Consider the following 72,089-nt stretch of genomic DNA (forward strand, 5'->3'; position numbering starts at 1 on the left):
GGACACTGAGGTGGAGAGGTGAAAAGGTTCAGGCAGGGAATTCCAGAGAACATGACCTTTGTGGCTGAAGGCATAATGACCAATGGTGGGTCAACTGGAAAGGGCATGCACAAGAAGCTGGAGTCAGAGAAATGAGTGTTCAGGAGAAGGTTTTAGAACTGGAGGAGGTTACAGAGATAGGGAGAGGGCTAGTGTTGGAGGAATTTAAAAAGACAAAGACAAGAATTTTACATTTTACATTGGAAGCACTGGTGGACTGGGAGCCAATGTAGGTCAGGGAGGATATGGTTAATAGGTGAGAGGGGCTTGGATGCAGGGTAGGAGACAAGCAGCCTAAAGTTATAAGCTTCCACAAGGAAGCCTTGGGTCTCCCCAGCACACGACCCCCCCACCGATCTTCAGGGAATCCCCTCCCCCGGCAACCCCTCCATCGCACAAAGGGAATCCCTAGCCCTCCCCATCCTCAACCCAATTCTTAATGGGATTGTTGAGGGAATCCCCATTCCACTTACTGCCAGGGACTGTTCCCATGGATCCACGGCTGCGACCACCTGCTGGCCAGGTAGTCAATCTAGGTGGGTGTCTGGCAGGTGTCCGTGAAGTTTCAATTAAATGAGGCTGTTAAGATCAGCAGGGCCTCCACATCCCCGACCAGTCCGGGTGTGTCGCCCGCTACTGGACTCGCACGCATCCCCCCCAGCCCCCGCCCCCCAATAAAAATCGAGGCCTTAATGTCACAGCTCACACATGAGTAATGGTCAATTGGGTAGGGTACTGGAGAATGCCTGTGAATGAGTAAATAAGGAAGAGAGAAGACATACATAGAAAACGGGAGAGAAAGTGTATGAGAAGAATATATGAGTTGCAATGAAAGAGAGAAAGACATACTTAAAGAGAGAGTGGTGGGGAGGGCGCGGGGCGGGGGGAGCAATCCAGTAATGGATTGGTGGGGGTTTGGAGAAAGAGAAAATGGATCACTCACCTTCCCTCACCTTCCTCTCACAGTAACTCTTTCTGCAAATTGAGTGTTAGGGAAAATTTGCAGCATTCATCTACTCTTAACCCCTGTTGAACCCCAGGGAATTTTCTCTACACTGCAGTCAGAGTGCTGTACAGTAGGAATTATAGCACAAGTGCCTCCTGGTTGTTGTAGTTGGTAAGCCTTTTCAGCTGCCAATGTTGTTGCAATATCAGCTCAAACCCCTAAGTTTTTCAGAGAAGCTGAGGCCTGGAAATAAAAATGTTAATGAAGGTACTCAAAGACACAAAATGTAATTGTATACTTGAGTTTCTTACATTATTTTTGTGTTTTTATTATGTTACAAACATTATTTTCAACATTAAATATTTCAGATGCTAAGAAAACAAAAATGGCACCTGAAAGGATTTCCAACTGACTATAAACCAGAAGGCCTCTCTTGTAGGTAGGTCACATATTTTATCAGCTAAGTAACGTTTGGTTAAACAAATCAGCACATATTCAATACGTACCTTACTAGATATTTGAGAAGGGCCCTTCCCGTCAGATCCTTCATGCACTCCCGGACTCTCAGCGCCACCGCGCGCTGTCCCAGAGGAGGCTGCGGTGGAGACGAGACCGTCACCCATCTCCTTATGGAATGTGCCTTTGCAAAGAAGGTCTGGAGAGAGATGCAGTGGTATCTGTCCAGGTTCGTCCCGAGCAGTTCCGTAACACAGGTTTCTGTGCTCTACGGGCTGTTCCCGGGGACGCACACTGAGACGGACATCAGCTGCTGCTGGAAGACCATCAACTCGGTGAAAGACGCCCTTTGGTCTGCCCGAAACTTGCTGGTCTTCCAGCACAAGGAGCTGTCCTCGACCGAGTGTTGCAGACTGGCACATTCCAAGGTCCAGGACTACGTGCTGAGGGATGCACTGAGGATGGGTGCGGCCGCCGCAAAGGCTCTGTGGGGAAAGGCAACCGTTTAGAGCCTTCCCGCCATTGTAAACCGAGGGGCTGCAATCAGGGAAAAACCCCCTCGGGCAGAATGAAAAATTCAAATTGCTGTAATGTACCTGTAATGAATCTGAAATGGACCAGAAATGAATCTGTAAGCAATAATCCATGTTGAGTATGATGCAATGAGACACCCTAGAGTGTCATGAACTGCAATGATGTCCAATGTGTTCATTGTACTGCACTTAACGTAACCTGCAAATTGTATAATCTGTATTGTGTACGTTTGGAAAGTGATATGACAACTGTATTGTATGTACTGCTGCAAATTTTATGAATAAAGTATATTTTTTGAAAAAAAAACTAGATATTTTAAACTCACCTTGATAAGTAAAGGTGCCAACAGGTTCCATGGCTTGTTTTTGCAATTTGAAGAATGTTTTAGGGAATTTGCTGTTTGACTAGGTTTGGAAACTGAAGTTTGGCTCAAACAGTATTATAATTTTTACCTTACGCTATGGTCAGGTTAATGATTTTGATGCATATCACTTTCAGTGGTTACAAAATTTTGTCCTCTCACCAAGTTTCTGAATTCTTTGCAGCTGTGTGGCAAACAAAAACACCAGTACTGCCTAACACATGCACATCCAAGTTCTATCAGGGTTATTCCACTTCTGGAAAGAAAACAGATACATTTTACATTGTTTAATCCCTTCAGTACAGTCATTTAATAAAAAATACTTCTAAATTAGCAACCATGCATAATAGAAGCTGATTACAGATCTATAGCAGAAAAATATTTTTCCCTTGTATTTAAAGCTAAAAATTAAAAGTTGTACTACATCTGCTATTTTAGGTCATGTTATCATAAAGATAAGCACAAATGGGAGAAACTATTCAACCAATTTAACTCATCCTTACAAAGAGACCTATGGTCCTCGCCATCACAGAATCTAAGTGAATCTTGATGACTCCAGAGTGATTGACTGTACTACCTTAACCAGAAGACTACTCCAGCTATTAATCTCTCTTTGTGTGAAGAAGTGCTTTGAGACTTCAGGCCTCAACTTGTATTTTACTAGTTTCCACCCATGTTCCCTTGTCCTGCAGTTGTGATCTAACTTGATATAGTCCTCAGGATTAACCTTTTCTATTCCACTTAATGGAGTGGAAATTCTAATCAGGGGAGTGGAACTATGGTGCGTTGCTGGTGAGAGCTAGGGTACAATTTCGGGATGGAACCCAGATTTGCTGGGATTCCACCCCTTGTAACTTCCTCAGAAAGTTGCGCTTTCAGGCCCATCCCCATTATGTCGATAGCCAGTTTTGGGGCATGACTAGGAGCTTCCCCAGGCTGCCCAATAAATTTACCTAGATCACCATAGGTGCAGTGGGACTTATGCTTGCTGAAAGTAGGCGTAGGTCCCATTCTGAGCCTACTGAAGGCCCTAACAGTGAAGAGGATTTCATTTTCACATCGTTCACCTGACGAAGGAGGAAGCCTCCGAAAGCTTGTGAATTTAAAATAAAATTGCTGGACTATAACTTGGTGTTGTAAAATTGTTTACAATTGTCAACCCCAGTCCATCACCGGCATCTCCACATCAGTGAAGAGGAGAACAGTAATCCCAGAGGAATTGATTACTGTTTAAGAGATGTTCTGCAGGGCGCCTGGAAAATTTGTAAAACTTTTCGTCTTCAGCCGAATTCAAGCCTCAGGTATCACCTTTCAGAGTGGCAGAATGCCACTCTTCAGCAGGGCAGGCAACTCTGATGCTTCGTGACAGATGCAGGCGCCCACCCTGAATAGTCAAGTGACTCCATCTCAAGATTTAGGGCAGGCCAAAGTGACGGGCGAAAATCCCACTCCGTTGCACTTCTACCCACTCAAAAGAGTCTGTGGAGTATTTATGCTAGTAATGTAGGCACCTCTGTAAAGTTCACTTTCATCTATCTCCTTTCAAGGCTGAGGAGTTTACGTTTTTCTAACTTTTCTCATAACTGAGTTCTCTTTCTACCACTATTGGGGCTTGATTGTTTACCTTGTACCTTGCTGAACTGAATGCAGTATTCAAAGTGTGACCTGACCAGAAAGCTATACAACTTCAGCATGGCACCCTCAGACTACTCTAATAATTTGGCAATGTAGCTCAGCATTCGGTTTGCTTTGGTGTTTGCTGCTACTCGTATAATTATTTTGCAATCACATGTTGTCACATCAGAAGATCTTTTTCATAACATTCATGTTATCAAAATACAGTACCTTGATGTAAATAAAGCAGGAAACAGTTTGCTTTTTCTGTTATTGTTGAATCATGCCTGTTTTGAAAATACTTTACATCATCTTCTGACACATGCTATAATTACTGTTACTCTTGGCTGCAATTCATCTGTGTTGATTTGGTACAGTTTTATGCTCATTTATAGAAAGCATTTATTAAAACTAAAAATATTTCCTGATTTATCTCTTTGCTTCTTAAAGAAAAACAAAGGTATCTTTTAGTAAGTATTTCTGTGTAGATTACCTATTCTTTGTTTAGAATATCCTTAGTTCCTTTATTTAGGCTTGCCAGGATGCTATGATTATTTTTCTGCTAAGGATTATGGATAATTGATTTAATTGAGGAGCCACGTTTTTGTGTCATCCTCCTTAATTCTCCAATTTCATATGGTAAGGAGTTTTACACATGGAATTGTGAGTCTGAATTGCACAGTTCACTCAAAATCTGCGGAGATGAAGTGGAGTAACTAAATGAGTACTGAGTACTCTGACTCTGACAAGTGAATAGTAATCAGTGGACAAAAAGATGAGTACTGTAATGAAGGAAATGACTTCATCACTGGGGTTTAGTTTCCCTTAGGCATCTCAGGAAAAAGCAATTTGTGCCATTATAATAAATTGATTCATCGGATACAAATCAAAGCATGGTTGATGGCAACTTATAAAAGTAAATAACACCGTAAATACCTCAATAAATACCCAAATTATTACAATAGATGAGTTATATATTTTGAAAGAAGGTGCAAGGTTGAGTAAGGTTGGGCAACCCTGCAAGTGCGTAAAAAATTGAGCAAAAAGTTTAGCTCCCATTAGTGCATTTCACTCCCAAAGGATGAATAATTTGCTTCTTTTTACTTCTGGGCTCAGGAGATTGAAATCTTGTTCCTTTGCAGAGTCCATTTCTGAGGATGTATCAATTGTACCAGGGACAGGACACAAATTCACTACTTTCCAGCTGTGAATTGAACAGTTCCCTTTTTTCTGGTTATGCTCCTGTGAAGCGCCTTGAGGCGTTTTTCTACATTCTACACGTTATATAAAAGCAAGTTGTTGTTGCCATCATTGCTGTCGTTGTTTCGGGCTGTTTCTTGCATTGTATAAGCAAAAATCAAATTTGTGACCTACAAGTAAGTCAAATTGGGCTTTTTTGGAAATACCCATTCCTAACTACTTTAAGTTCAGATGCCTCCATCCTTTTTAAAAATAACAATAGTAGCACAGAAGTTATGGGGCACATGTATCTTTGCATTTTCATTATGCTATTTTTGACATTTTGCTATAGCTACACACAAATATGGAGGAACAAAATAGCTCCATTTGCATATATCACCACTTTCTGTGTCCCTACTTAAATTTCCCCTATCATGCCAGCAGGCACTATGCCATATACTATTCATTTTATCCTTGTGTGTCCATTTGTGGCTATTTGATGTTTCTGCAGTTCAGTGGCAAGTGCACGACACAGCACACAGCAGATCAACGGAGGTTATGTACCAGAGAGTCTTGAAGGATATCCAAAAGAAGATGTCAGGCTTGAAGAAAAGTGCAACCTGAGAAATGAAGAGTGTGAATATATGTAGCTTGCTCTATATGCAGCCTGTCATATAAGTAGGTAGCCATTGACGTCAATAATAAAGTTGCATCTGCCAAATAAATTTACTCAAGTGCCTCAATATATTTACCCCAAATTGATCCAGTAAGCTGATGTAAATGCAATACAAAGGGAAGTAAAGAAAATAGTTAAGAATTAGCACAACAGGATCAAAGGAGGTCACAAAAGGCGAACCTAGAATGATACAGCTGGGAAAGATTGAAGACTGACTGTAATTAATCACTTATACAGCTAACATTTACATTGCACTCAGTCAACTCTCAAACTTCCTGTAGATTGAGGTACTTTACATCCAGGAATGTATAAATCATAAACTGTACTGCTGCCTAATAAGATACAATATTTGTTCATTCGATGCTTAATTATCTTTTCCTTATAGAAACAGGCCGCATTGAACTGAAAGCACAGAGCTCAGATAGGTGGAGGGACTCAGCAGGCTAAACCTCTTAGCCCTATCATGAAGGTCATTGGCAGGGGAAATGTACACAGCATGGGTGGTGTGCCAGCTGGCGGTTTATATAATGATAACCACTTACCTTCTCTGTACAAATAGAATCATAGAAGTTACAACATGGAAACAGGCCCTTCGGCCCAACATGTCCATGTCGCCCAGTTTATACCACTAAGCTAGTCCCAATTGCCTGCACTTGGCCCATATCCCTCTATACCCATCTTACCCATGTAACTGTCCAAATGCTTTTTAAAAGACAAAATTGTACCCGCCTCTACTACTGCCTCTGGCAGCTCGTTCCAGGCACTCACCACCCTTTGAGTGAAAAAATTGCCCCTCTGGACCCTTTTGTATCTCTCCCCTCTCACCTTAAATCTATGCCCCCTCGTTATAGACTCCCCTACCTTTGGGAAAAGATTTTGACTATCTACCTTATCTATGCCCCTCATTATTTTATAGACTTCTATAAGATCACCCCTTAACCTCCTACTCTCCAGGGAAAAAAGTCCCAGTCTGTCTAACCTCTCCCTATAAGTCAAACCATCAAGTCCCGGTAGCATCCTAGTAAATCTTTTCTGCACTCTTTCTAGTTTAATAATATCCTTTCTATAATAGGGTGACCAGAACTGTACACAGTACTCCAAGTGTGGCCTCACCAATGCCCTGTACAACTTCAACAAGACATCTCAACTCCTGCATTCAATGTTCTGACCAATGAAACCAAGCACGCCGAATGCCTTCTTCGCCACCCTATCCACCTGTGACTTCACTTTCAAGGAGCTATGAACCTGTACTCCTAGATCTCTTTGTTCTATAACTCTCCCCAACGCCCTACCATTAACGGAGTAGGTCCTGGCCCGATTCGATCTACCAAAATGCATCACCTCACATTTATCTAAATTAAACTCCATCTGCCATTCATCGGCCCACTGGCCCAATTTATCAAGATCCCGTTGCAATCCTAGATAACCTTCTTCACTGTCCACAATGCCACCAATCTTGGTGTCATCTGCAAACTTACTAACCATGCCTCCTAAATTCTCATCCAAATCATTAATATAAATAACAAATAACAGCGGACCCAGCACCGATCCCTGAGGCACACCGCTGGACACAGGCATCCAGTTTGAAATGTGTTTCAGCAGGTGTAAACCAGTGATTGTATTGCAAAACAAATGCCTCGGATTTCCTTGGCACTTCTCCCACTCTGCCACTGTAACTACAAAACAACAACTTGCATTTATATAGCGCCTATAACATAGTAAAACATCCCAAGGCATTTCATAGAAGCATAATCAGACAAAAATTGACAGCGAGCCAAGAAGGAGGTATTAGGATGGGTGACTAAAAGCTTAGTCAAAGAGGTAGGTTTTAAGGAGCATCTTAAAAGTAGAGAGAGCGTTGGAGAGGCGGAGAGTTTTGTGGAGGGAATTCAAGAGCTTAGGACCTATATAGCTAAAGGCACGGCCGCCAATGATGGGGGTGTGAGGGATACACAAGAGGCCAGAGTTTGAGAAACGTAGAGTTTTCCTTCAGCGGAATTTGGGTGGAAACCTCGTTTATATGCGTAGATTGGATTTCCCCCAAATTTCTGTTGAAGCTGTGGTGGCAGAACAGGAGACGCCCTGAGCAAGTTCCCAGCGAATGTCTCCTCCTCTGCTCTGTGCTGAAGCCCTGCCAAATCTCTCACTGCCTTAACACCAGGTTTATTATTGCCATTTTGGCTGAGAGGCAAGCATGAGTAAATTAGCATATTTGCTTTAATTGGTGCTTAATCCCTCTTGGTGCCAGAAGGAATTTTGAGAGCATGAGCAAAAATGCTCTAATACCCTGTTATTGTTAATGCATCAAATTGCTACACAGTAACACACACTTTAGGGATACTTTTCCAGTGGAAACAGTTGGAGAACCATGTGCAGCACGGCCCTGAAATTGAGCTGAGGCTCCCTGCCAGATGCGTGAAGTTGAAAAATGACCTTTTTTGTGCATGTGTTAGCTGTAACTCACGAGTAAATCCCCCTCCCCCACCCATTGCATTCTTCAGAAAATTCTGTTTTAAATGGATTCCGAGGAGGATGGATATGCTGCACATGATATGATAGAAGTGTTTATGATTATGAATGGACGGGACAGGGTAGATAGATGCACATGGTTTCCAGTAGTTGAGGGGTCAAGAAAGAGGGGCCATAGATACAAGATTAAATGTAAGACATTTTTAACAGAGGGCAGGAGAAACCTCTTCACACTGAGAGTTGCAAGGCTGTGGAATTAACTTCCAGAGTTAGTGGTTGATGCAGAAACTATGTCAACAATCAAGATTAGATTGGATAGGTGGATGAAGGAAACGGAGTTGAAGGGATGTGGGAACAGGGTGGGTAAATGTGATTAGGACTATTTACTTGCGTTGAGGGTGTACACCGACACGGACTGGTTGGGCTGAAAGTCCTGTTTTGTGTTGTAACTTTTATATATTTCTATGTACATACATTTTTTTTAATCTTGAGTTAGTTTACCTTTGTAAATGATGTTGTTCTTGATATGTAACTGTACCAGCTCCTGGGTATTAAGGGTATAAATTACTGTTGGCGATGTTATTGTGTGAACACTTATTGTGCTTGTACCAAATTGCTCTCTCTGCTGCTTTAACAAAGGTAGTAACCAACGTTAACATCCCTGTCAAAATAGCCACTGTTAAAAATAGCAGAGAGTCATTTAGTGCGTGCTTTAAGTATCTGTATGATGACACTGCCAACGGTAATTTCTACATCTTAATGTAATATTTTAGGAAGCCATGAAAGAAGATTTTGTGTTAATAAAATAGGCAGCTCCATACCGAAATACATTAACAGAGTACATTAAAGTTTATAGTCCATGATTTTATTTTATTTTTTAGTAATGGTGTTAAAAAATTGTGCTTCATATCATAAAATTACCTTAGCTACGTCAAATAAAATACATCCATTTTATTGCCTTCTTTTTACAATGGTATGAGGACAGCTGCAGCTGTCTGAGCGGTGTCAATCCCAACACAAGCCATTTTGCTTTTTTAAGATCACCATTTAACAAGTTTGAGCCAAATTTTATGAATAAATCTGACCTGTTGCTGCTGAATTGAGGAAATTACATCCCCATTTTATCATTAGATTCAAGAAAAGACCCTTAAGATACAGGTACCTTGAGAGGACTCTGTGCTTTAATATTGGCACAATGCATCATGTGGAATAGCTATTGATGAACTAGCCTGGTGGGTGGCTTACCCCACCCTGGTCTCAGGAGGAAGTATGGTGGTGCTTATGTATGTCAGAAGTCCATGTAAATTTAGTATTTGAATACACAAATAGCAAAACACACTGATGTGCACTGCTGATTAAAGCACCATTTATGAGCTCTGGTATAATTGATCAATATTAGTGTCATGTTAGCATTGAAACTAACCAAGATAATAAAAGTCAGGCCAATATTTTCACACAGTTGACTTTTTTTTAATTGCTAACTGGATATTAGTATTGCATGGATAGGTGTGGATCAAAAATATAGATGGGAGATTTTACACCATTAAATACATAACAATGCTAATTCATGATTTTCTAATTTAGTTCAACCAATTATTTTGTTGGTTGGCTTTCAATTTTTTTTGGTGGGCCTAGGAGGAGCAGAGGTGTTTTTCCTGGGCCCCCAAAAAAAGACTCCAGCCCACTGTCAGTCTATGCGTGGTTCTCAAAAAAGGAATGGTGAGAGAGGAGAGAGCATAGTTATGAAACAATGATGTTTTCCAGGATTTTGGAAAGACAGGAAAGGTTAGAGTTGTAGAGAATGGAGGGGTTGAGGAGGATTTTTGAGGAGAGGGATAATGAAGGACATAGGGACTGTCCCAAAGGATAGATTAATGATGTCAGCAAGTAACTGACTGAAGAGATGAAGTTAGATGGTCATAAGCTGTGACAAGAAAGGTTGAGGAAGCAAGTGGTGAGCTTCATGGATGCGATTAGTGTGCTGAAGGGGAAAATGCGAAAGAAACCATGGAGTACTGGAGGGGCATGGGCTTGGTTGGGAAGAGGGTGAGTTGAAAATTGAGGGGAGCAGGTGAATAGAGGGGAACCAGAGGAGGCTGTATGCGTGGCCTTAATTTAGGACGTGAAAAGTACAAGAGCTCCTCATATTTTGTGTCTGAGATTAGGACAGGGAGGTAGAGAAGGGAGGTCGGAAGAGATGGTTAATGATAGAGAAGTGAAATTTGGAAGTGTTTCTGCTCTCCATGATCTTGGCATTTTTAGCCATGGACAGGGAACAACAGTAGGGTTTGAGGTGGTCCAGCCAGATCGGATACTGAACAGCTAACTTGTGTCTTGTCAAGTGTGTTCGAGCTTACAGATGCAAGTTTGAGGCCACAGAAGTGGCTGGTGTATTGGGGGAAATGACGTGGGAGATCAGCCAGGATCTAAAGATGGACAGGTCGACATCACAGATGATAGTGCAGGCATTAAGAGCGGGAGATTGCATTTAGAGAGAGAGTTGGGAGTTGTTTGTTCCAAGGACAACAAGTGATAGTAAAGCGGTTTGGGATAGGGCAGGGCATCTGTAAGAGAATGGGGATGAGAAAGTGGTTGGAGCAAACTCTGTTAGTGAGACAGCTTGTAGGTCTCGGAGTCACTTGGGACAACAAGATCTAGGGGAATTAATTTTAAGCAAAACGAGCTGGGAAATGTCCGTTTTTTATCCCCTACCCTACCTTAGGTCATACTTCAGCACACTTACTAGATAGTCACAGAGTATTGCCAGACGTCATACAGATGGCATGGATGATTGCCTGTCTCTCAGCTAGACATCAGGCCTATGGCTCAAATGGCTACAAAGGGAGAAAATGGGAATCATAATAAATAAATACAAATCCTCGCTATTGAAATATTACTTCGCTGCAAAGCAGGAGATTTGCATTATGTCACAATGACTCTGCTGTCATTTTCTACAGCAAATAGGAACTCAGTGCATGTTTTAAGCTGGTAATTTAATGCCATGAACTGATTCAGGATAGCACTTAAGTGAATCACAGAGAGCGATCGCATTTAATTTGGATCATCTTATTCTGAACTGAATATTATACTGCTGGATATAAATGTAACTTTATAGGTTGGACTTCAGAAGTGATCTTTTGTATTATTTGTAGCAAAATCATACATGTTGTTTGACAATTTTGCATTAAAAATGAACAGATAAATTCTTTTCTCCAGGTAGGACATAATTGGGCTCAGTGGTGATGCTTTCATAGTTGAATAGTCATTAGACACTCAATACTGGCATTAACCCATTTATTTTAAATGGTTCATAAGATCATAAGATAGTTGTGGATGAGATAGGTCATTCGCCTATTTAAATTCATCTATTCAAAAGGATCCTAAAGTCCTCCCATTGTAGCATCCAATTCTTTCTTAAAGGATTCTGGGATTTTTGCCTCCATTATTCTATCTGGATAGTTGATCACTCTTTGGGATAGATCTTGACTTTGTGCAATAGTGTAAAACAGGTGATAGCAAGTCAGCAGCCCATTTTGCATCTTTCCTGATTTTTATTTCCACTGAGGTTCACTTCGGGCTGAACCCCCAAAGAAATTGTTTTCCAGGGTGATTTTTTAATTGCCCTTATAGAGGGGACCAATGGGACTCTCAGTGGGATGTTTTCAGTTGGGTGGGAGGGGAGGGGGTGCCAGATACGGCAGCCTCTGTCAAAAGTACTGGCCTTCCCGGTCAGGTGGGTGCCCGAGATGCACCCCTTGTTGTACAGGAGCCCACTAGCAATATTAAAATGAGGCGACCTTCCCCTGGCCCTGTATAGTTTAGCAGGGTCATCATCAGCCAGTGCATCCTGACAGTTACACCGGGATGTTGGCCCCAAGGATTTTCAGGCTCAAGACTCTTGTATGGATATATGATTGGATTTTAAAAAGGCCCTAGAAGTTTAGGGCTTTCTTTGATGATCTATAAGTGGAGGCGAGTATTTTGGTTTATCAAAGCAATGTTTATTTCTAAATTACCTTGATAATTTTTTAATAAAATGTTACAAAGAGCTGTCTTTCTAAATATTTTCTAGCTATGGCAAGCTTTAATCCATCATTTTCAAGTAATTGGTAGACATGATCGCACAAGATCTAGCTATTAATGCTCCGTCTCATTTGGGACACCAGCTGGAAGGTGAGTTGGTAAAAGCAGCAGCACAAGACTCCAGAGAAACTTAAACAAACAACATTTATTGAACTTCTAAATTATTTACAGAGTATCTGACCTTTTGTGCTAAGCTCACACACACTCCTCAGTTTTACCACACAGCTGATGATTTCTCCAGTCAAAACAATGCAAGCTTTCAGTTATATTTTTTTCTTTGCAAATTTGTTTCTAATGCATCTAATTGTTTTTTAAAGGTTAATGTGATGGGTGAGAACCAGTACACTTTCAGAATAAAAACTTCCAACGTATAACATCAGTTTAGAATAAGAATAAGTAAATGAAGCTGACACAAGACATGAATTGTAAAAAACGCCATTCAAGCCTTTCACAAAGCATTTTGTACCACCCGATGTAATTTCTTGACAGCAACATGTACACAGTTTCTTGCTGCCCTTCAAAGGTAAATCACACAAAACTACAGAATGCCTATCTAACATTAAAACTGCATTATTCACCTTATGCCTACAGGATCATTTCTGAGACAAAAAAAGTTCTGCTAGCAGACTGCTATGGTTTATTTGAGGTTACAAAATCACAAAAATTTAAGAGAGCTCCCCTCGTGAAAACAATAGAGTAGACTTGAAATGGTGACACTTTTTGTCACTGAGCAAGTTGCTGGTGGAGACTTTAAAAGGCTGTTCAATCCTCAGTCTGTGCTGAGTTAGCTGTTCCATTTGTGATGGTCCTAAGTGCCCCTCTGTGCCTCAGGGCTGGGGGAGGGGGTGGGGGGATGGGGCAATAGAAAAACAGGATTCCTGCTCTTGGTCTTTGTTCAGTGACTCCTGCTGGAAAATCTATATGTATGGACTTGGGACATTGAACGTAGGTATAATAACAATTTTTACAAGTGTACTTTAGTGGCAACTATCCATTCACCACAAATGTTTCCTAATCTGAATTTGGTTTATCCCAGAGAATGTCATGGTCTTGTACATCTGAGATCATCCTTTCCTGCAGAAACTGGAAGATTCTTCTTTATGGATCTGTGATCTGTGAGAACCTCAGATTTTTGCTCGTTTTCTTTCGGCTTTGGTCCTGGTCTTGAGGTTTAAGTTTCTTCTGTAGGCCTACAATGTCCCTATGAACTATACTAATGGAGTTAAATTTCTTGGGAATTTTTTTACCAAATATTAGTTTTGCACCATGGTTTAGCTTGATCTTAACCTTACCAAAAAATACTCTTTATTCTTCATGACCTCCTCTGCAAGAAGCTCTGCATCTGTGAATTTGGCTTTTCTCTACACTTTGCTTTTAGTGTCTTGTGAACCTGAACTCCCTACAGTCTACACTTTTTCTCAGTTTATTTTAATTTTCTATTGCTGCACAGGAATCACATAACTCATATATTTATACATATATTCTTAGAGGTTTCACAACAGATTCCTAAAAATGTTCTAGAAAGCATAGATTCTGTGGAATGGTTTCACTTTTCTGTAATGTAATGGAACTTTCCAGAGTGAAATGAAGAAAAATAAACTTTGGAAAAGTATACTTTACTTTTTTTTCCAAAAGTGTCATTTACGTAATATTTTATATTCTATAAACACAATGCATTACCGATTCATATGCCAACACATTCTTTGTGTTCAGATTTCTCCCCTATTTATATTAGTTCTGCATTTGGAAGCAGTGCTGCAATATGAATGAGGTAACCTCTGAAGGCAGGGAATACTAGTATTACACAGAAATTACAACATGAAAGCAGATTTTTCTTCACAACCAATGTTGCTGTTTATCCTCCTTGTAATCAGTAGTCCTATTCCAAGTGCTGCCCTGTTCCCATGTCCTTTTATCCCCTTTGCTTCAACCATTTATCTGTCCTATTCTTAAATGTTGACACGGTCTCTGCTTCAATCACTTAACACCAGTAGTGCATTCCTTACCCTCACACTCTGTAAAAGATTTATCCTGCTCTCTGTCCTAAATTTCTTATCTTTAATCTTGTATCTATGTCCCCTCAATCACTGGAAACAATCTGTTTCATTCCACCCTCTCCCATCCCCTCATAATTTTAAAACAGATCTGTCAAATCACCCCATAATCTCCTGTGTTGTAATGAAAACAACTCTGATTTTTTTTAAGTCTTTCTTCATATTTGTATTTCCTTATATCAGGCAAAATTCTAATTATTCTGTGCTGCACCTTCTTTATTGCCTCAATATCCTTCTTAAAGTGTGGTGTCCAAAACTGCGCACAGTACTCCAACTGTGGTCTTACTAAAGTCTTATATAGATTCACCATTGCATTTCAACTTGTAAATTATATACCGCTTGCCATAAAACCCAGTATGCCAATTGCTTTTTTATGGCGTTATCACTTTGCTTTTAGTGTCTTGTGAACCTGAACTCCCAAATCTCTGCTCTTCCACCTTCCCCCATTCAAAGTATTACTTGTATTTTTTAAACCAAAATGTACCACCTCACACTTACTGATATTGAATTCCACCATTTTATCAATATCCCCTTGCTCCTCAGAATTATCTACCATGCCTCCTATTTTAGCATAATTTGCAAATCACTCCCTCTAGCCTATATCCAAATCATTGATATGCTGCCTTGAAAGGTGATCTCATTTCCAAGGCCAAAGTATTTCCACAGCAAAGATAAGTGACAACCACTGGCATGGCTTACTGTTGGGGACGTCATTATATTCTGGCCCCTCTCCCATCCCATTTAGGCTAGCAATGTGATTTAAACATTGCTGGCCTGTAAAAACAATTCCCCTGACAAGCTTATATGTGTACAAATTTTGTTCCGGTGTTGCTGAATTTTTCCCATAGCATGAACAGATCAAATCTGACACAATGGAAATTGGATCATATTGCAGAACTGCTGCAATATAAATGGGGTAATAAATGCATAATGGAGATTATCATGACCACCCACCAGTATACTTGGTTACTTATGTGAAGAAACTGGTTACACCACACACTGCATCTCACATAAAAGATGTCAAGCAAATGATATATTAAAATGAGAATTAGATAGCACCTTTGTTTATTTTAATTTTGATAACTATATGTAATACTAAAACAGATGATCAAGGTGAATGAGCCAAAGAATGCTCTGCCTTCTTCTTATAGGAGGGCTGACTTCATTTTTTGACATCTTTTTTACTGTTTTCAACATTTTGTTTTCAACCTTATAAAGCTGTAAAACAATGAAGGATAAATTAATAGTGGCATTTAATAGCCTATTATCCTGTGGTGCCGATGGTAATAAATGGAGAGATATTCTTCCCCATTTCGTTTTCCTTCCTGTTTCAAATCTAAATATGTCAGTCATGAGTTGGGGCCTCCCTTAAACATATTTCTGCTGGAGCTCCAGTTCATACCAAGTTTCCAACTTTATGTAACTATAAACAAAGTCACTGATGTTAACATTGTAATTACAGGGTACTGCTTTCAAGGAACAATAGCTCCTTTTAAACCCAAGAGACAGCATTCAAACAATCACGCCCTTTACCTTAGTCCTCTGACTTTGCTCAACATCGTTGCAAAGTTCAAGATATTTATAAGCATTAAGCACAAGATAGGGTTGAATAAAATCAACAACCTCTCCTTTGTATGTGTACCTGACAATTATTTTTCAACAGATAAAATATCTTTTAGAATATTTAAAGGATATTCTTTGTCTGCCCATCAAGAAAAAGTTTGCAAACCCTGGCCCTGATTTGAACCTATTCCGCCCAGCGAGAAGGGAGTGGGTTCTGGTTGAACGCACGTTTTACACCCTATCCGATTTGACTCTCCATTGAAGTTAATGCAGAGTAAAATCGGGTGGGGTGTAAAACGAGCGTTCAACCCGAACCCATCGGGCGGTCAGGTTCAAATCCGGGCTAGAGTTTAGAAAATTTTTCTTGATGGGGAGACAAAGAATATTTCCCACAGTAACCTAAGAACCTGAAAAATTATGGAAAGACTATTGGCCCCTGAAGTAGTCACGATCAAGTGGCTCAGTGATTTATTTAGATGACAATTACATCATTCAAATACCGGTGTTTGAAATAAGCAAAAAAGATATTTGCTAAAGAATTAAATCAGGGCTCCTTTAAGAAGAGAGCAGAATATCCAGTTCAATGTTCCATCCATTTCATTCATCTGTTTTAATATTACAAATAATAATTATTAAACTGAGTATAAACAAAAGGTTTTATATAATACAGATTCCGGACACATCTGAAGGTCAAGTGTTTCTTAAACCACTTAATCAGACACAAATGTTTTTCTCATGCTAAGTGTTTCTGCGGCCAATCAGTTTATTTTACCAAGCCTTTGAGGTTGCCTTGAGATTGCAATAGCTCAGCTGATGAAGGCCAGGACTCAGGTTAATGACTCATTTGTGTATTGAGCCTTAAAAAAACATATGCAGGGTTGGTTGACACAGTGCAATACAAGACAACTATTTGCATCAAGTGGTTTAGGGATGATGAAGAAAGCAGAGGAAAGACTGATTGGGACAAGAGTGGGAGGTAGTTCAAAGTTCACAAAGAAGTGATCAAGCTTTATTAAAGTCCTCTGAGGAACACTTTATTAGAGGGTACTGTGACAAAGATAATGCTTTCCTGTTATACAGCTCTCCTTCAATCTTAGACATTAATTATGAAATGAGTGATGCTATTCCAGACTCATCGTGCCCCACCCCAAGTCGTTGCATATAAACACCAGCTGGACCTTTTTTTACCCTCTGGCTGTGAGATGTATTCTCTGCAGTGACTGCTGAAAGGCAGATAGTAACTTGAGAAATCTGTCACATCCCCAGTGAGCCAGAGCAAGCAGGCTTTGCACTTCCTATAATAGGGAGGAAAGAAATGGAAACTATTAGCTAGTCCTACGGAACGCATGGTTAGTTTTGTCAGTTAGTATACTGCACTATACACACTAGAGGTTTGAAACCAATTTATCTGTATGCACATAGGGCAGAAAAAATGATTTGCATCAAGCTGGTTTAATCTTAACCTTGAGATGGTTCACAATAGGAAGTTTAAACAATGAAGCAGTCTGCATTCATCTATGAACAAAAGAGATTTCAATCTGTTGAGATCACTATTTTTGCAGCTTACAGCCAGGGGATTGATGCACAGGCCGATGGGTAGCGAGCCCGGGGGCCCCAGCCGAATATGGGGCCCCCGGTAAAACGCAGGAGAAAAGGCATACAACCATCGGATCAGTTTCATTTCATCATAGTATATTCTGATGTAATTCACTTTATTATTAATGCAGTGTGTAAACATTCTGTGGGCCTATTTATTCATGTATTTTACTACACATTCATCTTATAATGAATCAGGGAGGATTTGGGGAGGGCGCCATGCGGGTGAGTCCCCAATGTTCTCAGTGCCCAGGGCCCCTACATTTCCTAATCCGGCTCTGTTTACAGTAAAGTGATTTTTTTCCTTGATTTCCTCCTCAAAAATGGCTCACTTAAAAGCAAAAATATTGGATATGTTCTATTATTTAAAGATTTTAGCCCCGATTTTAGCCCCGATTTGAACTGAAAAATAAGAAGGGAGAGATCAAGAACTGAAAAATAAGAAGGGAGAGATCACTTTGATAGGATTGTACTACAGACCCCCAAATAGTCAACGGGAAATTGAGGAGCAAATATGTAAGGAGATTACAGACAGCTGCAAGAAAAATAGGGTGGTAATAGTAGGGGACTTTAACTTTCCCAACATTGACTGGGACAGCCATAGCATTAGGGGCTTGGATGGAGAGAAATTTGTTGAGTGTATTCAGGAGGAATTTCTCATTCAGTATGTGGATGGCCCGACTAGAGAGGGGGCAAAACTTGACCTCCTCTTGGGAAATAAGGAAGGGCAGGTGACAGAAGTGTTAGTGAGGGATCACTTTGGGACCAGTGATCATAATTCCATTAGTTTTAAGATAGCTATGGAGAAGGATAGGTCTGGCCCAAAAGTTAAAATTCTAAATTGGGGAAAGGCCAATTTTGATGGTATTAGACAGGAACTTTCAGAAGTTGATTGGGAGAGTCTGTTGGCAGGCAAAGGGACGTCTGGTAAGTGGGAGGCTTTCAAAAGTGTGTTAACCAGGGTTCAGGGTAAGCACATTCCTTATAAAGTGAAGGGCAAGGCTGGTAGAAGTAGGGAACCTTGGATGACTCGGGAGATTGAGGCACTAGTCAAAAATAAGAAGGAGGCATATGACATGCATAGGCAGCTGGGATCAAGTGGATCCCTTGAAGAGTATAGAGATTGCCGGAGTAGAGTTAAGAGAGAAATCAGGAGGGCAAAAAGGGGATATGAGATTGCTTTGGCAGATCAGGCAAAGGTGAATCCAAAGAGCTTCTACAAATACATAAAGGGCAAAAGGGTAACTAGGGAGAGAGTAGGGCCTCTTAAGGATCAACAAGGTCATCTATGTGCGGAACCACAAGAGATCGGTGAGATCCTGAATGAATATTTCACATCGGTATTTACGGTTGAGAAAGGCATGGATGTTAGGGAACTTGGGGAAATAAATAGTGATGTCTTGAGGAGTGTACATATTACAGAGAGGGAGGTGCTGGAAGTCTTAACGCGCATCAAGGTAGATAAATCTCCGGGACCTGATGAAATGTATCCCAGGACGTTATGGGAGGTTAGGGAGGAAATTGCGGGTCCCCTAGCAGAGATATTTGAATCATCCACCGCTACAGGTGAGGTGCCTGAAGATTGGAGGGTAGCAAATGTTGTGCCTTTGTTTAAGAAGGGCGGCAGGGAAAAGCCTGGGAACTACAGACCAGTGAGCCTGACATCTGTAGTGGGTAAGTTGTTAGAGGGTATTCTGAGGGACAGAATCTACAGGCATTTGGAGAGGCAGGGACTAATTAGGAACAGTCAGCATGGTTTTGTGAGAGGAAAATCATGTCTCACGAAATTGATTGAGTTTTTTGAAGGGGTAACCAAGAAGATAGATGAGGGCTGTGCAGTAGACGTGGTCTACATGGACTTCAGCAAAGCATTTGACAAGGTACCGCATGGTAGGTTGTTACATAAGGTTAAATCTCATGGGATCCAAGGTGAGGTAGCCAATTGGATACAAAATTGGCTTGACGACAGAAGACAGAGGGTGGTTGTCGAGGGTTGTTTTTCAAACTGGATGCCTGTGTCCAGCGGTGTGCCTCAGGGATCGGTGCTGGGTCCGCTGTTATTTGTTATTTATATTAATGATTTGGATGAGAATTTAGGAGGCATGGTTAGTAAGTTTGCAGATGACACCAAGATTGGTGGCATTGTGGACAGTGAAGAAGGTTATCTAGGATTGCAACGGGATCTTGATAAATTGGGCCAGTGGGCCGATGAATGGCAGATGGAGTTTAATTTAGATAAATGTGAGGTGATGCATTTTGGTAGATCGAATCGGGCCAGGACCTACTCCGTTAATGGTAGGGCGTTGGGGAGAGTTATAGAACAAAGAGATCTAGGAGTACAGATTCATAGCTCCTTGAAAGTGGAGTCACAGGTGGATAGGGTGGTGAAGAAGGCATTCAGCATGCTTGGTTTCATTGGTCAGAACATTGAATGCAGGAGTTGGGATGTCTTGTTGAAGTTGTACAGGGCATTGGTGAGGCCACACTTGGAGTACTGTGTACAGTTCTGGTCACCCTATTATAGAAAGGATATTATTAAACTAGAAAGAGTGCAGAAAAGATTTACTAGGATGCTACCGGGACTTGATGGTTTGACTTACAGGGAGAGGTTAGACAGACTGGGACTTTATTCCCTGGAGAGTAGGAGGTTAAGGGGTGATCTTATAGAAGTCTATAAAATAATGAGGGGCATAGATAAGGTAGATAGTCAAAATCTTTTCCCAAAGGTAGGGGAGTCTATAACGAGGGGGCACAGATTTAAGGTGAGAGGGGAGAGATACAAAAGGATCCAGAGGGGCAATTTTTTCACTCAAAGGGTGGTGAGTGTCTGGAACGAGCTGCCAGAGGCAGTAGTAGAGTTGGGTACAATTTTGTCTTTTAAAAAGCATTTGGACAGTTACATGGGGAAGATGGGTAAAGAGGGATATGGGCCGAGTGCAGGCAATTGGGACTAGCTTAGTGGTATAAACTGGGCGACATGGACATGTTGGGCCGAAGGGCCTGTTTCCATGTTGTAAACTTCTATGATTCTATGATTCTATAACCCACCCGACGAGAACGGGGTGGGTTTGAGTCGGATGCTCGTATTATACCCAGCCCGATTTTACGATCCATTGGCTTTACATTTACTGCGGATGTATGCCAAACCTTCACACAACTTTACAGCATAAATTCATTGTAACACAACATAGCTGCAAGATTCATAGCCATTTACCAACACACAAGATGGACTGCAATTTGGGCAAATTTCTGGCAGTGTGTATGTGCTGCTTCGACTTGCAACATCTGAAGACTAGTTCCCTGGTTGGATGACAAATTGGCATAAAATGCAAGGGAACTGACCCCAAATTGGAGGAGGGAGACATTACAAACCCTTGACTCCCTTAGAGGAGCTATCCTGGACATTTTGGGGTAGAAATTCAGGTGCGCTAATGTTTGGGTGCACAGTGGGTGCAGGGTACCCTGCAGCTGAATATTGAGGTCTGAGGTGCCCTCGATATTGGTCCTCATTTCACCAAGCTGGCAAGGTACGAAGAGCCCACAGCTCACAGCGGCCTTCAGATAAGTGAGGACCGGGGTCATGGGGGGATCATGGCCGGGAGGATCAGGGAGATCAAAGGCCGGGGGGATCAGGGAGTGGTGGCCCACGTTCTTTAAATGGTTGCTCTTCCCGATCCCACATTCAGGTAAGTGTATTTCAAATACTTACCTTGTTGGTGACAAGAGGCCCCACGGCCTGCTTCTCCTGAGTTCAGTCATCTGCCTCAGGGCAAACCAACCTTGCAATGAGGGCCTCAAACAGACGTTAGGCCACTTATTTCCATATGCAAAGGTCCTAATGCCTGTTTCAAGTCATGGGCACTGGACTCCAACTTTTTTGTCCTTTCCCAATATGGTGGCCGGCACACTTTTAGACAGAAATATGCAAGCGCTTCGTCCCCACCATATTGGGGGCTTAGTAGGTCACTTAACACCCAAGAAACAGGCACTGCACTGCCAAATTTATAGGCCATAATATATTAAGAACATGGAGAGAATAAAGAAAGGTGAAGCAGTGGGCTTCCTTAAGCTCAAGTCTAGTACCAACTGGTTCTTATGTCTGGCTTTGCTCATTCCCACACCACCACCAACAACAACTTGCGCCTTTAACATAGTAAAACATCCCAAGGCACTTCACAGGAGCGTAATCAAACAAAATTTGACACCAAGCCACATAAGCAGGTAACCAAAAGCTTGATCAAAGAGCAAGGTTTTAAAGAGCATCTTAAAGGAGGAGAGAGAGGTAGAGAGGCAAAGAGGTTTAGGGAGGGAATTCCAGAATTTAGGGCCTAGGCAGGCGAAGGCAGGGCCGCCAATGGTGGAGCGATTAAAATAGGAGATGCGCAAGAGGCAAGAATTGGAGGAGCGCAGGGATCTCGGAGGGTTGTAGGAGGTTACAGGGATAGGGAGGGGCGAGGCCACGGAGGGATTTGAAAACAAGGATGAGAGTTTTAAAATCAATGCGTTCCCAGACTGGGAGCCAATGTAGGTTAGTGAGCACAGGGGTGATGGGAGAACACGACTTCGTGTGAGTTACGATACGGGCAGCAGAGTTTTGGATGAACTCAAGTTTATGGAGGGTGGAAGATGGGAGGCCAGCCAGGACAGCATTGGAAAAGTCCAGTCTGGAGGTATCAAAGGAATTGATGAGGGTTTCGGCAGCAGATGATCTGAGGCCGGGGCGGAGACGGGCAATGTTACGGAGGTGGAAGTAGGCGGTCTTGGTGATGGAGCGGATATGTGGTCGGAAGCTCAGCTCAGGGTCAAACACAGGCATACACACAGTTAGTATATTGTAATGTTAGCTCTGTTTAAGGATTTTTTTTCATTTGTTCATGGAATGTGGGCGTCGCTGGCAAGGCCAGCATTTATTGCCCATCCCTAATTGCCCTTGAGAAGGTGGTGGTGAGCCACCTTCTTGAACCACTACAGTCCGTGTGGTGAAGGTTCTCCCACAATGCTGTTAGGAAGGGAGTTCCAGAATTTTGACCCAGTGACGATGAAGGAACGGCGATATATTTCCAAGTCGGGATGGTGTGTGACTTGGAGGGAAACGTGCAGGTGGTGTTGTTCCCATGTACTTGCTGCCCTTGTCCTTCTACGTGGTAGAGGTCGCGGGTTTTGGAGGTGTTGTTGAAGAAGCCTTGGCGAGTTGCTGCAGTGCATCCTGGGGATGGTACACACTGCAGTCACTGTGCGCCGATGGTGGAGGGAGTGAATGTTTAGGGTGGTGGATGGGGTGCCAATCAAGCGGGCTGCTTTGTCCTGGATGATATAGAGCTTCTTGAGTGTTGTTGGAGCTGCACTCATCCAGGCAAGTGGAGAGTATTCCATCACACTCCTGGCTTGTGCCTTGTAGATGGTGGAAAGGCTTTGGGGAGTCAGGAGGTGAGTCACTCGCCGCAGAATACCCAGCCTCTGACCTGCTCTTGTAGCCACAGTATTTATATGGCTGGTCTAGTTAAGTTTCCGGTCAATTGTGACCCCCAGGATGTTGATGGTGGGGGATTCGGCAATGGCAATGCCGTTGAATGTCAAGGGGAGGTGGTTAGATTCTCTCTTGTTGGAGATGGTCATTGCCTGGCACTTGTCTGGCGCGAATGTTACTTGCGACTCATCAGCCCAATGGATGTTGTCCAGGTCTTGCTGCATGCGGGCATGGCCTGCTTCATTTTCTGAGGCATTGTGAATGGAACTGAACACTGTGCAATCATCAACGAACATCCCCATTTGTGACCTTATGATGGAGGGAAGGTCATTGATGAAACAGCTGAACATGGTTGGGCCTAGGACACTGCCCTGAGGAACTCCTGCAGCAATGCCCTGGGGCTGAGATGATTGGCCTCCAACAATCACTACCATCTTCCTTTGTGCTAGGCATGACTCCAACCACTGGAGAGTTTTCCCCGATTCCCATTGACTTCAATTTTACTAGGGCTCCTTGGTGCCACACTCGGTCAAATGCTGCCTTGATGTCAAGGGCAGTCACTCTCACCTCACCTCTGGAATTCAGCTCTTTTGTCCATGTTTGGACCAAGGCTGTAATGAGGTCTGGCGCCGAGTGGTCCTGGCAGAACCCAAACTGAGCATCGGTGAGCAGGTTATTGGTGAGTAAGTGCCGCTTGATAGCACTGTCGACGACACCTTCCATCACTTTGCTGATGATTGAGAGTAGACTGATGGGGTGGTAATTGGCCAGATTGGATTTGTCCTGATTTTTGTGGGCAGGACATACCTGGGCAATTTTCCACATTGCCGGGTAGATGCCAGTGTTGTAGCGGTACTGGAACAGATTGGCTAGAGGCGCGGCGTTGGAGCCAACATTCTTATATTTGCTCCTTTTCTGCCATTATAAGCATAGACGAGCAGCCTGACAGCAATGCCAGTAGTTCAGAATATGACAGCACCTCAAAGTTTGCTGTGGCCCTCTTACTAACATTTGCACAGCTACACTCACCCTGAAGGATGCAATTAGTGAGCTTCAAAAGGAAGCACTGAGTTAATCACAATTTTATAGTTCTAAACTGATGGAAAATCACGCGACACTTAATTTAGATCTATTATGGTATTTAACTGAAGCTCTTGCAGTTTTTGTACATGAGCAATTTTTGGCCAGCCTAAAAATCTGGTAGCAGATCATGCATAGTGCAAAAATAGTGGAGATCCAGCAATGTGGACCTTTGCTTGATTTTCCATCCCCCAGTCACTTGTCCCAAAGTGACTGCTTTGAGTGTTGGTTGAGGGATAATGTTGGCCAGGGCACAGGGAGAACTCCCCTGATCTTCTTCAAATAGTGCCACAGGATCTTGTATGTCCACCAGAGAGGGCAGGTTGGACCTTGGTTTAATGTCTCATCTGAAAGACGGCACCTCCGACAGTGCAGTGCTCCCTCAGTACTGCACTGAAATGTCAGCCTAGATTATGTGCTAAAATCTCTGGAGTGGGGCTTGAATCCATAATCTGACTCAGAGGCAAGAGTGCTGTCACTGAGCCAAGGCTGACACCAGAAATAGGCTGTTCTTGTCTGTTCCCGGAACTGAGTGCCCAAAAACTTTCAGAGATCACCAGATTCCTGTAAATTTTAAAAAAAACTTTTCTCCATGAAATATTTAGCAGGAAGAATTTCACAGATTTCCCAGTAGATCAAGAATCACATACAGAACTAAGAGCAGTTTCCTGGATATTCCCTGCTTGGATCTGTTCAGACTGGGTGACTATCAGAGGTAAACACAGCTTCAATTGTGCTGATGTATGGCAGCTCACAAAAACGTGAAATTACTGAGCATGAACATAAAACATAAAGCATAGAACGACCAAAGTTCCCTCGGTCCATTAAGCTTGCTGTTTCAAACAGATGCTGTACAATTTGCACTAATATGGACTCCATTGACTGTTGAATCAGTTCAGGATCAATTGGGTCAAAAGCAGCAGCTTCTAACAGATTCAAATGATTCTTTAAGTAGAGCAACATGTAATCACAAAAATTCATACCATATAAGATTAAATAACTAGAATTTATATTATTCATTATAAGATTAACATTGGCACTATAAACAATGTAAACATTTGGAAAAATTTAATTACATTTCTTTCAGTCCTTAACATTCCCAAATCAAAAAGTGTAAAACTAAACTAAAAATAAAATGAGAATTACGAACGAGATTATTAAAGTCTACATTAATATTTAGGTTGTATGTTATTTTTATGCAATTTTGATTTCATACTCACAGATTAGACTTAACGGATTAACGTTAGGTTTGAGGAACAAATAAAGACTTCAGCTCTAAATGATAGATCAAACAAGTTTCATAAAAAAATAATGACTATGATAAGGCTTTTTTAAAGAATGCTCAAAACTTCTAGTAACATGGTTCAAAGACATAAATGATATCTGCTCAACTGAGTGAATATGATAGGTGGCCTTCAGCTGCAGACTTTAGTCAGAATGCTTGCTGGAGCCAATCTGCATGCATCAAATACACTTTGTGTTTTTATTAATTTATTTACCTTCAGGAAATTAACATTTACTAAATAATAAAACCGTTTGCAGTTGCTGGTTGGGGGTCGAGGGAGAAGATAACAATGTCACACATTCTATTAGCAACTGTTCCTGTCACAAAGCGTTGAAAGTGTATGTAAATTTTTAAAAATTAAACTGTTTACAACACAGCAGTGAGAAGCGAGTATTTGGGGAACGGCTTGTTGAAGACATGTTTTATCATTTTAAAATCAACTAATAGTTTGACACACACACACATTAAAAAAAAAGAAAAAGGATCTTGCAGCTTTAACTACAGTCTTTAATTCTCAACAGCGTTAAACAACCAAATGTAAATCATTCATGCAGCTGGATGTAACCAATCCGATGCAGAGAGTGCAATTAATTGCGGTTCTTGGATGCAACTGATAATCACATGTAGAAGCCGTGTTGAGAATTAATTAGGAAAGGGCCTTAAAAGCAGCAGGGAGTAACCAAGTGACCTTTATTCACAGCCAGTTAAACATAAGTGTGACTAAAAATGTCACAATGCACATCAGAACCTTAATACTGATTGCCTAGATAGAAAATTAATAATTTAGAGGCACAGTAAGAATAAATATCCGCTGACAGAGATGAAGGTGCTGCATTTCTAACATTCATCTATCATTCAGCACCGCTTGCATTTGGAAATTGAGAATTTTCACCACCAAGGAACACAATTAGTTTTATGACCCAGCATGACTGCCTTATTTATACCAGTATGCTCTCACTCATCCAGGAGTAAAAGAAGCTCCCATCAGCACATCTTGAGAACCGTTCTGCTCAGGATTTTAAAAGCAGCCTAATTAATCTTTTATTAGCTAATTAATTTCAAGCTTTGTAGGCACAACAGGTACACAATCCAAAGCATTGAGAACTGCGAAAATGTAATGTCTCAAAAGAATAATTTCTAGATAAATATTTTTAGCTGTCGGTGTGTGTGTTTTGTTTCTCTCCCTCCGTCACGTTCTCTCTCTTACCACTCTTCATTTTCATTGGCCCTGAACGGGAATGAACTGCTGATATAAAATACTCCACAACACAAGGGACACCAAAACCATTTGGGAGGAAGGTAATGTGGTAGTGTACCAATTACAGATGAGACAAATAACCTTGGATTGCTTTGATCTAAAGAAGGTCAGGACTGCTTAACTCATTGCCACATCCACACTTTACACTCTTTTCCTGTCTCACCTGTTAACTGATGTCTCTTACCTCATTTCAGGCTGGGTGCATCCAGCAGGGATTATAGACACTGAAGCAAACTAGGTAGTGTAAACTACTGCCCTCTCCCAATAGAATATTCATCTTTCTGTCTTGCCATGTGTTTCAAACTAGCATGATACAGTATCAGCACATCAGTGTATACACAGGTCTTGTTTAATATCGATGATGTGGAGATGCCGGTGATGGACTGGGGTTGACAATTGTAAACAATTTTACAACACCAAGTTATAGTCCAGCAATTTTATTTTAAATTCACAAGCTTTCGGAGATTTTCTCCTTCCTCAGGTAAATGTTTACCTGAGGAAGGAGAAAATCTCCGAAAGCTTGTGAATTTAAAATAAAATTGCTGGACTATAACTTGGTGTTGTAAAATTGTTTACAATTGTTTAATATCAGCATCAGCCTTTGAATTCTCAATTGTGTATGGCACTGTACTGCCCAGAGGTTGTCCTTTTCTTTGTCTAAGTAGCAATGCACTATGACCTGTGGGTTCGTCGGATTGGGCAAGGCCACCATGACGACGATCAGGCAGGGCACTACTCACACTTTTTTCTCGACCCAATTTTTCCGCTCCTCTCCTGAAGGCATTAACTTGCTGGGGGTACAATATCCCAGGTGACCATTATTCACAGAAAAGCTTTGACAATGGATGTTAGCAAGCTATTTGACTGCAGGGACCATCGCAGCTGAGCTCAATCCTGCCCTCACCTAATATGTGCACTTCCAGAATGGTTCACTAGATAGTGATCGGGACAGGAAACCGGGATGATTCCACTCCCCCCCCCCCCCCACCCACCAACCTAAGGGCACTGAGGCTAATTTTAGTGCTGCTAACACAGCTGCAGCTGAAATCAGCTATCTCAGAATAAACCAGGGATCAAACCTGGGGCTTAATCTGAATGCTTCAGCTGTTCACTGGATAAACTCACTGAGCTATCAGGAGAACCTTATACTATTTGTTTTAATCAAGTGCCTCTCCCTATTATCCTTCCCTAGATACTGCACCTTGAGCACATAACCTCAGATGACACTTCAGTGCAGTCTGAGGTAGTGCTGCACTGTCAGAGATGCTGTCTTTCGGATGAGACATCAAACCGAGGTCCCGACTGCCATCTCAGGTAGACATATAAGATCCCAATACACTATTTTAAGAAGAGCAGAGGAGTTCGCCCCGTTTCCTGGCCAATATCCATCCCTCAACGAACAGCACTAAAAAACAGATTATCCAGTCACTTAGCTCATTGCTGTTTTTAGATCTTGCTGTGTATAAATCAGTTACTGCATTTCCTTACATTACAACAGTGACTACTCTTCAAAAAGTACTTAATTGGCTATGAAGCTCAAGTTCTTTATTTCTTTGCGCTAGCAGCCGGACATTCCAACCTCGACTTAGCTGGAATTAAAAAACAAATGGCTTTTATATGTGGGGTGGTGCCCACTGGTCACGGAAGGTGTCCAAAGAAATGGCAGACATTACATTCCAATGTTTCCAAAACTACACAGGCACGTACCTAAGATGTGAACAAAGGTAACTTTCTTGACGTAACTACATATCTGGACTTATTAATGGCATATCTTGCAAAGCCCAGAAGCTCACCCATCAGGAGGTCCTCTGACCTACTTACCCTGCGCACTGGGTGACTAAAAATTAAACAGTGTTAAAGTGCAGTTCAAGCAAAAATGTAACCTCATTGACAGGTTTATCTGAACTGACTCTGCGTGAATCAGTTGGATAGCTAGCCTGCGGACCTGTGCTCATCTCTAACCTACATATACACTGCACACGCACTACACAACTTTTTTTTTCATTGTTAATGAGAGAGACAGCTGATGGTGAACAAGGATGAGTGGATAAAGTAGATCTTTATTCTATCACGATCCTGTGTGTATATATGGGGGGGAGGGGAGCTCATTTGCTTCTCCTTTCCTCTTTCTGCTTAAATTGCACTTACTGATCCTCCTTAATTTTGCTGGAAGGTATAATTTTGACAGTTAGCTGTAAACATCCCCTTTAATTACGTATCTCAAATAACAAAGTAGATCATTTGCAAAGCCAAAAGATTAGATGCAGTGGCTGCTTTCTAAAAATTCCCCTTTTGCCAAGTATCAGCACGCAGCTGTCGTCGCATGTATGGTTACTGAAGCTAAACTTGCTGATACAACCGTTTGCAGCCACACTGTTTGAATGCAAATGTTTTGGAAACTGCCTGATGAAGCTTGTTTTGCAAGCAGGGGAGAATTTTGCCAGCAGCCTCTCAGGGTTATGCGATACAGGTGCCAGGTCCAACAGGGGCTGCGTTTAGTCTCTCTCACTTTTCCTCGGTCAGCTGCAATCATTTTCAGGAGCTATTAGTTTTGTATTTATGCGCAAGCACCGATGGGATGAAAAGTTCAGTGAACAGGAAAATGTTGCTGCTTGGATGCATGTGCGACAGGTTACTTATTGCCCTGCCTTTCACAGCAATTTAGCAGTAACCTGGGTAACAGATACAGAGATGTAATGGGATCACACACATTAGAAAGGAGGGAATGCTAACACCAGAAGCAGGCCATCTGCTGACTTATGTTCTCAGGGCTGTTTGCTTGCTAAGAGCTTCTGACAATTGTTGTACTTTTATGTAAATCAGTCCAACTAAACCACAGACCTGCCCTAGTTTGATTTTCCCTGGCGATTTTGCTTGTAATTCCATTGAAAAAATATAGATTGGTTCTTGATTAATTAAAGTAACCTTTGGGAAGGAAAGAAAAAAAATTAGATTGAAAAGTCTTATTTCAGGACTTGAAAAGTAGTGAATGATAATATTTTACTCAGCTGACTATGAAGGGAGAAGTTGATCAGGATACATAGGCCCCTTCAGTGGCCAGGAATTTGCCTTGGAGATGCTCCCGCGTCACTGGCGTAACTTCACCGGAAGTGCGGTGGAAACCTGGGATGGAGGCGGAGTGGCAGCTGCTCTGAGGAAATTCCCAGCCGATTTCTATCTGATGAGGAAATCAGTGTGATTGTGAAAACTTGTGGCAAAACTAAAATCTGTAATTTAATGGAGTCAGTGTCCTACGAACCACAGCAAGACATCATTAGGTAACTTTCGCTGGCAGGGCACTGTTGATTAACTACAACTTACATTTATATATGCAAAAACATCCCATTGTTCTGCACAGAGGTATGATCAGACAAAAATGGATGCTGAACCAAAGAAGGATTTAGCAGGAGGGATGAACAAAACCTTGGTCAAAGAGGTGGGTTTTAAGGAAGACTTTAACGGAAGAGAGGGAGGTAGAGGACCAGAGTGGTTTATGTAGGGACCATGAGGTCTAGACAGCTGACAGCACTGGTGGGGCAAAGGCAGACGGTGGGGCTGCACAAGACATCAGAATAGAAGGAACAGAGAGTTCTGGGAGGTTGTGCGGCTGATGAAGGTTACAGAGATAGGGAGGGGCAAGGCCATGAACAAATTTAAACATAAAAATGAGAATTTTAAATTGGAGATGACATGAGTGACGGGTGAGTCGGACTTGGTGTGGGATAGGATATGGGCAGCAGAGTTTTGGATTAGTTGAAGTTTACAAAGTGTGGAGGATGGGAGGAGAGCATTGGAATAGTTGAGACTGGAGGTGATAAAGGCATGGGTGAGGGCTCCAGCAGCAGATAAGCTGAGGTGGGGACAGAGACGGACGATGGAGAGGTGGAAGTAGGCAGTCTTTGTGAGGGGGAGGATATGGGGTCGGAACCTCAGCTTGGGGTCAAATAGGACGCAGAGAATGCAAACAGTCTGGTTCAGCCTGAGACAATGGGGAGGGAGATAGAATTGGTGGCAAGAGTATGGAGTTTATGGTAGGGACCAAAGACAATGGGCTTCGATTTTACCAACCTTTAACTGGAGGAAAATGCTCCATGGTCACAATCACAAAAGATGTTATTTGTGATTTTGATTGGGGTTGTTTCAGTACTGTGGCTGGGGTGGAAAACAGTTTGGAAAGATTCAAACATGGAGTTGCAGGAAAGTTGGGTACAGATTTGGGAGGAAACAACACATTCAAAGACTTTGGAGAGGAAAGGGAGGTTCGAGATGGAGAAGAAGTTTGCAAAGAAAAAGAGAGGTCAAGGGTGTTTTTTTTGAGGAAGGGGTGATAATGGCTCTTTTGAAAGGGAGGGGGCAATATCTGAGGAGAAGGAACCATTTACAAAGTCAGCCAGCACGGGGGCCAAGAAAAGAAGTTGGCTGATCAACAGTTTAGTGGGGAATAGGATCAAGGGAGCAGGAGGTGGATCTCATGGACAAGATGAATTCGGAGAGGGTATGAATGGAGATAGGAGAAAAACTAGAGAAAGATGCAGGATCAGGGTTAGGACTGGGGGGGAGCCAGGGGAGAGGATTGGATTGGTGGGCAAGGGGCGGGGTGGGAAGTAGCAGAGGCGGCAGAACAGATGGTTTCAAGCTTAGCAACAAAGAAATCCATTAGCTCCTCACACTCGTTGGAGGTGAGGGTGGAGGGGGAAAAGGAGAGGGGTTTAAAGAGACAGTTGGTAGTGGAGAAAAGAAGCCAATTATCGAAAAGAAGGGGATTATCTTTGCTGTCCATGTGATCCTGGAGGAGTGGGCAGTTTTGGCAGAGGAGAGTGAGGTCCAACAGTGATTGATGTTGCTAGAAGTCTATCTTTCCATGGAACACTTTATATTTCTTTCCAGCAAAATGCACTCACAGGCACATGTTTGTGGCCCAGAGTATTTTAAACCCCAGGCCTCATCTGCATGCTGCTGGTCAGTCACCTTCTCCAATTGTTCTAATAAAAAAGACTACGCGTAATGTACAACAACCACAACTTGCATTTATATAGTGGCTTTAACGTAGTAAAACATCCCAAGGTGCTTCACGGGAGCGATATTAAACAAAATTTGACACCGAGCCACATAAGGAAATATTAGGACAGGTGATCACAGTGGTAGATTTTAAGGAAGGTCTTAAAGGAGCAGAGAGAGGTGGAGAGGCAGAGAGGTTTAGGGAGGGAATTCCAGAACTTAGGGCCTAGACAGCTGAAGGCAGGGCCATCAATGGTGGAGCAATTAAAATCAGGGATGTGCAAAAGGCCAGAGTTGGAGGAGCGCAGAGATCTCGGAGGGTTGTACGGCTGGAGGACGTTACAGAGATAGGGAAGGGCAAGGCTATGAAGGGATTTGAAAACAAGCCTGAGAATTTTTAAATTCGAGGCGTTCCCGGACCAGGAGCCAATGTAGGTCAGCGAGCACAGGGGTGATGGGAGAATGGGACTTGGTGCGATTTAGGATACAGGCAGCAGAGGTTTGGATGAGTTCAAGTTTATGGAGGGTGGAAGATGGGAGACTGGCCAGGAGAGCATTGAAATAGTCGAGTCTAGAGGTAACAAAGGCCAAGGTTGCGAACGGTCTGCTTCAGGCTCAGACAGTGGCCAGGGAGAGGGATGGAGTCGGTGGCTAGGGAATGGAGTTTGTGGCGAGAACTGAAGACAATGCCTTCGGTCTTCCCAATACTTAGTTGGAGGAAATTTTTGCTCATCCAGTACTGGGCGTCGGACAAGCAGCAAGACAAGTCAGAGGCAGTGCAGAGGTCAAAAGAGGTGGTGGTGATGTAGAGCTGGGTGTCATCAAAGTACATGTGGAACCTGATATTGTGTTTTCGAATGATGTCGCCAAGGAGCAGAATTTAATTCTTGCTGGAAGAAATATTCACTCTAAGCTAACTGGTAAATGAATGACTTTGTATTGTTTTGGCGATGCAATTCTTTTGAACGTTATTATTTTGGCATGGGTGCATGGCACTTAAAAAACAAAGGGTGACTTTCTCCTAGCTGAGCATGGATGACAGTTTGATTGAAATTCCCCTCAAAGTACAATCTAATGCTGGATTTAGGGTTCTCTCACGATTTGATCCTCTCCATCTCACCAGAGGGTTAAAGAAAGAACTTGGGGTCCATTTTTCGAAGGCGGAGCAGGTGCGTTGGGGGCTCGTAAAATGGCAGAAACCCGGAGCGGGTTGGGAGTCCGGCTCCAACCCGCTGACTTCCGGGTTCCTCAGTGATGCTTTCGGGTGCGCCACACCTCCCGAATGCAGGACTCCTATCAGCAATTAAAGCCGGCAGGATGATAATTTACATAGTTAGTCAGATAGTTGAGGTACTTGAGGGACCTCATTGAATGGACATTTTGGCAGGGGTGTAGTTTTGAAGGATCCTCAGCGTGTTTCCCGTGTTTTGGGAAACACTCCCTGTTGTAACAGTTGTGTTTCAGCCGGCAGCCAGTGGGAGACGCAAAGGATTATTTGACAGGTGGGGGAAAACCTCATTTATTGCAGCAGGGCACTCTGTCACTTCAGACAAAGCTTTGGCAGCAAGACATTTGCCTTCCCACTCAAAATTCTTAATTTATACCCTAAACTCTGCTGTGCAAACACATTTACCTACTTTGCGGGCCCCCTCAAATTCACACTGTCAGGATGGGGGTGCCATGGCTGCATTCACCACTTCATCCAAGGACGAGCAACATCACCAGCCTCGCCAGGCAGGCCATCCATCTCCACCACGTGGAGCTCCACAACACAGTGCTGCACCACAGGCACCTGCACAACAGCACGGGGGGCAACAACAGAGAGAGCGACATCGCAGGAGGCACTACCCTCACAACAGGGTCTACAGACCGAGGCTCAGCTTCCTGGACCTCTCTGAGGAGCAGAGCATACGGAAGCTCAGAGTCAGTCGCCAGGTAGTCGTGGACATCTGCAGCCTCCTTCGTGCAGAGCTGCTCCCGGCTGGGCTGAGCAGCATCTTCTTACCTGTCGCTGTCAAAGTCACCACTGCCCTCAACTTCTTCGCCTCCGGATCGTTCCAGGGTGCCACCGGGGACGTCGCCGGGGTCTCTCAGTCGTCCGCACATAAGTGCATAAGGCAGGTCACCGACGGCTTGTTTCGCAGGGCCTCGCAGTACGTCAACTTCCCCATGGACAACCTCAGCCAGATGGAGAGGGCGGTGCAATTCCACTCTGTGGCTGGCTTCCCACGGGTGCAGGGTGTAATCGATTACACCCATATAGCAATACGAGCACCTCCACATGAGCAAGGACTGTTCATCAACAGGAAGGGCTATCATTCCATCAACACTCAGCTCGTTTGTGACCACTGCAAGAGATTCCTTCACGTGTGCGCCAGATACCCTGGCAGTTGCCACGATTCCTTCATCCTCCGGGAGTCCAACATCCCGCCCCTCTTCCACGCACCGAATACCCGCAAGGGCTGGTTCCTCGGGGACAAGGGATACCACCTGCACACGTGACTCATGTCACCTCTGAGGAACTCCATCACCGAGCAACAGCGTCGATATAACGACAACCACATCGCCACCAGGTCTACATTTGAGCATGCTATAGGGCTGCTCAAGATGCGCCTCAGGTGCTTTGATCATTCTGGGGGAGCGCTTCAATACGCACCAGAGTGGGACGCATTATAGTCGTGTGTTGTGCACATGGCACAACAGAGAGGGGTGCCGCTGGATGAGGCCCCATCCACATCTGCCAACCACATTGAGGAGGAGGAGGAGGAGGAGGAGGAGGAGCAATCCATGGGCAGAACAGCTGCTCACCTGGCTGCTCGTGAGGCCAGGGAGTCACTGATATGTGAACGGATCTCCTAACATCAGACAGAGTGAAGAGTCCAGTCCTCACCATCTGGACAGAGCAACGGCCACACCATTACCCCCCCACCCCCCGCCCCCTGCACAAAACAGGTGGCATCAAGGTGGGCGTTCATGGTGAACCTCATGAAAGGGCCTTATTACAGAAGCCAGTCAAGAATGGCCAAGACGTGGCAGTAGTGGTGATAATAATATTTAACGTGCGATTAACAAAAAGCAAATATAAACAAAAAACATGACAAGCCGTCAAACACACTTGTGCATCCCCTTTGTGCTCACAAAACCTTTGCCTTTCGCTTACGACTACTCCTACGTGGTGCTTCTCCTGTGGCTGCAGCAGAGGTACTGGCAGATTGCTCTTGTTCATGCCCTGACCGATTAGATGCTTTGGGCTTACGCCCTCTGGGTTTCGGTGCCTGTGAGGGCCCCTCCAAAGACTGCTCCACCTGCACCTCTGTAGGGGCAGACTCGGCCACCTGGGCAGGAGGCAGCATTGCGGGTACTGGTTGAGAGGGGGGCAACGGGTGAGACATGGGGGCACTTTCAGTGGTGTCCCCACTTCCATGTCCTCTTTCGCCATCTTCCCTCCTCTGGGCCAGGCCCACATCACTCTTACCACTCTGCTGGACGACAGTTTGGAGGACATGCGTGAAGCCTTGTAAGGCCAGTGCCAGAGTATCTGCCTGCCTGTTTAAGGCGGCAGAATGTTGTTCACCCTGAGTCAGAAGGGCCGTTGTCAGGGCCTGAATGGACTCATTTGTGAGCCACGCTTGAAGCTCCATGGAGGCTAGCCTTCCCTCCATCGCAGACATTCCCGCACTTACCCAAGACACTATCTCAGAGATGCCCTCATGTCCCTGTGACAGTATCGCAGAGATGCCCTCCCTTACCTGTGCCACCATTCCACTCATGCAGGAGTTGGACTCCTCCATCCTCTGCACGATTGTGGAGAGTGCGCGTGGCACCTGTTCCAGCACCTCGCAAATGTGCTGCTGCTGCTCGATCATTCTCCTTTTCATGGATGGCTCCCAGGGTTCAGCATCTGTGTCCAGCTGAGCAGAGCCTGGAGAAGAGTGCTCCCACCGACACGGACTCTCCACAGCTGCCCCTGCCACCAGTGTCTGCTCGTGCTCACATGTGTGTGGTGACTCACCATGTGCGACCCCAACTTACTGAGGATGGGGACCCACCGAGGTGTGTTTATCTGCGCTGGTGGTTGGCTCGCTCAGATGTGATGGTGCCCCCTTAGTGGCCGGCAGGTCCTCTGAGGAATTGCCCTCTGCCATCACAGTGGTTGCTGGAGGCCCTGTAAGAGAACAGAAGGCAATATTAAGCATGATGACAGATGTTGAGGTGCTGAAGCTGGCAAGGCATGTTAACATCAATTCATGTTGTTTGTGCTGAATGTTAAAGTTCTGTCACCGGACGTTTGTCGGGTGCCAGTCTTGGCGTCCCCGATGGACAGGCATGCGAGGGTGCGGCTCAGTTCGAGAGCCTCCTGCTCCGCGTCTGCAAGGACGACTAGATGTTGCTGCCATCCTCCGATCCTCGCCCTCTCCCGTGCATTCTGGGCTCTCTTCTCCGATAAGGGGAGAAAATAGAAAGGCGTGAGTGAGGGATGGTGACATGGCCAACCGCTGAATGCATTGGTTTGGGTGCAACTGAAAGAGATGCATCAGAGGGTGAGTATGAGACGGAGACATGACATTGTATGAGGATTGGGTTGAGTGGTAGTGGTGGTATGAGAACTGGGGAGGTGTGAAAGTGCAGGTAAGTTGAGGATGAGCCTTAAGTGGGTGTGAGGAGTGATGTGATAGAGTAGTGTTGGCAGTGCAGAAGAAGTTGTAGGGTGGGGGTGGTCATGTGGAAGACGGAGTGTAGGAGAATGAGTAAGTATACTCACTTTTGCTGACCTAGTTAGATCATTGAAGCGCTTCCTGCACTGTATCCAGGTGCAGGATATGTTGCTGCTGCTGGTGACCGCCTCTGCCACCTCAAGCCAGGCCTTCTTGGAGGCAGAGGCAGGCCACTTCCTCCCGTCCTCCTCCTCACCCCATCCAGTAGTGCCTGGAGTGAGGCATCACTGAATCTAAGAGCAGCCTTTCCCCTGGGCTGCTCCATTGTGTAATTTTGGGTGTTTGCTCCAGGCGCAGTATTGGAGGACTGCCCCTTTAAATAGGTCTCCTCCAGCTGACAGCCTGTGATGCGGATACGCAGTCCGCCCGCTGCACAAGTTTCCGATGGGAAACCAGGAAGCCACATTAAGTGGCTCCAATTTACCAGCAATTGCGTGGGAAACGGACAGATTTTACTGGGCGAGTTACCCACGTGCCCAATCGCCCCCCCGCTGCCATCCCGCCTCCCCGGTAATATCGGGGCCCATGCATTTATATAGCAACAGCAGGACGTCCCAAAGCACTTTACAGCCAATGTAGAACTTTTGAAGTGTAGTCACTGTTGTAATGTAGGAAGCGTGGCAGCACAAATTGCAATGAGATGAATGACCAGATAATCTGTTCTAGTGATATTGGTTGAGGGATAAATTTTGGCCAGGACACCAGGAGAACTCCCATGCTCTTCTTCGAAATAGTGCCATGGGGTCTTTTACGTCCACCTGTCAGGGTAGACTGGGCCTCCGCTGGTAGAGGCCAGCGATTTTAAAATCAGGGAAGATCCATTGTCAGAAAATCGTGATTTCAAAGAACTGAAATTGTGAAATGTTGCACAGACACAATGGTTTCCCATTGCAGCTGAGGGTCCAGAATTCACCTGCAGTGTGAATGGGGCAGATTCCCGAGGGTTGGCAGCTCCATCACACTGCAAAACCTCTTCCAGTACAAGCAGTTCTGCGATACCAATGCACCATAATTTACAAGTGTCAGAAGAAAATCGTCCTTCAGGACGGACAACACTGAAGTCAACATTAGCATTCTGTGACTGTAAAATTAGGAAGATTTGTGCACTGTGACCTCATGTGCATTAGACTGCAAATGTCAGAATATCTTTTCACTCATGACACTGAGCAATCGATAGGTGACCTTCACTGTTACTCAATATCCCAGTTTTTGTTTGCTGTACCCTGTAGTCTCTTTTCAAAATACTTTATTGTATTAATAAATCCCCATGCACTGCCCCTGCAGACATCAATTTCACGCTCATGATAATACTAGTGTGGCGGTAGTAGTGAGGTCAATAGTAGGAATGTGCATGAATCCAGGTCAGAGAAATGAACCTTAAATAATAAGACCTATTCATTTCTATTTAAACCGGACTGAGCGTAAAAGGTCAAACATTCGACTTTGGAAAATTCAGTGTGGCAACCAAACTGTCAGCTGCAGTGCTGGGATCAAATGTCATGTATCATGTCACATGTGCATAACACAGCTGACCACGTAAGTGCAGGTCAACGCAAAGTGGCACTACGCAAGCTAGCAATTATATCATATTCAGATCAGCTTCGTAGAAGGGGTAGATTTGCTTCAAAATAATATTTAATGCAACTATCCAAAAACAGTTTAGATTGTGACATTTTGGATTTATCAGACGAATCGCCATTCGTTCCTAGGGAACTTATTTTTTTCAACAGGATTTCTATTCTGCTTCTCTATTTTCCCTCTCTGTACCATAGCTTTTGCCTCACTGTTCCATAATGCCCACCTCCCTCCATAAGCTAGGTCTAAAATACAACTCTGTGCTTCACCACAGGAAGTTAACATTTGACATTAGGACTAATGACTGATTTGCATATTTTGTTTTCAGGCAATGGCCTGAAATTTAGATCAAGCCGCTTAGTACTGGCTTCTACGGGATTGTTTGCGTTACCACACTGGATGCCGTGAGGCACCCGTCTCTGCCAATTCAGATTCACTGATCGTAACCTGACTCCCTTGTGCAACGCACGCTGCACACGCCTAATGAGGCCGGCGGCAGGACCACTGCAATTTGGTTCTCCGGCCTCCTAAGCATAGTACTCAGCAGCAGCAAGACCTCATGTGAGTCTGGAAGAGGGGAGGCAATCGATAGGGAGCGAGTGGTGGCCAGCAGCGGCCTGCAATTTTAACGTGGAGCAAGCGGCTCCTCCCAGCTCCACGTTCAGGTAAGTATTTTAAAAAACTTATCTTCTTGGTACGCGTCAGAACACCTGCTGCATTCAGGGTAAACCAATTTCCAGTTTGGGTCCTAAAACAGGATTTAGGCCCTTTATGGCAAATTCAAGGGGCCTGATGCCTGTTTTAAGCAGCTGTCAGGGACACTTCTATGGTGCCCGAATCAATATGGCATTAGGCGTGTTTCGACACTGTTCAGGAGTCGGATGTTGGCCCCCTAAATTGGACCTCTTTGCACCTGTTTTCTGTCTGGGAAACGGGCACAAGAACCACTTTCACTCCCCTTTTTTACATTAGTAAGACATGCTGATATGAAGAATAACAATTCATTTGGGCTGTTGCCATAACTCCTGCATAAGACTACTTCCCTTTCCCCTCCATATCAGCACACTTGAATAACATGCACATTAAAACTGAGTGAAATGGTTGCAGTGGCTGGAGTAACACCTAAAATGAATGTCACTGTAAAAAAGTGTGGAGTTAACACCTTTTCACTGCAACACAAAGCAATTTTGAATTTCTTCCAAAAATTTTAAAAGTCAATCCCAATTAATATTTTTCTTGTTTGGTTTTGATTTCTCATGCTGATGTAACAGTCAGAACAAAGGCTGGTGGAGAATTATATTTGATTACCAAGAGTGATCTTAAAACTGATGTATAATAATACTCTAAATATACAATATAGTAAGTACATTTTTCTGCACTGATTTTCTCTCCTCGCTACGTATCTCAATTCATTTCGGGGTATGGTTCCACAGGTGCTCTTGACCCTCCAATACCTCAGCCAGACTGCCATTTATCATATGTAAATCTGGCCATTAGTACTGGCAGCTTATTCAACCTAGAAGTGCCATTGCACATAGTCTATTCCTGCCCTTACGTACTGTCTATATACAAATACAGTCCTTCCTGCAGCAATTGCTGGCTAGTTTTTCCCCTTTCTTGCCTGGGGTCGATGTGACCATTTGTAGGGCTCTACTGCTAGCATGAATGATAGCCACCAACTCATCACAGACTACAGACACAACAAGGATCTGCCTGCTCTGTAGAGCTCAGTGCTATACCACCACGTATATTTTCATATGGTTGCTAATATAAGTGAAAAAGTCATTGCGAATATAAACTAGATTCCCCACTTTATAATGTACCAACAGGTGGATGTAAAAGAACCCATGCTACCATTTGAAGAAGAGCAAGGGAGTTCTCCCCGGTAACATTTATCCCTCAATCAACATCATTAAAAAAACAGATTATCTGGCCATTATCTCATTGCTGTTTGTGGGACCTTGCTGTGTACAAGTTGGCTGCTGCATTTCCTAAATTACAAAAGTGACTACACTTCAAAAGTACTTCATTGGCTGTAAAGCGCTTTGGGACATCCTGAGGTCGTGAAATGCGCTATATAAATGCAAGTTCTTTCTAACTTTCTAACTCCTCATATTAGGAAACTATTTTCATATGGATAGTGAATTTCCACAGGGATACGTCTGCTAATCTGCCATAACTTCAGCAGAAGAGCAGCAGAAACCCTGGATAAGCGGCATAAACGCCATTTATGACTTTATTCTGGTGTTCCCGTGGTTCTTCTGCCAAAGTTACAATGGATGAGCGGGAGGAACCCCATGGAAACTCATCCCCACGGTGTCATTACTACCTGAGACAAGCCGGTAATCAGATTTAAGATTTTGACCCCTCCCTATCTCTGTAACCTCCACCAATCCAAAAACCCTCCAAGATCTCTGCACTGCTCCAATTCTGGCCTCTTGCGCATCCCCAATTTTCATCACTCCACCATTGGCGGCCGTGCCTTCATCTGCCTCAGCCCTAAACTTTGGAATTCCCTCCCTAAACCGCTCCACCTCTATACCTCTCTTTCCTCCTTTAAGATGCTCCTTAAAACCTACCTCTTTGACCAAGCTTTTGGTCACCTGTCCTAATATATCCTTATGTGGCTCGGTGGCAAATTTTGTTTAATAATTCATTTTTCAAAGGCTGTAGAGAAAACTAGTGAGTATAGCATTGTCCTTCTTAAGTACAGAAATGCTTCACACTCTCAACAGAGGGTGATCCAGATGGGTCAACCTCCAACAGTTTAGTTGAAGGACATCTGAGGCTAATTTGAGGAATTTGTGTGCCTCCTATAGTGAAAAACAAATGCAGGGACAGGACATGCCTGAATAAGTCTCCCATCGTAGTTAAGCGTATATGTGCAGTGCAGTGTTTGGTAACAAAATTAGGTCAAAGTTCAGTCCTGATCCATGTCAGTACTACTTAGGATTGTGCTATATGGCCATGGTGATTTGACTCACTACCCTGTGAAAATTTTTATTAGCAAATTTGAAGTTTATGCAAATCCTCTCCTCCCTTGAAGTTTTTAAACTTTTTGTGTTAAAGGCATATCTGCATGCTTAATATAGGGGTAACTAAAAATCTACAACTTCCCTTTATACCCACACACTCAACTTATTCAATGTTAAAAACTCCAGGGACTACAAACTGGTAGTTTCCTATTAAAAGCAGATGAGATTTTCTTCTGCTCAGTATTAAATTTTTAAAAAAGTTTTCCTTCACTATTGACATGCTTACTTGCAGGAGAATATATTTTAAAGCAATCCTTGACAATATTAAGTAGGGCAAACTATTAGTATAACTATTGGATAGAATCTTTAGATATCATGTAAACCAAGAGATTAGGTTACTTTTATGTCTGTATTTGTTTGCTTTGATGGATGAACTATGCTATTTAAGAACCACATCAAAACCTGCTGCTCTGTGTTTTGGATTCGAAAAACATCAGCCACATTTTTTTTCTGTCTTAGCGCCAAAATATTTTTCTCCTTGATCTGGGATGGTTTGCTTGGCATGAGCCAACAAATGCGGCCTGGCCAAAAGAATAACTTCTTTTACAGAAGAGATCAGATGTTAGCTCACTTCCACACTTAAGCTCTTGCGGTTTCACTGACCACCATTTGTAGCACATTCCCAGCATTCTTTCTATCAATCTTGTCAGGCGATACTCATTGCACACTGTGGGAGAGAGAGGGCCTGAAAACAGGAAACCCTTTTTTCTCTACAATAACAGCAGCTTCCATGCTGACAGTTGTAAAGGGAAAGCAGTCGGCCGCCTGACAAGGTACCAGAGCAGTACTGGAATTCTTTACACGGCATGCAATTAGTATGGGGCTGCACAGTTTGTACTCAATTAGATAGCAAAACAAGATAAATTCTGACAGAAAAAATAGCAGGTTGGCGCTACGTGACCTGTTTATGTCAAGCTAAAGCTGGAGATATTCTGATCAGGAGATAAGCATTAACCCATAAGATTTTCAGCCATTCACAAAGTAACCTGCCTTGGCTCTCACCCACCTAATAAACCCTGCTCTGTTTCCACAACAGACAAAACCATGCAAAGACAGCAGTATAAATCAGATCTCATTGGGGCCTTTTATACCCCAGTCAATAAGCTGCTGAAAGGCAGACAAGGCTTTTAAGAATCACTGAACCCTAAAGCTGGCCTGCTTCATTTGTGTTGCAGGCTATTAAGTCCAGAATTGGTGCTTCAACAGGAGATATTTACCCATCTATTCTGGCTCGCTATTCATTTGACTTTAACTTATATACCCATGCATTGCTATAACAACTTGAACAAACAGAAAGTGAATGACTACAACAACGATTTGTATTTATATAGCATCTTTAACATAGAAAAACATCCAAAGGTGCTTCACAGAGGTGTAATCAGATAAAAAAGGACGCCAAACCAAAGAAGTGGATATTCGAAGGCAGACCAAAAGCTTTCACAGAGGGTGGATTTTAAGATGGGTCCTTGAAGAGAGGGAGATAAAGTGGCAGAGAGATTTAGGAAGGGAATTCCAGAATGTGAGGACTAATGGCTGAAGGCACAGCAGCTAATGGTGGGACAAAGGGAGCGGAGGATGCACAAGAGGCCAGAGTTAGAGTAATGGAGAGTTCAGGGAGGGGAGGGGGGTTTCTACAGCTGGAGGCAAACACAGAGATAGGGCCGAGGTCATGAAGGGTTTTCTGCACAAGGATGAGAATTTTAAAATGAAGGTCTTGGGGGACTGGAGTCAATGTTGGTCAGCCAGGACAGGGGTGGTAGGTGAGCAGCACCTGGCACGGGGCAGGATAATGCCAAGAGAGGCACAGAAGTTAACTGTAGGCTTATCTAAGGGTGAAATTCAAGCCTGTAACAGCAGCAGAAGAGTAGAGAGGCAGAGGAGTAGTCGTAGATTAGGATAGGGATTACAGGGGAGAAAAGAAAGGTGGCCTGACTGGGCGAGATGAAGGGGAGGAGACAAGAGGGGCCAAGAGGAAAAAAGATAGAAGTAATGGGCTCGGGTCTGGAGCGGTAGCCAAAATGCGCACGGCAATGGCCACAGAAGGAATTCAGGTTGCGTAGGCATGGCAGAGATTAGAAGAAACGTGTCCTGGTTGTAAACAGAGGACTTCCTCCCTTACTCCAGATGCAGTGTATCGGATGGATCAAAACTTGTTACACTCAGTACTTTAATGTTACAATAAAATGTTACAATATCTAATTTATCAACAGGTGCAAAATTTCACTGGATCAACAAAGACTAGGGGAGAATTTCTTCGGGACTTCTCCTGCTCCTCCACTGTATCTCCAGCGGAAGTTCGACAGAACAAAAACAACAACAACTTGCATTTATATAGCGCCTTTAACGTAGTAAAATGTCCCAAGGCGCTTCACAGGAGAGTTATCAAACAAAATTTGACACCGAGCCACATAAGGAGATATTAGGACAGGTAACCAAAAGCTTGGTCGAAGAGGTAGATTTTAAGGAACGTCTTAAAGGAGGAAAGAGAGGTAGAGAGGTTTAGGGAGGGAATTCCAGAGCTTAGGGCCTAGGCAGTTGAAGGCACGGCTGCCAATGGTGGAGCGATTAAAATCGGGAATGTGCAAGAGGCAAGAATTGGAGGAGCGCAGAGATCTCGGAGGGTTGTAGGGCTGGAGGAGGTTACAGAGCTAGGAAGGGGCAAGGCCATGGAGAGATTTGAAAACAAGGATGAGAATTTTTTAAATCGAGGCATTCCTGGACCAGGAGTCAATGTAGGTCAGCGAGCACAGGGGTGATGGGAGAATGGGACTTGGTGCGATTTAGGATACAGGCAGCAGAGTTTTGGATGAGCTCAATTTATGGAGGGTGGAAGATGGGAGGCCAGCCAGGAGAGCATTGGAATAGTCGAGTCTAGAGATAACAAAGACATGGATGAGGGTTTCAGCAGCAGATGAGCTGAGGCTGGGACGGAGATGGGCGATGTTACGGAGGGGAAGTAGGCGGTCTTGGTGATAGCGCGGATATGTGGTCGGAATCCTTATTTACCCCCGTCAAAGAGTTTCTACTGAATTTCTGCCAAAGTTACAGTGGCAAAGTGGAGAAGCCCCAAGGAAATTCATTCCCTAAAGCACTCCAGAAAGCAAGGCTCACAAATTCAACAGAAGTTGTCCTTTATTATTGAGTCTCCCTCTGCGGGTTCAGTGGCTAAAGGCACCTCAGTCGGTGCTTATCTCTTAGCCAGTGTTTGTTTGTTTATTTGTTTGCACAAGACACACACACATACACACACACAACACACACACATTTGGTGTGTAACCCTCTTTTTCCCAGTCGGTCGCAGCTCTCTCCCTCCAAGTCAGTGCACAGCATGGGAATGGGAAGTACGTATTTAGAACAACACATTATAAACTATAGTTAAGAGGTTTTATTTTTTTCCAATTTCACCTTGGTAAAATGTTAGAAAAACATTGTTGTGAAATTCATAGAATATCCCAAATAAATTCTGCCCATATTCCATTTGTTCATTTGACCATGGTATTTTAATGTTTTACCAAGGCTTCTGTATTCCAGAAAGTGCAGCACAACCCTATAAAGACTTTTCTTTGTCCTTCTCAGTGAAAACCCCGTTCACATTGTAAATTTTCCTCCTTTACATCTTTGGTGTTTATTTTGGCTCTAGGACATTCAGTGCAATACATGATAATACCGCAGGGTTTTTCATATGATTCATTCTGGCACTGAAACCAGAAAATAGTTGCTCTCTAGTTAATTGTACAAGTTTATTGCTACCATCGTACCTAGAGATCCTAATCAACAAACATCTGTTGCCCACAGTAACTCAGGAAAAAAAACAAAAGAGCTAGCTAGCTCCACCATCGCAGTTACCTGATTCCTGGAGATTAGATGCTTTTTTTAACATTAACAGCTCTCTGATACACTAAACACGTAGAAAAGCTGCTGTATGCTCGATATCATGGTTTGTTATTCGAGTCACTGACTGCTGCATTCTTTCTTCTGGAGAATTATACTTGTGCTGCACAGAGCTATTAGTTCCTGGCTTCTACATTTTGCACACTGATTTTACCCTTCATAAAGCACAGTAAAACTGGGTGAGACTTGTTAGTTCTACATCAGATGTCCTGCGTATTTACTCATTCAATCCAGCAAGGCGGACTGACATTTCAGACTGCAGTGATTGACAAGCACTGCGTGACCTCTGTGCCACATAGGCATTCAGTGATTTTAGCTTCTGCTAAATCAAAAGTGCAATTCTTTCGGTCATATAATAACATCTGGAAAAGTGACATAATGATAATGGGCAGGTGGGAGTACTGAACATATTGCAGTATACATACTGCATATATATCAGTACTTGGCCTACACATAAGGTATCACAAAGGGTAGGTCCATTTTAATACAAGTATAGGAATGACTAAAAAAACTGGGCCAGCTGATCTGGTCGTGAGTCCTCTTAAAATTGACAGAGCTGAAGTCATAATAGGCTTATTTCTTCTTGCCTATTATTTTCACATCCCTGTCATTTAGCTGGATCTAAATAGGTCCAAGGCTGTAGGAATAATACTCTAAATATCCTACTGTCTACTTTTCAAAAACACTGTATGTGGCAAGTCAAGGTGCATCTCAGTTTGTCTCAGAATTTATTTCTAATTTTATTTCTGTTTTAATGTAAAAATCATAGGTCCCAGAAACATTGATTTAAAATTATGTTAGAATTGTTGTTTAACAGCAAAATAAATTTACATCAGGAGGTTAAATTAAACTTTTTTGACATCTCAGTTGTGAAGGCGCTGAGTGATTGCGCCATTCAGACCAGAAAGTTAAGAGGTTTAATCCTTGGTCTGCGCTGAGTTAGCTGATTTTAGTCAGTCAACACTGGGGACACTACAAGGTAGGGTTCCCATTCGTAATCGTTGCACAGCAACCCCTGCTTTAAGTGCATGTATATGTTGATGTGGTAAGGGCAGGACAGGGTTCAGCTGGGATGTCCCCTGCCTATTCCTGAATAACATATTGACACTCACTATCATAAATAATGGCCACGTGGGTGAAATACTGGAGGGTGACCAGTGTCCCAGCTAGGAATCCAATGTTGGTTAAAAAATACTTTAATATTAATAGTTTTGATTAATATTAAAGTAATTTACTTTACGAGCTTCATGTTATCTGCTATGCATGATGAAAATTGTAGATATAGGCACAAACAACTTCAAGTGTCAACTAGACTCAATTGATAGCATATTTGCCTCTAAATCAGAAGCTTATGGGTTCAAGTCTCAGGCCAGGATTTGAGTACATAATCTAGACTGTGATATCCTCTGTGACTGTGACTGTGGTGCGTTTTCCCTCCTCGTCCTCTTTGACCTCTCTGCAGCCTTTGACACAATAGATCACTCCATCCTTCTTCAATGCCTTTCCATGGTCCAGCACAGTGGGACTCGCCTTGCTTGGTTCTGTTCTTACCTATCTGATCAAAGTCAGATTATCTTCAACAATGGCTTCTCCTCCTGCCCCCACATCTTTACCTGTGGAGCCCCTCAAGGATTTATGCTTGGCCTTCCACTTTCTTATCTACACACTGCCCCTTGGCGACATCATCCGAAGACATGGGGGCCGATTTTCAGATGACAGAGCGGGTGCATTGGGAGCGGGGGCCTCCTAAAATGGGGTAATCCCAGAGCGGGTTCGGAGCCCGGCTCCAACCCGCTGACTTCCGGGTTCCCCAGTGACGCATTCAGGTGAGCGCGCAGCTCCCGAATGCGGGACTCCCACCAGCAATTAAAGCTGCGGGATGCTGCTTTACGTAGTTAGGTAGATAGTTGAGGTACTTGCGAGATCTCACTGAGTGGAGAGTTTGGCAGGGGTGGAATTTTGAAAGATCCTCAGCATGTTTCTCGTGCTGTGGGAATCCCTCCCTGTTGTAGCCGACGTGTTTCAGCCAGCGCCAGTGGGAGATGCAAAGGAATATTTGACAGGTGGGGGGAAAACCTCATTTATTGCAGCAGGGCACTCTATCACTTCAGACAAAGTTTTGGCTGCAAGACCTTTGTCTTCCCACTCAAAATTATTAATTTATACCCAAAACTCTGCTGTGCAAACACATTTACCTACTTTGCGGACCCCCTCAAACTCACACCGTCAGGATGGGGGGGGCGCCATGGCTGCATTCATCACTTCATCCGAGGACGAGCAACATCATCATCCACCTCCGTCACGTGGAGCTCCACAACACAGTGCTGCGCCACAGGCACCTGCACAACAGCACGGGGGGCAACAACAGAGAGAGTGACGTCACAGGAGGCACTACCCTCGCAACAGGGTCCACAGACCGAGGCTCAGCTTCCAGGACCTCTCTGAGGAGCAGTGCATACGGAAGCTCAGAGTCAGTCGGCAGGTAGTCGCGGATATCTGCAGCTTTCTTCATGCCGAGCTGCTCCCGGCTGGCCCGAGCAGTATCTCCTTACCTGTCGCTGTCAAAGTCACCACTGCCCTCAACTTCTTCGCCTCTGGATCGTTCCAGGGTGCCACCGGGGACATCGCCGGGGTCTCTCAGTCAACTGCACACAAGTGCATAAGGCAGGTCACCGACGGCTTGTTTTGCAGGACCTCGCACTATGTCAACTTCCCCATGGATGACCTCAGCCAGATGGAGAGGGCAGTGGGATTCCACTCAGTGGCTGGCTTCCCACGGGTGCAGGGTGTAATCGACTGCATCCATATAGCAATACGAGCACCTCCACACGAGCCAGGACTGTTCATCAACAGGAAGGGCTGTCACTCCAGCAACACTCAGCTCATCTGTGACCACCACAAGAGATTCCTTCACGTGTGTGTCAGATACCCTGGCAGCTGCCACGATTCCTTCATCCTCCGGGAGTCCAACATCCCGCCCCTCTTCCATGCACTGAACACCCGCAAGGGCTGGCTCCTCGTGGACAAGGGATATCCCCTGCACACATGGCTCATGGCACCTCTGAGGAACCCCACCATAGAGCAACAGCGTCGATATAACGACAGCCACATCGCTATGTAGTCCACAATTGAGCATGCTATAGGGCTGCTCAAGATGCGCTTCAGATGCCTTGATCATTCTGGGGGAGCGCTTCATTACGCATCAGACAGAGTGGGATGCATTATAATCGTCTGTTGTGCCCTGCACAACATGGCACAACAGAGAGGGGTGCCGCTGGAGGAGGCCCCATCCGCATCTGCCACCCATATTGAGGAGGAGGCGGAGGAGGAGGAGGACGAGGAGGAGGACGAGGATGAGGAGGCAGAGGAGGAGGAGCAACCCATGGGCAGAACAGAGGCTCACCTGGCTGCTCGTGAGGCCAGGGAGTCACTGATATGTGAACGGTTCTCCTAACATCAGACAGTGTGAAGAATCTAGTCCTCACCACCTGGACAGAGCAGTGGCCACACTAGCCCCCGTCCCGCCCCCTGCACAAAATAATCCCGCAACTACACATACAACCACTGTAGAGTGACCCAATGGTGGCATCAAGTGTCGGCGTTCATGGTGAACCTCATGAAAGGGCCTTATTACACCTGTCAGTCAAGAATGGCAATGATGTGGCAGTAGTGGTGACAATAATAATATTTCATGTGCCATTAACAAAAATCAAATATAAATAAAAAACATGACAAACCATCAAACACCCTTGTGCATCCCCTTTGTGCTTACAAAACCTTCGCCTTTCGCTTCCGACTACTTCTTCGTGGTGCCTCCCCTGTGGCTGCAGCAGAGGTAGTGGCAGGTTGCTCTTGTTCATGCCCTGAACGATTAGATGCTTTGGGCCATCGCCCTCTGGGTTTCGGTGCCCATGAGGGCCCCTCCAAAGACTACTCCACCTGCACCTGTGCAGGGGCAGACTCGGCCACCTGGAAAAGAGGTAGCATTTCGGGTACTGGTTGAGAGGGGGGCAATGAGTGAGACATGAAGGCACTTTGAGTGGCTTCCCCACTTCCATGTCCCCTTTCGCCATCATCCCTCCCCTGGGCAAGGCCCACACCACTCTGCTGGACAACAGTTTGGAGGACATGTGTAAAGCCTTGTAAGGCCAGTGCCAGAGTATCTGCCTGCCTGCTTAAGGCAGCAGAATGTTGTTCACCCGGAGTCCGAAGGGCCGTTGTCAGGGCCTGAATGGACTCATTTGTGAGCTGTGCTTGAAGGTCCATGGAGGCTAGCCTTCCCTCCATCGCAGACATTCCCGCACTTACCCGCGACACTATCTCAGAGATGCCCTCACGTCCCTGTGACAGTATCTCAGAGATGCCCTCCCATACCTGTGCCACCATTCCACTCATGCAGGAGTTGGACTCCTCCATCCTCTGCGCGATTGTGGAGGGTGCGCACGGCACCTGTTCCAGCACCTCGCAAATGTGCTGCTGCCCCTCGATCATTCTCCTTCTCATGGATGGCCCCCAGGGTTCAGCATCTGTGTCCAGCTGAGCAGAGCCTGGAGAAGAGTGCTCCCACCGATGTGGACTCTTTACAGCTGCTCCTGCCACCAGTGTCTGCTCGTGCTCACGTGTTGGTGGTGACTCACCATGTGCGACCCCAACTAAGTGAGGACGGGGATCCATCGAGGTGTGTGTATCTGTGCTGGTGGATAGCTCGCTCAGATATGCCGGTGCCCCCTCAGTGGCCGGCAGGTCCTCTGAGGAATTGCCCTCTGTTGTCACGACGGTCGCTGAAGGCCCTGTAAGAGAACAGAAGGCAATATTAAGCATGATGACAGATGTTGAGGTGCTGAAGATGGCAAGGCATGTTGACATCATTTGCTATTGTGAATGATGAATGTTAAAGTTATGTCACCAGCCGTTAGTCGGGTGCCAGTCTCGGCGTCCCTGACAGACAGGCACTCGAGGGTGCGGCTCAGTTCCAGAGCCTCCTGCTCGGCGTCTGTGAGGACGATTAGATGTTGCGGCCCCCCCTCCAGTCCTCGCTCTCTCCTGTGCATTCTGGGCTCTCTTCTCCTATGAGGGGAGAAAGTAGAGAGGCCTGAGTGAGGCATGGTGACGTGGCCAACCGCTGAATGCATTGGTTTGGGTGAGGCTGACTGTGAAAGAGATGCATCAGAGGGTGAGTATGAGACAGAGCCATGACATTGTATGAGGATTGGGTTGAGTGGTAGTGGTGGGATGAGTATTGGGGAGGTGACGAAGTGGTGAGTAAGTTCAGGGACGTTGAGGATGAGGTTTGAGTGGGTGTGAGGAGTGAGGTGATAGAGTAGTGTTGGCAGTGCAGAATGAGTTGTGGGGTGGGGGGGTGATGTGGAAGACGGAGTGTAGGAGAATGAGTAAGTGTACCCACTTTGGCTGACCTAGTTAGGTAATTGAAGCACTTCCTGCACTGTATCCGGGTGCAGGAGACGTTGCTGCTGCTGGTGACCTCGAGCCAGGCCTTCTTGGTGGCAGAGGCAGGCCACTTCCTCCCATCCGCCGGGTAGAAGATATCCCTCCTCCTCCTCACCCCATCCAGTAGTGCCTGGAGTGAGGCATCACTGAATCTAGGAGCAGCCTTTTCCCCTGTGCTGCTCCATTCTATAATTTTGGGTCTTTGCTCCAGGAGCAGCATTGGAGGACTGCAGACAGCCTGTGATGCGGGTGCGCAGTCCGCCCACTGCGCAGGTTTCTGATGGGAAACCCAGAAGCCACGGTAAGTGACTTCAATTTACCCACGATCGCGTGGAGAACAAATCGATTTTACTGGGTGGGTTACCCACGCGCCCAGTCGCCCCCCCCGCCCGCTGCCATCCTGCCTCCCTGGTAATATCGGGGCCATGGGACCAGCTTCCACATACTCACTGATGACACCCAGCTCAACCCCTCCACCACTTCTCTCAACCCCTCCACCGCTTGTCTGCCATCCATTCTTGGATGAGCTGCAATTTCCTTCAGTTAAAACATTGGTTAGCTCAAAACTATTGTCTTCGGCCCCACCAAAAACTCCATACCATTGCCATCGATTCCATTCCCCTCCCAATCACTGCCAGGTTGAACCAGACTGTTTGCAACTTCGGCATCATATTCAGCCACAAGCTGAACTTCCAACCCCATATCCTTTCCATGACAAAGATTGCCACCTCTGTAAAATATCTCATCTTCATCTCTACCACAATACCATTTGCTGCTGAAACCCTCAACCATACCTTTGTCATTTTCAGAGTCAACTATTCCAATGATCTCCTGGCCGATCTCCCATTCTCCATGCTCTGTAAATGCCAGCTCATCCTGTAATTCCTGTCCTTAATGTCTTATATTGGCTCCCGGTCAACTAACCCCTCCAATTTAAAATTGTAATTCTCGTGTTTAAATCAATTCATAGCCCTTCACTATTTCTGTCGCCTCCTTCAGACTCTGGCCTCTTGTGCAACTCACCTCCCATCGACCCACCATTAGTGGCTGTACCTTCAGCCATCTAAGCTCCATTTTCTGGAATTCCATTCCTAAACCTTTTCACCTCTGCACTTCCTTCCTCCTTTAAGTCCCTCTTTAAAACCCACCTCTTCGACCAATCTCCTTCTTTGGCTTGGTGTCCATTTCTGTAATGATTACACCTTTGAAGTCCCATGTTTGAATCCCTCCAATCAGGTTTATGCCCTTGCCACAGTACTAAAACGACCCTTATCAAAGTCACAAATGACATCCTGTGTGACTATGACTGTGGTAAACTATCCCTCCTCATCCTTCTCCACCTATTTGCAGTCTTTGACATGGTTGACCACACCATCCTCCTCCAATGCATCTCCTCCGTTGTCCAGCTCACCTGGCTCCATTCTTATCTATCCAGTTGTAGCCAGAGAATCACCTGCAGTGGCTTCTCTTCCCGCTCCCGCACTATTACCTCTGGAGTCCCCCATGGACCTATCATTGGTTCCCTCCTATTTCTCATCTACATGCTGCCTCTCGACGACATCATCTGAAAACATTTGTCAGGTTTCACATGTACGTTGATGACACCCAGCTCTACCTCACCACCACCTCTCTCGAACCCTCCAAAGCCTTTCATTTGTCACATTGCTTATCCAACATCCAGTACCAGATAAACAAAAATTTTCTTCACCTAAATATTAGGAAGAACGAAGCCATTGTCTTCGGTCCCCACCACAAACTCTGTTCCCTAGCCACCAACTCCATCCTTCTCCCCAGCCACTCTCTGAGGCTAAACCAGACCATTCGCAACCTTGGCATCCTATTTGATCCTGAGATGAGCTTCCGACCCCATTTCCGCTCCATCACCAAGATTGCTTGTTTCCATTTCCGTAACATTGCCCGTCTCCGGCCCGCTTCAGCTCATCTGCTGCTGAAACCCTCATTCATGCATTTGCTACCTCTAGACTTGACTATTCCAATGCTCTCCTGGCCGGCCTCCCATCTTCCACCCTCCATAAACGTAAGCTCATCCAAAATGCCTGTATCCTAACTCGCAGCAAGTCACGTTCACCCATCACCCCTGTGCTCATTGACTTACATTGGCTTCAGGTCCGGGAACACCTCGATTTTAAAATTATCACCCTAGTTTTCAAATCCCTCCATGGCCTCGCCCCTCCCTATCTCTGTAACCTCCTCCAGCCCTACAACCCTCTGAGATCTCTGCGAGCCTCCAATTCTTTCCTCTTGCTCCACCACTGCCAGCCGTGCTTTCAGCTGCCTAGGCCCTAAGCTCTAGAATTCCCTCCCTAAACCTCTAGACCTCTCTACCTCTCTACCTCTCTCTCCTCCTTTAAGATGTTCCTTAAAACCTACCTCTTTGACCAAGCTTTTGGTCACCTGTCCCAATAGCCCTTGATGTGGCTCGGTGTCAAATTTTGTTTGAAAACGCTCCTGTGAAGCACCTTGGGACGTTTTACTACATTAAAGGCGCTATATAAATGCAAGTTGTTGTTGTACGTTAAAGGCTCTATATAAATGCAAGTAGTCATTGATAATTCAGTGCAGTACTGAGAGAGTGCTGCATTGTCAGAGGTGCTGTTCTTTGAAGCTTGAACCAAGGCCCCGGTGTCCTAATCAATATTCCTCCCTCAACCAACACCAACAAAAACAAATTTACTGTTCACAGGATCTTGCTGTGTGCAAATTGCCTGCCACGTCTGCCTAGATAATGACCCTCACTGCACTTCAAAGCAATTCATTGTATGTGAAGTGTTTACAATGTTTGAGAAACATGATAAAATGCTATACAAATACAAATTCTTTCTTAAATTTACCTTGAACTACAATGCGACTACAACTCTCAGCATGCACAGAAAAGTATTTAATCAATCAGATATGAAAGTCAGTGGGTTTTTCCAATAACTTCCCTTTACATTGAGAACAACCAACTACTACATTAAATGAGTGGAGATTACTATCTTAAATTGCCTGAATAGTATGTATTGTGGGAAGGGTGAATCAGCACCATCAGGTTGCTGGCCTCTCACCAGTACTCATTGTAACTGGACACCCATATGGGTGACAATGGATCATTGCTTCCACAAGTGCAGTATGTTAATTAAAAGGGAGGAGCAGTAGCAATTGTCACCTGCTCCAACTTTTTCCTTTTAAAAACTGGTGCATTGATATAAAGGGCGAAAAACCAACCCTTATCATTGCAACAAGCAGTAATCAGATTTAAAAACAAATTCCACCTTGGCTGAAGTAATGTCCTCCATAGACAAGAACTTGGAAACAGAAACTTACCTTTATAGAGCTCCTTATCACGGCCTCAGAACATCATAAAGTACTTCACAACCACTGAACTGATATACAGGCAATCCCGGCAGTGAACTGTGCATAGCAAGGTCCCCAAACAGCGAATAAGATGAACAGCAGTATTGGCCTAGAAATTAGATGGAGCTGCGCCCGTTTTTCAGGCGCAAAATGGGGACCTAAGCATCTAATTTGACAGAATGTAGGTGCTCATTACTCACTGGAAGCGCGCTGTCCGCCCTATTGGTAAAGGCAGTAAAAGCGGCGTCCAGGGCCCACACCTCATACAGGCGCTAGAGCCTCTGTATATGCAAATAGGGGATCTAATGCCTCTTTGTGGCATCATTCTTGAAATATTGCTGCTCTGAATGCAGCCGGCACCGAGCCAGCTGCGTTCAAGAAAATGTGATCTGCATGTGCCCTTACCAGCGGTCCTTAAAAGGACTGCTGCAGGCAGCCACCAAAAATGTAAGTTTTTAACAAAATACTTACCTGAATGTGGAGCCGGGAGGCACAATAGCGTGCCTCCCAGCTCCACAGCAGTGCCGAAGATCATTGCCGGTCCCCACTCAGCCTCCTCCCGATCGCTGTCCCCTTCTTCCTGATTGCTGATCCTCCCTCCCAATGGCTTCCCCCCCGCCCACCCCGATCACATCCCCCCCTCTCCCGGTCACACCCCTCACTACCAATCGCTTCCCCTTTTCTCTCCCGGTCACCCCCCGATTACCCCCATCCCGTTCAAGGTCACCCCATTCCTCCTGATTGCTTCCCTCCCACTCCCGGTAGCTCCACTTCATCCCAACTGTTTCCCCGCCTCTCCCAGGACCTACCCCAGACCGTTGCCGGTGATGCCGCAATCCGAAATTGAAATCCCTTTCTTCCCTTCACCAGCGAGCTGCATGTGGATGTCCAGCAAGTATCAGCAACTCACCGGTCTCAAGTAAGTGAGGCCTAATATCAGGTGGGCATCGGGCCTACCCATTCCAGCGCAGGGATTGTTGCTGGCCTGAACCAATTTCTAGGCTATTCTGTTTTTGGTGCTGTTGATTGAGGGGGGAATGCTGGCCAGGACACCAGGAGAATGCATTACTCTTCTATAAATAGTACCAAGGGATCTTTTACATCCACCTGAACAAACATGTCAGTATTATCAGACGGTCGAGGCCATTTGGCTGAACATCTTGTTGCTGGAACTGACCAACAGGCACCAGGATGTAGCCTGGATGGTGGTGAGAAAGGCCCTCCCAATGCGGTCCTTCCTACACACACAGGACCTTAGCGCCACCGCAAGATGCCCTCGAGACTGTGGTGGGGAGGAGGCCGTCTCCCACCTCCTGATGGGCTGCCCCTTCGCGCAGATGGTGTGGAGAGAGATGCGTTGGTATCTGTCCCGGTTCATCCCCAACAGTTCAGTAACACAGGACGCCGTGCTCTACGGACTGTTCCCCAGGACACACACCGAGACAGATATCACCTGCGACTGGAAGACCATCAACTCGGTGAAGGAGGCCCTTTGGTCCACCCGAAACATGCTGGTCTTCCAGCTGAAGGAGCTGTCCACGGCCGAGTGTTGCCGGCTGGCACAGTCCAAGGTGCAGGAGTACGTGCTGCGGGACGCACTGAGGTGAGGTGTGACCTACGCAAAGGCCCTATGGGGAAAGGCCACCATTTAGAGCCCGTTTACCCCTCATTTACCGGGGGCTAAAATCAGGGAAAAACCCCCTCGGGCAGAATGTAAAATGATAAATGAATGTAATGAAATGTACTGTATCTGTAACCTGTAATGATTGTAATGAAATGAGGCATTCTAGGGTACTGTGAATTGTATTTACAATGTATGGTGTGTAACTATTGATTGTACCGGGACCGTTGATTTGTACAGTACGTACCGTTGCAAATTGTACGACCCGTATTGTATTGTTTGAAGCATGACTTGAATTGCATTGTATGTACCTTTACAAATTCTAATGAATAAAGATTATTTTGAAGTGTAAAAAAAAACCAAGCTGGCACTTCAGCTAACATTTATTTGAATTGCTTGAAGTCAAGGAACGTGACTTATTTTTGCTTTAAACTCCACCCATCCCATCATTTTGATTTCAATTCTTTTTAAATGGCTTGGCACTGTTCATGAATACAGAGCACATGCTTTGAAGCTTAACAGTCTTTTGTAGTTTGTTTCTAATTGAACTTAATAACAAATACCACTAGTACCACACTATTTATTCACAAAGCCATTAGGGAAGCTGTGATCCAGCTTTCAGCCAGCATCCACAAAAGTACATACCAGCAAAGGTGACAGGATAGTGGTCAAGAGTTTTTCCCTGCCAGCACTAGGACACTGAAGACAATTGTAGTAAGTACATCTACTGGCACTCTGGGTGAGATCAGGTAAATCATCATAGACCAGGGATCAAACCTGGCACCTCCCCAGTCTGTATACAGCCATGACATAGTAGTAGCACTCTTGTCTCTTAGTTAGAAGGTTGTGGGTTGAAGTCCCACCCCAGGACTTAAGGCTGATCGAGGCTTCATTGTCAGAGGTGCTGTCTTTCAGACTGTTCCAGTACAGCTACAACATTGGCATCCACCCGACAATGTGGAAAATTGCTCAGGTATGTCCTGTCCACAAAAAGCAGGACAAATCCAATCCGGCCAATTACCGCCCCATCAGTCTACTCTCAATCATCAGCAAAGTGATGGAAGGTGTCGTCGACAGTGCTATCAAGCAGCACTTACTCAACAATAACCTGCTCACCGATGCTCAGTTTGGGTTCCGCCAGGACCACTCGGCTCCAGACCTCATTACAGCCTTGGTCCAAACATGGACAAAAGAGCTGAATTCCAGAGGTGAGGTGAGAGTGACTGCCCTTGACATCAAGGCAGCATTTGACCGAGTGTGGCACCAAGGAGCCCTAGTAAAATTGAAGTCCATGGGAATCAGGGGGAAAACTCTCCAGTGGCTGGAGTCATACCTAGCACAAAGGAAGATGGTAGTGGTTGTTGGAGGCCAATCATCTCAGCCCCAGGGCATTGCTGCAGGAGTTCCTCAGGGCAGTGTCCTAGGCCCAACCATCTTCAGCTGCTTCATCAATGACCTTCCCTCCATCATAAGGTCAGAAATGGGGATGTTCGCTGATGACTGCACAGTGTTCAGTTCCATTCGCAACCCCTCAGATAATGAAGCAGTCCGAGCCTGCATGCAGCAAGACCTGGACAACATCCAGGCTTGGGCTGATAAGTGGCAAGTAACATTCGCGCCAGATAAGTGCCAGGCAATGACCATCTCCAACAAGAGAGAGTCTAACCACCTCCCCTTGACATTCAACGGCATTACCATCGCCGAATCCCCCACCATCAACATCCTGGGGGTCACCATTGACCAGAAACTTAACTGGACCAGCCATATAAATACTGTGGCTACGAGAGCAGGTCAGAGGCTGGGTATTCTGCAGCGAGTGACTCACCTCCTGACTCCCCAAAGCCTTTCCACCATCTACAAGGCACAAGTCAGGAGTGTGATGGAATACTCTCCACTTGCCTGGATGAGTGCAGCTCCAACAACACTCAAGAAGCTCGACACCATCCAAGATAAAGCAGCCCGCTTGATTGGCACCCCATCCACCACCCTAAACATTCACTCCCTTCACCACCGGCGCACTGTGGCTGCAGTGTGCACCATCCACAGGATGCACTGCAGCAACTCGCCAAGGCTTCTTCGACAGCACCTCCCAAACCCGCGACCTCTACCACCTAGAAGGACAAGGGCAGCAGGCGCATGGGAACAACACCACCTGCACGTTCCCCTCCAAGTCACACACCATCCCGACTTGGAAATATATCGCCGTTCCTTCATTGTCGCTGGGTCAAAATCCTGGAACTCCCTTCCTAACAGCACTGTGGGAGAACCGTCACCACACGGACTGCAGCGGTTCAAGAAGGCGGCTCACCACCACCTTCTCGAGGGCAATTAGGGATGGGCAATAAATGCCAGCCTTGACAGCGACGCCCACATCCCGTGAACGAATAAAAAAAAACATTAAACCAAGGCACCGTCTGCCTTCTCAGGTGGATGTAAAAGATCCTGTGGCACTATTTAAAGAACACCAGGAGAGTTCCAGTGTCCTGGCCAATAGTTATCTCTCAATCAACAGATAAACTGGTCATTCATCTCATTATTTGTGGGACCATGCTCTGCGCAAATTAGCTGCTGTATTTGTTTGAAAAACAACAGTGACTATACTTCAAAAGTAATTAATTGGGTATAAAGTGCTTTGGAAAATTCTAAGGACATGAAAGGTGCTATATCAACGCAATTATTTTTCTTTCTGTGTGGTTCAGTGTCACATCATGTGCTACACTTTGAGCCATTAAGGTGGGACTTAAGCTTTTTTGTGTAAAATTACAATATTTTCCTTGGAACTTTAATGTCAGTTTTCCTTACAGTACAGAGGAGTCTGCTAAGTGCACTGAGAATTGTAGCCAGATTGTAGGACTGCGATCAAAAAAAATTCCAATATACACAGCAGAGCCTGTAATCAGAAGGAAATAAGGGCAGGTCTGTCCTGTTGCTATGGCATACTTTTAAAATCTAAAATTAACATTAAAAAGTCCTGCTAGTCAATGTATACTTAAAAAAAAGTATCAGGGCTGACTCACAAACCCATGCTACCAGTGCAAATCCATACCCACCAGGAGCGCACATCAGGAAAATGTGGGCACATTCTCCCTCAACTATCCAGAAAATCACAGAGGGTGCACACACCATTTCATGATATGTGATTCCATTGACTGGCAGCAGTTGGTTATTTTGTAATCATTAATTGGATCTTGATGGAGGCTGTTGGAGTTTTTTTTATCATCCTTCGGGATGAGTCGTCACTGGCAAGGTCGTCATCTATTGTCCATCCCTAGTTGCCTTGAGAAGGTGGTGGTGAGCCTTTTTCTTGAACCGCTGCAGTCCTTGTGTGGGAGGTGTTCCCACAGTGCTGGCAGGTAGGAAGTTCCAGAATTTTGACCCAGTGACGCTGAAGGAACGACGATATATGTCCAAATCAGGATGGTGTATAAGATACAAAGGTTCAGCACTATCTTTGTGAACTCAGTCTAATCATCCGGTGACACAAAAATACTTCAAGGTCAAGGGACTCATCAAATCAATAAAATCCTGCTGTTAATTGTTGCACTGGATGTTGAGTTTAAAGCTGGTGGGGGTAATTAATCAACTTGCCACCAGGCCTAAAACTTGCACTACCAGTCGTTGGAAATGAAAATTAAGCTGTTTCTATAATGGGTGGCTGATCCATAACATCAGTTATACACCCCAGCAGCAAGTTGAAAATCTACCCCGTGTTATCCCAAAAGAATCCTGGTCCACTGACCAGCATGGCCGACACAAAGCCGAACCATTAACCTGGTGACTTTCCTGGCGTGGCTTAATTAGCATGGTTCTGGTGAGCTCCCTATAGTCTTCCCACCTGTGCTGGGGAATCCGCATCAGAGGGGAAGCTGCAAAATGGCTATTGCAGGCCCCCATCCCTTGCCGTGGCTGAGCACTGCCAGCTGCTATTGAGGCAGCATTGCCAGAAAGTCCCTTTTTAAAAACATAATTTAATTGCCTGGGGCATGAAGGGAATCAGTCATCCTGTGATTGATTCCACTCCTGGCGGGTTGGGCATTTAAATTTTAAAGAGCCTTTCAGCAGCCCCTAGCAATGCTGGGCATTAGAAACATGCTGGCATTACTTGCATTCAGCATTACTTGCGTTCAGCATTACTATGGTAATATTAATGGAAAAGTGTGACGTATGATGTCACTCTGGCATTACTATCTACCTTGACTATGCCCAGCCACTGGCATAAAATCCTGGAAGTGACAACAATCAGCTGAAGCTGCTCTCCAGCGATTCCCACTCCTGAAGAATCCTGAGCAAAGCAGACCCACCACCTGCTCCGCTCATCGCAAACCAATTTCCTAGAGGGGTCTTGAAACAAGAGTTGGGCCCCTCATTAACATATGCGAGGTGCCTAACACCTGTTTTGAAAAAGGGTGCGACAAATTTAGCAGTGGCCCGAAAACACGTGCAGATCGGGCGTGGGCCGTTCCACTGCTAAATTTGCTATTGTTGCTTCTGTTTTATGCCTGAAAAATGGGCGCAACACATACCAATTTCAACCCCTATGTGTCCAAATTTGGCCAGTAACTAGACAGAAGTAAAAGGAAAAATGAACTTGCATTTATATTGTGACTCTCATGTCCTCAGAACATCCCAAAGCTCTTCACATTTTATAAATTACTTTTGAAGGGTAATCAGTCATTTTGTAGGCAAAAGTGGCAGCCAAATTGCATACAGCAATGTCCCACAAACAATAAGGAGAAAAATGGCTAATTAATCTGTTTTTACTGGTGTTGGCTGAGGGATAGATGTTGACCAAGACACCAGGTAAATTCCATGCTCTTCTTCAAATCGTACTATGAGATCTTTTGCGTCCATCTGTACAGACAAAGAGGACCTTAGTTTAACATCTCAACTGAGATTATGTGCTTGAATCTTGGAGTAGGGTCTGAACCCACAATATTCTCAATAGAGGTGAAACTGCTACTATGGAGTCAAACTGACACCGAGATTAACACCCAAATTCACATGACTACTAGCCACTCGAGGAAACTACATCCCATTGTTGTAAGCCAAGGTTCCAAACAGTGTCAGTATGTGTAAAAAAGTAAACTATTGTACATTAAGCTTGGTAAATCACAATTACTCCACAATTGGAGTTTTTTTCAAATTGTTCACTAACCCCCCCGGAGCAGTTTCATAAGCGCTTAAGGTAAGAACGATAATATTCATCTAGCTCACCATTAGTTTTGTTCTAGGTACAATTTCATCTCTGTCCTGCTTTTGCACTAAAAATATACCCATCTCCTCCTGGTTGAAGCAGGGATCTATCCTCTTTTTTCAATGCTTCAATTGAGATCATATCAACTGGATGGATTTCCAGACAGAGTAGTGGAGGAGAAAACTCCAGAATCATTTAAGAAACCATTGAATGCTCTAATGGGTGAGTTCAGGGTTTTCCTGGATGGATTAATTAAGATGGGCCAAGTGGCCTTTCTCATCCTTAATTATCTTGTGAACTGCACTGCTTGGCACTGGAATTTATTCCATATATTAGAACCTTAAAATTGGCATGGAGTCACATCTTATTATATTTAGTTCACTGTTATCTTAATGAATGATCCTGTCCCATAATTTTCTCATCCTGGCTCAGTACAAATGACAGCTCCATATACATCTTTATAATTTCCCTCATGACTTTATTATCTCACAATGCCTTAGGTCTTTTTATTCAAAAAGAATGTCCTATTTTACCTCTTCAAGGTTGACCAGTCCTACGTCCTAGCCCACAACCTCCTTTCTTCTGACGCTGGTGTACCAGGCACCCTCTTGTGGAACATTCCTTTATGTGAAGATACTATATAAATGCAAGTTTTTGACACTCAGACTACTGTTCAGAAATTGCTCAGGCTTTATTAAAGGACACTCTTGAGAAACTTGAGCAGAAGAGTAATTGCAAGGATAATGATTATTGTACTCCAGGTCACAATTGGTTTTAGCTTTGTAAAGGGGCCCTCTCCATTCCCTGTTTTCTACAATACATTAGGGTACATTCAATGACTGCTACATTCCCAGCAGGGATGCTGCTACAATCCTGTAGCCCTTTCCATTCCCCTTGAGTATGCTCCCCACTGGCAGTGTCGGATCACTGAACTTAATCTCTTTTTTTTACCCCCATCCACATAATTATCCAAAGTGACCCTGGCATAATTTATTTTTGTTGCTTCCAATCTTCATTTTTAATCATGAAGCAACTATGGTATAAATTTAATAATTTAATGTTCCTAGTGTAATGTGTGCGCATTTCAGCATTTTGTTTCTTCGAAATGGAAGTCAGCGTGCCTGATTTGCGGCCCACAGGATTTTCCAGCCATTTAAATTAACGGTCCTCTGCGTTCAAATTCCCAATGCGTACTTTTAGGAACATAGGAACAGGAGTAGGCTATTCAGCCCCTCAAGCCTGTTCTGCCATTCAATGGCTGATCTGTACCTCAACTCCATTTACTCGCCTTTGATCCATATCCCTTGATACTCTTACCTAAGAAAAATAGTCAATTACAGTCTTGAAAATTTCAATTGACCCAAAATCCATAGCCTTCTGGGGTGAAAGAATTCCTGATTTGTACTATCCTTTGTGTGAAAAAGTCCTTCTTGATTTCACTCCTGAATGATCTAACTCTAATTTTAAGATTGTGCCCTCTTGTTCTGGATTCCCTCACCAGCTTTGTGCAGGGAGCATTAAAGTGTACAATTTATCCCTGTTCAACACAGTATAGAAAAGATTTTCATTACTTGGATGTCATGTGATTAAAATCAATGACTGGAGAAGAGTGGAATAGTTCAAAGCCATCACTTAGAAAGGCACGGAGAAATCAAGGACAGTCAGCATGGATTTGTTACGGGAAGGTCGTGTCTGACTAGCTTGATTGAATTTTTTGAGGAGGTAACAAGGAGGGTCAATGAGGGTAGTGCATTTAATGTAGTCTACATGGATTTTAGCAAGGATTTTGACAAGGTCCCACATGGCAGACTGGTCAAAAAAGTACAAGCTCATGGGATCCAAGTAAAAGTGGCAAGTTGGATCCAAAATTGGCACAGTGGCAGGAAGCAAAGGGTAATGGTCGATGGGTGTTTTTGTGACTGGAAGGCTGTTTCCATTGGGGTTCCACAGGGCTCAGTACTAGGTCCCTTGCTTTTTGTGGTATATATTAATGATTTGGACTTAAATGTGGGGGGCGTGATTGAGAAGTTTGCAGATGATACAAAAATTGGCCGTGTGGTTGATAGTGAGGAGGAAAGCCGTAGACTGCAGGAAGGTATTAATGGACTGGTCAGATGGGCAGAAAAATGGCAAATGGAATTCAATTCGGAGAAGTGTGAGGTAATGCATTTGGGGAGGGCAAACAAGGCAAGGGGGTACACAACAAATGGGAGGATACTGAGAAGTGTAGAGGAAGTGAGGGACCTTGGAGTGCATGTCCACAGATCCCTGAAGGTAGCAGGATAGGTCGATAAGGTAGTTGAGAAGGCATATGGAATACTCTCCTTTATTAGCCGAGGCATGGAAGCAGGGAGGTTATGCTAGAACTGTATAAAATACTAGTTAGGCCACAGCTTGAGTACTGCGTACAGTTCTGGTCACCACATTACTGGAAAGATGTAATTGCACTAGAGAGGGTACAGAGGAGATTTACGATGATGTGGCCAGAACTGGAGAATTTTAGCTATGAGGAAAGATCGGATAGGCTAGGGTTGTTTTCCTTGGAGCAAAGGAGGCTGAGGGGTGATTTAATTGAGGTGCACAAAATTATGAGGGGCCTAGATAGAGTGGATAGGAAGGACCTATTTCCCTTAGCAGGGAGTTCAATAATCAGGGGGCATAGATTTAAAGTGATTGGTTGAAGGATTAGAGGGGAGCAGAGGGTGGTAAGGTTCTGGAACTCACTGCCTGAAAGTGTGGTAGAGGCTGAAACCCTCATCGCATTTAAAAAGTACCTGGATATGCACCTGAAGTGCCATAACCTACAAGGCTACGGACCAAGTGCTGGAAAGTGGGATTAGGCTGGGTAGCTCATTTTCGACCAGCAGGGATACGATGGGCCAAATGGTCTCCTTTTGTGCCGTAAATTTTCTATGATTCTATAAATCTATGAACTCTAGCATTACTTCAGGCCTGCTTTTACATTGTGCCAATGCCAGTCACACCAGTGACAAACATGTGCTAAAGGGTATACTTGCAGAAAGTTTAGTCACACTATTTGACTTTCCCCCCGTTTTCACTCCTCTTCTGAGTCTTGCTGGGTTTAGTTCCTTAGATTCCTGCCCTGCTCCAAGAAATCATTCTTCAAGCATGAGCCTAGACAATGAATATCTGCAGACTATTCAACTGTGGAGAGCTTCACAGGTAAGCCTGATGCTGCCCACAAGGGAAAACCATTCAGCATAGGTTACTGGATAGCAATTAGAAGCAGGGACCCTGACAAATCATTCCTTCCCTAAACCAAGGGCACTGAGGCCAATTGTAGTGCTTCAACTGTTGCCCCAGATTGAGATAAGAATTCAAACCTGGGAGCTTCTAGTCTGTATGGTTCAGGTGCATTTATCAATGGCAAAGCTCTGCCCCACGAGTTAAGCTAAGAATCTGAGTCCATACTAGGTCTTTCTGAAATTAAAATGTGTTATAAATTTAACCAAGGCCAATTATGTAGGTATGAGGGGCGAGTTGGCTAAGGTGGATTGGGAAATTGAATTAAAAGATATTATCGGTAGATAAGCAATGGCGAACATTTAAAGAAATAATTCATAATTCACAACGAATATACATACCCTTGAGGAATAAAAACTCCACGGGAAAAGTGATCCAACCGTGGCTAACTAGAGAAGTCAAGGATAGTATTAAATTAAAAGAAGAGGCTTACAATGCTGCCAAATAGAATAGTAAGCCTGAGGATTGTGAGGGTTTTAGAAATCAGCAAAGGATGACCAAGAAATTGATAAAAAGGGAGAAAATTGAATAGTAAACTAGCAAGAAATATAAAAACAGATTGTAAGAGCTTCTACAAGTTTGTAAAAAGGAATAGATTAGCAAAAGTAAATGTTGGTCCCTTAGAGACAGAGACAGGAGAAATTATAATGGGAAATAAGGAAATGGCAGAGACGTTAAACAAATATTTTATATCTCTCTTCACAGTAGAAGACAAAAAAAATCAGAAATAGCGGGGAACCAAGGGTCTAATGAGAGAGAGGAACTTGAAGTAATTAAGATTAGTAAAGAAAAAGTTTTAGAAAAATTAGCGGGACTAAAAGCTGACAAATCCCCTGGGTCTGATGGCCTACATCCTAGTGTTTTAAAAGAGGCGGCTGCAGAGATAGTGGATGCATTGGTTTTGATCTTCCAGAATTTCCGAGCTTTTAGAACAGACCCCGTGGTTTGGAAGGTAGCAAATGTAACCCCGCTATTCAAGAAAGGAGGGAGAGAGAAAACAGGGAATTATAGCCTAGTTAGCCTGACATCAATAGTAGGGAAAATGCTAGAACCTATTATTAAGGATGTAGTAACAGGGCACTTAGAAAATCATAATATGATTAGGCAGAGTCAACATGGTTGGGGAAAGGGGAATTGTGTTTGACAAATCTATTAGAGTTTTTTGAGGGTATAGCCAGCAGGGTAGATAAGGGGAAACCAGTGGATGTAGTATATTTGGATTTTCAAAAGGCATTCAATAAGGTGCCACACAAGAGGTTGTTATGCAAGTTTAGGGCTCATGGAATTAGGGGTAATATATTAGCATGGATAGAGGATTGGTTAATGGACAGAAAACAGAGAGTAGGAATAAACGGGTCATTTTTGGGTTGGTAGGTTGTAACTAGTGGGGTGCCGCTGGGATTGGTGTCTGGGCCTCAGCTGTTTACAATTAATGACTTAGATGAGGGGACCGAGTGTAATGTATCCGAGTTTGTTGACGATACAAAGCTAGGTGGGAAAGTAAGCTGTGAGGAGGACACACAGAGTCTGCAAAGGAATATCGACAGGTTAAGTGAGTGGGCAAGAAGGTGGCAGATAGAGTATAATGTGGGGAAATGTGAGGTTATTAACTTTGGTAGGAAAAATAGAAAAACAGAATATTTTTTAAATAGTGAGAAACTATTAAATGTTGGTGTTCAGAGGAATTTGGTGTCCTTGTACATGAAACATAGAAAGTTAACACACAGGTACAGCAAGCAATTAGGAAGGCAAATGGTATGTTGGTCTTTATTGCAAGGGGGATGGAGTAAAAGATTAAGGAAGTCTTGCAACTGTACAGGGCTTTGGTGAGACCATACCTGGAGTACTGTGTGCAATTTTGGTCTCCTTACCTAAGGAAGGATATACTTGCCTTTGAGGCGGTGCAACGAAGGTTCTCTAGCTTCATTCCTGGAATGAGAAGGTTGTCCTATGAGGAAAGATTAAGTAGAATGGGCCTATGCTCTCTGGAGTTTAGAAGAATGAGAGGTGATCTCATTGAAACATATAAGATTCTAAGAGGGCTTGACAGGGTAGATGCTAAGAGGATGTTTCTCCTGACTGGAGAGTCATGGGGACATTGTCTCAAGATAAGGGGTCGGACATTTAGTACTGAGATGAGGAGCAATTTCTTCACTTAGAGGGTCGTGAATATTTGGAATTCTCTACCCCAGAGGGCTGTGGATGTTCAGTCATTGAGTGTATTCAAGACTGAGATTGATAGATTTTTGGATTCTAAGGGAATCAAGGGATATGGGGATCGGATGGTAAAGTGGAGGTGAGGTCGAAGATCAGCCATGATCTTATTGAATGGCAGAGCAGGCTCAAGGGGCTGTATGACTTACTCCTGCTCTTATTTCTTATGTTGTTATGTTCTTATAAATCAGGCATAGCAACTTTATCATGTCAACTGGAGGTCACATATTGTACTGTAAATGTACAAAATATAAGTTTAGACTTAATAGGTTTAAAGATTAAGTAATTTAATTGCGATAAGCCTTGCCACAAAAAAACTGTTTTATTTACAGCATTAGTTTTCAGCTGTGCTCTTCCCTGGGTGTGTACAGATAAAACCAGTTCTGAATGATCTAAATATATATACACAGTGTTCTGTTAAGAATTCTATTTACTAAAGAGGAAATTGAATCATCACAATTCCCCAGGCAGGAGGCGGATATAGTTCATGCAGAATCAAATGAAAAGACTAATTAAAACTCTGGCTGTTAATGTTTTGCCTGGAATGTCATTGTTATTTTGGCATTTGCTCATTGACTAAGAAATGACTGGAGGGTTGAACATGATGCAATACATTCTCTTCTGTCTGTAAAGTTGAAGAAAAAATATTTGAGTAAATAATCATTGATTGATAATTACAGTTTAGTAAAATAATTTCCCTTCAACTTTCCATGCAAAGCAAAATATACCCCAACGTCTACTTTGTATCTACTGATATTACCATATTATATGTCTATGTTCTCAGTTCCATGCAGAATTACAGAAGTAACCTCAATATACTTGTGCTAATTTCCCACAAAGAACAGGGCTTGCATCTCAGTTGGTGCCCTCGAGAATTAACTAATTACTAAGTGAAGCTTTTTGAGTTCAAGAATGAGATGAGACCTAAACCCATGAGTTGAGTATAGCTGGTTGTAAGTTGTTCATAATAATATATCTCTCCCATTATACAGTATATTTTCCTTAATGGGCCAGATTTTGCTGTGAGCGCCATTCGTTTAGACTTGCAATTGCCCATGGACTTTCAATGGGGTTTTGCACTGCAGGTTGCTGTCAGCCAAACAAGCCACACAGCGCAGCGCCCTCTACAGGGCATCTGGGATCTGTATGAACAGGGCAAGCAATGGTATATCTCCTTAACCAATCAGATTGAAGAATCATTAATGGGCAATGCAGCGACTGAACCAGGAAGTGTAAGTTGGAATAGTGAATTCAATGTCAAATCAGGTCCAGAAAGCAAAATAAAGGGAGGGAAAGAAAGATTGGATTAAGAGAGAGAGATAAAAGAGACAGAAAGAAAAAGTTAAAAAAATGTATTTACATTTTTTAAAAATCTCCAACAATAATTAATAGCTGAAGGAATAAGACTCGATACTTGTAAAAGTTAATTTTCAGTGCCAGGGAGGTTGTTTGGCAGCAATTAAGACTTATCACTTCGTTAAAAGGGTGCTTCGACTTGAATGGAGAAGCCCTAACATTTTATGGCGAGTGTAGTCCATATCTACTACGTCAGTACAGGAACTTCACGCCATTCAATACATTTGAATGGGAAGCCAGGGCAAGATACCATTTTCACACAGCTTACGGAGGAGAAGGGCATCTCGGACAGCAACTTCCAGATTTTCATGTTTAACTGCGCGTGTGCGCTCGCTGTAAGTTGCTTCCGATTTGCACATAAACGGTGAGCGCTGTTAGCCTCACTACTATTTTCAGAGCAAAATCCGTCCCATTGTTATAGAAAACTCCTTTGATGGTATGAGGGTAAATGCAATGGGAAGGTTCCGGACTTGCTCCTCAGACTATACGATGTTAACTGGTCTCAGCCAGGGCAACATTAAGGTCATTACAATTGACCCAGGTGCCCTGGATTAGAGAGAAGAATAAATATCCAAACTGTCTGTTCCTGATCTCTATTGAGTTGAAGTGGTTAAGATAGAATTCGTCCCAACTCGGAGGTCAGCCAATTAATTAACCTACTCTATTATAATATGTATTATAATATCTCCATTGTTTGGCACAAAAGTAAAATTACCATTGTGAACTGCATAGTACCAGACAACCTGGAAAATAGTCCAGTCTAAAATGATCAAGTTCATGTCCAGGGTTTGACACCACAACTTTCTCCAAAGCCAGTCTCCTTTTCAAGACTACTGCTGGCAGCATCTTGGACTGGAGATCTTAGGATGAACCAAGTCCATTGACTATATATAATGAAGAGGGGGTGGGGATGAAAACTCTAGATTCAGTTGAATGCAACCTCTGAACACTATTGTCCAAATGTCCTGCTCTGAGGTTTGGAACAAAACATATTCTATTATGATTATTCAACAACAACAACAACAACTTGCATTTGTATGGTGCCTTTAACGTAGTAAAACGTCCCAAAACGCTTCACAGGAGTGTTATCAAACAAAATTTGGCACCGAGCCACATAAGGAGATATTAGGACAAGTGATCAAATGCTTGGTCAAAGAGGTGGGTTTTAAAGAGCGTCTTAAAGGAGGAGAGAGACATAGAGAGGCGGAGAGGTTTAGGGCGGGAATTCCAGAGCTTAGGGCCTAGGTGCCTGAAGGCACGGCCGCCAATTATGGTGCAATGAAAATTGGGGATGTGCAAAAGGCCAGAATTGGAGGAGCGCAGAGATCTCGGAGGGTTGTAGGGCTGAAGGAGGTTACAGAGATAGAGAGGGGCAAGACCATAGAGGGATTTGAACATGAGGATGGTGATCTTAAAATCGAGGCGTTGCCAGACTGGGAGCCAATGTAAGTCAGTGAGCACAGGGATAATGGGTGAATGGAACTTGGTGCGACTTAGGATATGGGCAGCAGAGTTTTGGATGAGCTCAAGTCTATGAAGGGCGCAAGGTGGGAGGCCGGCCAGGAGAGCATTGGTATAGTTGAGTCTAGAGGTAACAAAGGCATGGATGAGGTTCAGTGCCAGATTGGTCAGTGCAGTTACCTGCCAAGCCATCAGGGAGGCTCCAGAATGCAGTGTTAACTCAAAGCCCTCACAGAAGCATCATTAAGCTTTACCCAGTAACACATCCATTTCTTGCTCCTTCAACCTTTGCTCGACGACATTAGAAGTGACAAAATAAGATCAATATTTCTGCAGTGAATCAGTGTCCGTAGGGTGTTAGACTGAGATTGCAAGAACACATTTTCAATTTAATTCACATACTTTTCATACATTTATGTATTTTTTAAAATTTGCATTTCTGTGCACAGAACAGTTTGCCTTTCCCTACGCTTTGCCGTTATGTCTGTGAGCAAAAGCACCCCAAGCATGAGTAACTGAGTACATAATGATGCCTCTTAGGTACAGATGAACTCGTGCGGCATCCCTACAGTTAGCAAACTGAATATAGAGGAGTTTATAATCATATCATGTATCTGTTAAACTCAGTGAAGATTGTTTCTTCTCTTCTCTGGAAATATATTTTTCTATTCTTTCTGAACACTATCATTGTATGGTTCAATAGTCACAGATTTTTGTGCTTTTACTGGATTTTTTTTTAAACACATACATTCATACACTGACATTTACAACTGTATATGTGTATATATATATATATATATATATATATATAAAGGTATGGTTCCACAGGCATTAGATACAATTCAAGTGGCCATTCTTCATTAGTGAGCCTAGAGAGTGAATGTCAGCAGACAATTCCATCGTGGAGGGCATCTACCATCGCGTCTAACCCCGTCTTTACCCAGCAAACACACGCAAATACATATATGTATGCACAACCACACACACAAATATAAATATACACAACCACACACACAAATACAAATACACAACCACACACACAAATACACACAAAAATATAAATACACACAACCACATACAAAAATATAAATACACACAACCACACACAAAAATATAAATGCACACAACCACACACAAAAATATAAATGCACACAACCACACACAAAAATATAAATGCACACAACCACACACAAAAATATAAATACACACAACCACACACACAAATACAAATACACAACCACACACACAAATACACACAAAAATATAAATGCACACAACCACACACAAAAATATAAATGCACACAACCACACACAAAAATATAAATACACACAGCCACACACACAAATACAAATACACACAACCACACACACAACCACAAATACACACAACCACACACACAACCACACATAAAAATATAAATGCACACAACCACACACACAAATACACACAACCACAAACACACTTTCCATTAAAGATCAATAGATAGTAATCAGTAGTGCATTGTTGACTGATTTTTCTTCCTAACGGAGAGGTACTGAAACCAACTGTAGTACAGTACCTCTATTACCATCCTGGCTGAAATCCAATAATTCAGTATGGACTGGGGATCAAAACCTGAACTTTCCTTGCTTGTACATGGAGCAATATTCTTATCAACTCAACCATCAGAAAAGTTCTTATCTAAGTGTTTCTGATCTATTTGTGGAACCAATTGTGATCTACCAACATCACATCAAGCAACAAGAACAGGGAGCGCCTGTATCTATCCACTCCTCCAATGTGCCAGCCATTATATCCACTTTCTGTGATTTGTACCCAAATATTGTTTTATTTCACACATTGTGCAGGCTTCCACCCCTACCATATTGTGCAAAATCTTCCTGAGCAAATAGCTGAAAATAATAGTTTCTCCCAAGCCAGTTGGGCTCAGTACACGTTCCTATAACTGACATTCAATTGATACATTCAGCTCCACCTATTAAAACTATCAAAGTTAATACTGATTACCTGGTATTGTGAAGTTAGCTTTAACTGAAACTGTGAATCACATTACAGTAACAAAGAAAAACAGTAGTCAGATTCGCACTGTACTCTTCAGTTGTTGTTCCGCATGAATGGATCAATCAAAATCTGCACAGAACATAAATGTGATTGTTGGTGCGAGTTGTTGTTGTGAGTAGGCTTTTCAATTTTACATCAATGGAGACGGGGAAAATAACAAGGTACTGATGGGCTGATTTCCACAATCTTTTGTAGTGTGCCTTAAAGGGGAAAAACATTTCTGGGCACAGGCACTTTACCACATAACTGTACTCTTCTTATTAGTCTTAATGTCATTCTTAAAAGTAATTATAAATACTTACTTCATAAAAATGAATTTGGGAAAGTCATGAGCAATTCCCTGGATGCTGTCATTAAATTTGGTGACATCATGGTGATGTTGTCTATTGTGGGAAAGTGAGTAGGAAGCTTTCTTGTGATATGCTAAAATTGCACTGCCCTGTTAAATTACTAAAGACACGTATCCATTGCTGAAATCTGCTGCCTTAACCATGTTACTGAATTTTGAATCAATGACGAGCTGAATCCATGATTCCACTCCTGGGTAAGGGATCCTAGCTGTTTTCAGAACAACAGCAGGAATAAAAAGGTAGTCAGGATTTCTGATGGTAAATTGAAATAAAATTGTGTTGGACCAAACAAAGACTTTAGTTTCTGAGAAATAATAATAAAATGATACTGTCTAAGGACAGCTCAAAGCAGGAGGGGGTAATTTTCTGAGAGCGCACTGCAAGGCAGAGAGCCTCCCTGATTTTCTGATACGTGTCGGCTCGGGTGAGGTTCCCTGACGCCAAGGTGTAGTCAGAAATTTTATTCCTTGGCGTCAACTTGCATCAAAATCTTGTGAACTAATTAGTCCTATTTGTAAACGTGGATATACACAATTGTATTAGCTCTCCTGTAGGCTCTGTCCATTATTAACAAAGCCAATAGATTAGGAAGATCCCAGATTTGATCTCCCAGTCTCTGCTGAGTTAGCTGATCACAGCTGGGCCAGTGGCACAGGTGCTACACTTGGCCTCAGCTCCCAGGGCTAGGGAGAGAAAACCAGTCAAACCTCCTGCTGCTCATCACTAGTCAAATACCCTGGCGACACTCATCGTCTAGGCTAATGTGCGAAGAATGGCTACTTGGGTAAGGAAGCAGAAAGCTGCTGGTGCTCATGTAACTGTAACCGAGCAGGAGTCAATACCTCCAACAAAAGAGTGGAGAAAATTGGATGGAAAGAAGCAAAATCATTG

The 72,089-nt window shown here is 43.9% G+C and overlaps 1 long non-coding RNA gene across 1 annotated transcript; it reads right to left on the minus strand.

The window, feature by feature from the left end:
* Positions 1 to 16,654: 16,654 nt before the first annotated feature.
* LOC137320503 (uncharacterized) lies at positions 16,655 to 45,096 on the minus strand. The gene is made up of 4 exons (XR_010962560.1): positions 44,830 to 45,096; positions 29,674 to 29,838; positions 29,502 to 29,585; positions 16,655 to 17,269 (listed from the first exon to the last, which is right to left on the minus strand). It is a non-coding gene; the product is annotated as an uncharacterized lncRNA (long non-coding RNA).
* Positions 45,097 to 72,089: the final 26,993 nt, after the last annotated feature.

Source organism: Heptranchias perlo, chromosome 4 (genome assembly GCF_035084215.1).
Source record: "Heptranchias perlo isolate sHepPer1 chromosome 4, sHepPer1.hap1, whole genome shotgun sequence".
NCBI lineage: Eukaryota > Metazoa > Chordata > Chondrichthyes > Hexanchiformes > Hexanchidae > Heptranchias > Heptranchias perlo.